This window comes from Pempheris klunzingeri, chromosome 18 (genome assembly GCF_042242105.1).
Source record: "Pempheris klunzingeri isolate RE-2024b chromosome 18, fPemKlu1.hap1, whole genome shotgun sequence".
Lineage (NCBI taxonomy): Eukaryota > Metazoa > Chordata > Actinopteri > Acropomatiformes > Pempheridae > Pempheris > Pempheris klunzingeri.
This window is the reverse complement of record NC_092029.1, coordinates 18,591,625-18,663,713: the sequence shown is the minus strand read 5'-3', so window position 1 is coordinate 18,663,713 and position 72,089 is coordinate 18,591,625. Positions and strand designations below refer to the sequence as shown.

The 72,089-nt window shown below is 41.5% G+C and overlaps 2 protein-coding genes across 2 annotated transcripts; one reads left to right on the top strand and one right to left on the bottom strand.

Moving 5' to 3' along the window:
• Positions 1–6,317: 6,317 nt before the first annotated feature.
• unc93a (unc-93 homolog A) lies at positions 6,318–14,816 on the top strand. The gene is made up of 8 exons (XM_070849539.1): positions 6,318–6,464; positions 8,310–8,491; positions 9,340–9,569; positions 10,078–10,203; positions 11,016–11,227; positions 11,949–12,084; positions 12,178–12,309; positions 14,425–14,816. Exons 1-8 carry the CDS (start codon positions 6,375–6,377, stop codon positions 14,712–14,714), a joined length of 1,398 nt encoding a protein of 465 aa, XP_070705640.1. The 5' UTR covers positions 6,318–6,374; the 3' UTR covers positions 14,715–14,816.
• A 9,649-nt stretch (positions 14,817–24,465) lies between these two features.
• Positions 24,466–54,482, bottom strand: ncoa1 (nuclear receptor coactivator 1). The gene is made up of 21 exons (XM_070849083.1): positions 54,326–54,482; positions 43,290–43,395; positions 38,746–38,912; positions 37,725–37,831; positions 37,414–37,591; positions 36,258–36,437; positions 35,215–35,307; positions 34,813–34,953; positions 33,910–34,057; positions 32,200–33,181; positions 31,706–31,933; positions 30,461–30,815; positions 29,777–29,959; positions 29,380–29,494; positions 29,029–29,197; positions 28,154–28,471; positions 27,412–27,513; positions 26,410–26,833; positions 25,848–26,016; positions 25,541–25,730; positions 24,466–24,891 (listed from the first exon to the last, which is right to left on the bottom strand). Exons 2-21 carry the CDS (start codon positions 43,376–43,378, stop codon positions 24,712–24,714), a joined length of 4,518 nt encoding a protein of 1,505 aa, XP_070705184.1. The 5' UTR covers positions 43,379–43,395; positions 54,326–54,482; the 3' UTR covers positions 24,466–24,711.
• Between the last annotated feature and the right edge of the window lie 17,607 nt (positions 54,483–72,089).

Below are 72,089 nucleotides of genomic sequence, written 5' to 3'. Positions count from 1 at the left end.
TGTTGCTTTCTGTTATTTGTATGGATTTAATGTCCGAGATCTTTGCCTCAGAGGCTTTTCTGCACTGATGAGAAGTTAATTCAGAGAGGAACATTGGATACTTAAACGTATTTGTCATAAAAGCAGTTAGATTGAAAGATATGGAGGCTGTCGGCATCTTCAATCCAAAAGGATCAGAGTCGGTCTCAGTCTTTAAAAACTCATATCAGTCAGACCGCAGTCTGGTTCACACACAGGTCTGAGATTCCAGGAGGGATTTGGGGCGAGAGAGCTGGAGGATTGGGTGAGAAAAGAGAGTTTGCAGGAGGAAGAAAGTGTGTGTGTGTGTGTGAGAAATGAAGGGAGTGCGTGTGAGAGAGTTTTTTTCCCATGACTCTGTAGCAGTCGGATAGGTAGGGGTCTGGGATTAGAGAGTGTGACCCAGCTCAATCTGGAGTAACGAATTCTTTCTTCACAGCTCTCTTTAACCAGAAACCATCAAAAGAGAGAGAAAACCTCAAAATCTTCTCCTGATTCTCCAATTTCCATTCAAGGATTTAAGTCATAATCTGGGACATTTTTTTTACAAATAAAAGTACGTTATGATAAAGATGTATCCTCCAGCAGTAACACAGTGTGAGTTTAGCATGTATCCAATTCATTTGCTGCATTCGACACCTTGTTTCGAGATTTCAGCTTATTCAGAATAAAGTGAAGAACTGTCATGAGCAGTGAGAGATGAGAGTGCCACCTGCACAAACACATTTAAACAGGAACATTCCTGGAAACAATAAGTCACAGCAAACACCAAGATGATGTCTTCGAAGTTTGTTGGATTAACACCACAGCTATGAGCACTCAACACTTAGTAATAGTAGTAAAAAGAAAAAAAAACATTTTGTGTTTTAAGAACTAATCTAAAGACCTTTTTGTGGGCAGTGGTTTTAACTCAGGGGTTCAGGGGTGTATGAAGTCTTCAGATACTTTGGTAACAATACCACTAGGTAAAAAACACACCACTAACGTACATTTTCATCATTAGAAATAAACATTAAAACAAAAAAACACCCCCCATTTTACTGGCTTTCAGAGGTGGATACTTTTTTTTTGTAGTCACAAATTAAATATATGATCTTATAATGTATCTTAATACAATATATCTTAGTATATGTAACTTTCCAGCTAAGGTAAGACATTACCAAAAATATTGCTCTCCATATTAAATCCACACATCAAAACATTGCTAAGAGCAACAGTGAGTAAATCCACTTTTAACGGCAGTGAACACATTCGCCTTGAATGGTTAAGTATAGATTTTACATCTGATGGAACAATTTCTGTCTAATTTCAACCATGTACAAAACATGTACATCAAGTGCTGAATTACTAGAACATGTATTGACTAGGACACACACACACACACACTTGCAGAGAGGTGTATTATTAAAGGCCCCTAAGCTTGTCTGCTCACAGAGCATTCAGCTCATATCTGAAGCAGAGCAGACATACCTGTCTGTCTGCCACTCTAATACCTGTAATTCTCCACCTCAGGGCCAGGCAGTGTGTGCATGTGAGTGCACTTGAGTGAGTGTGTGTGTGTGTGTCTCTGTGTGTATGGGGAGGTTAGCTAGAGTTAGTCAGAGTGAATGAACCTGCCACAGTCAAGATCAAACCAACCAATCAGACCTTATTTTTCAGTCATTCAACAGGAATGTTAAATACTCATACAGCGGTATGTACATAATGTCTGTGAAGGGCGTTTGCTCTTTTCTTCCTGCATTACATGTCAGTGTATAATGTTTTTACAGTGACAGATCATTGATAATTAATAATAATAAGTACATAATCAGTGTCTCAGCCTAATTACACACGGTAAATGCGCTGCACTTATGTACAGATTTTCTACCATAATGGACAAAAGGCTTGACAGTGTGCTTCTCGTACACAAGCACACACCCACACACACAGATGGTGATGGAGCTGCCATGGAAGGCCCTGGCTTGCCCATTGGAAGCAATGGGCCTTACCCAAGGACACTCCGACATGTGGACATGGGGAGCCAGGTATCATAACGAAAATTATCAAGCTATGTGAGCCACAGCCAACCCCTAACAAACTGTCTTCCCTCTAACTTTTTTTTGTCACTGTTGTCACGCTGTGTTGTTTATAGAGGAAACTTCAAACTGAGAAGACTGTTTTATGTGTGGCAGGTTTGGCAGCCAGCAGCAGGCGGGAGTTCCACCTGCAGCATGACACAACATGAAAAATTAAGAGTGAAAACAATAGTGTGGAAGAAATAATCAGTACCTGAGCAGCAAGGGGTTGCAGAGTGCTGTGACTAAAGGCAAGATGGTAAAAAATAAATATGAAGGCAATCTTTGAATGCAGAGTGGCTGTTCTTCGGCAGATTTATATGAGGCAGCTGGGGAATGGAAGCTGGAAAAGACTCCTAGCAAAGTGTGTGTTTGTGTATGTGTACAGTAAAAATATTACTCTTTTTTTGTCTGGGAAATACTCTTCATCTTATGACAGAATATTTCTTAACAAACAGTATTGACAGGGATTGTAGAGTTTCAGCACTTTGAGTCAAGGACTATGTATATATTACAGTATATTGCATTAATATTAATATTAATACTAATTTGAACTACTTTATATTCTCTTGTGTAACTTGATCTTGAAATCAAATCTTAAGACTTAAGATCATCATATACAGTATATTTGGCTACTTGTGAAATAAATACTTTGATTAATTGACTCACTATATCTTATTGAAAACATGCTTTACTTACGACATCTCAACCGTTCGGTAGAGGCCAATATTTCAAAAAATGTGGGGTCTGTTCATAAAAAAACATTGACTTTTGTTATTAGTGCCCCAAGGAGATAGAATATATAAAGAATACATTTCTTCATTGTTTTTTCCTTGGTGAGGAGGTTAAAAAATTAAGGCCCCAGTGTATTTAACACTAAAAAAGTGGTGCAGTACAAGTTTAAATTATAGAAGTCCCGTCCTTTTAGCAGTGAACTGTAGATTGCTGTAGATAAATTCAAAATACTGTGAGCTTTCTTTCAGTGGTCGGCATAAGTGACAACTGAGTCAGGGCTCAAAAGTGGCATTAACTGAGGAAGGTGCAAACTATTAACATGAAAGCACAAGTACAGTTTAAGTATATTTTAATTCATTTATGACATATACTGCATAGAAATCTGCGTTCATAGATGTGAGACTGTGATGTGGATATGGGCGGAATTAGGTGTTATTTAGTTTCAATGAAAAAAGCTTCACTTGACAGATATGTGAGTAGGTTGCGGGAAGACAGGAATACTAGATCTGTCCAAAAGAGTTTTCTTATGGACTCTGACTCCCTCTGTTGGTCAAATAAATACATGGCTAAAAAGGGGGATAAATAGAAGATAAATCAGGATCAGGAACAGTGAACATTACTGCAAGTCAAGACACATATGTAGAAATGTATTTATAATACAGAATATAAAAAGCATTATAAATAAGATTAACATGAACAAATATCTGGTTTTAAAGTGATAAAACGCTGTGCATTTGGGCAGGAATGTGCAAAAATATTGACCAGAGAATGTGCAAAGGCTACATTTATGAAGTACAGAGAATATTATGGCGGTTTTGCGAGACAGACAATGAATACACCTTTAGTAACAGTTACAGCTTACTGTTATTTAAGATTACTGATGCTCTAATGCACATTACAGCTGCAGATTTTATGCCATCAAAATATGGCATCAACTGTATTTATCAGAAAATTGATTCACTGACCAGCCTCACCAAAGTGTGCTTTAACAACAGGGCGGAGAAGTCTATAAAAAATTAGAAGTCTATAAAAAAGAAACTATCTGATAAAACCACCGCCCCACCCTGGCATCACACAGGGCTGGCCAACACTGGCCACCATGGAGATGTGCCTTCATCTCCATATTTAACCCACAGTTTCTGTGCATGCAGAAGTGTAAAACCATCAGGTTTACTCAGAGGACAGAAGGGCAAGCCAAACATTGCTTGTCCTATATTTAGTTTACAGTCTTAACCCATTTGACAGTTAACTTTACTTTATCTATATAAACGATGATTAACATGTCCAGTATAAACAGTTCCAAAGTCAAGATGTTGTCAGAGTTTCTGATAAAAACATGTCATTGTCATAGCTACTATCATTTTATGACAATTGCAGTTTATGATTCTAAATGACAACCAAGCACTCTGTATTTCTTCATAATTATCGAGCTGGTATGTTGGGTGACTCAACAAGGTCTGACACCACTTAACTGCCAGTTTGATAGTTGTCAAAAACATGTAATGTGTTTGATTTTTACACTCACAGCTGCTCGTCCACATAACGGTGGAGTGAGATGCTATATTTTTTCAGAATGGACCGTAGGGGGAGCAGATAAAGGGAAAAATGATAGGCCCAAGTATAGAACCCTGAGGGACTCCACAAGAGTGAGGAGGCCACAGCGTCACCAAGGCAGACAAGTGGGACCTCAATCACTCTAGAGAAGTTCTTTTAATGCCAACGTAATGCTCCAGGCAAAAGATGAGTATACTATGGTCTATTGTGTCAAAAAATTCAAACGTTTTATTGATTCTGATTATCGATATCCATTTATGAAAAAATATAAACATATAAAATAAAAAGATTTATAGAAGACATTACAACTGCACTGACTGGACATCATCAAATTTATATTGGTGTACACAAAGTATCCTGTATTGCACAACACAGTGATAAATACTTCATACTTGCCAATAAAAATCAGTAAGTGATCCAAGTAGGATCATACTTACGGTCCAACTTCCACTTTTAATGGTCACAGCTCTCACTCTGAGTATCAGGAGACTGTACTGACTGTACTGAGTGAACTCAGTCGTGTACTCAGGCTGTCTGAGCTGCAGGGGCAAAAAAATAAATAGAAAACGACCAGCTGCAGGCAGTGGGGCATCAGCACACTAAGTTGTGATGCGTTTATTGTGACACAGTTCCAAACTCTGGTTAAAACTGAAATGATTTTCATAATGTCAGTCAGGTTTATGAAACTACTACATAAAAACATACTATGAACTATTCAAAGGCATGAACTGGCCAACAACTAATATGTAGGGCAGCCAAGAGGGGACTTTATCCTATTCTATCTACCGTAGGAGCATCTCACAGGGCACTTGTAGATCAGGGGCTCTCAAAAAGAACTCCACTACAATGCTTAGAATTCGCTATGGTGTTGACCACATCTGGGTCGCTACTAAGAGGTTAACTCAGACCTCAAACATCAGTCAACTTTTTTGTATCATTGACAGTACAGGTGAGATAACAGAGTGGACTTCCTGTGTTTTTGTCATATCTTTCAAATAACAACAAGCTATCAAAACTATGCTTCATAGTTCTACACTGTCATAAAAAAAAAAAACAGAAATAACATGCCGTAAACCTTTGCTCTGTGTCACTGCTCCTGTATGTATGGATGATAACTGTAATGTATAGATGATGACCCTAAACTACTACTGAACGCAGCCAGAGATAAATAGAAAACTGTAATACTGACAAAAAAAGAAATGGGTGAAAAGATATTAACCCTGTAAAGCCTGAACCATAAAATAATTGCCAGAAAATTCAAATTTTTGTTTATTGAGTGTTTATTGAACTTTCTGACAAATTTAAGATAAAAAAATTAAACATCAATTTGTACATATATATATATATATATATATATTTCTCTATATATACAGTATTGGATGTCTCAATTAAAGGCCTGAATTACTGATCCCTGGTGGATTATCCGTGCACTGCATGTGTCTGATTATATACACATCAGGTTTTTCAGGAAAACAAACATCACACTGATGATGTAGAAGTCTCAAAAACTCATGTATCAAATATGATACACTTGGCGTTACAGGGATAAGAAAAAAAAGAAGGAAGAAGGAAACAGATGGGCGCATGAAGTGTGTGATATTTATGATCAGATCATCTTTGATGATTCAAAGGAAGGAGGGAGTACAAGAAGGGAGGTGCACACGATGATACAGTATATGGCCAAATCAGGTCAATTTTTTTTTGACAAGTGTGAGGCAATCCAGAGGGCCTTATGATAAGAAATCCTGTGTGAAACACTCCATGTGCATGTGTGTCTGTGTGTTTGTGGGCTGGACTTTGTTCTCAGCCATTAGTGTATGAGCTTATCACACACACTCATTTCCAACAGAAAGAGCCTCGTATAACTTCACTCTGCAGCTGTGAAGCTTCTGTATGAAGACATCAACCCTAAAACAAAACCCAGCTGAAGTTAACAGTTGTTTTTTTTTTTTTTGTCTCATTTTCTCAACGGTGGAGGGTCTGTGGAGGCCTTCTTCTTTTTGAGAGGCAGCCATGATCAGCCGTAACTTCAAGAATGTGTTGGTGGTCTCTGTCGGGTTTTTGTCTCTGTTCACAGCTTATGGAGGCCTGCAGAGTTTACAGGTAGGCGGAAGGGTCGCACTTATTATACAGGAGAATTAAGATTGATTTTTTTTTGCTGAACGTAAATGTTTATTCACGGGTAAATCAAGGGACTTTTGCACTGCATTAACAATAATATTCACTGGTTCATCAAGTTTAGATCCATTCATGCACAGACCAGCTCACACTGAAACGACACTGCTGGAATGACTTTGTGGCAGTGACATTTGACTGTACTTCACTTGATAATTATAGGGAATCATTTCTCTTCTAAAAACACATTCATTTTAAAAACAACATTTTGATTCTTTGAATAGAATTCATAAATTGCTTTCATATTTATACACATTGTAATCATAATTATTATCCGTTGCACTATACAGTACATCTCTTGGTTTTATTATTATAAATTATTATTATTGCAGCTAATTTTTGAAAAGTGCTACACGTATATTGAGTTTTAAGAATTGAAGACTTAAAAAAAAACCCTCTTACAGACATATCTTCTTATAAAACCTTCATTTTTAACAAGGCACTTCCCAATATCTCTGTGATCCGTGTCAGTACTTTCATTTCCTTCGAAACTTAAGGTTAGTCATCAGACATTATTTTTTTGTTTTATACTATATTAATTCTTATTTCTTATTATCTAAACCTTTACTTGATCATTGTAAAATTTGATATCACAACATAATCCCACAGTAAGTCACACGGTTTCATGCATATATACTGATCCAATGAACATCATAACACTTCCTCTCGACACACTCTGTGTCTATTAAGCTTCCATCCACTATTACTGTTGTTTCCGTGATTGTGCTTCTTCCTTTCACTGGATTTTGATCTTCTCTTGTTGATGGCAGTTCAGGTATTGGAGACATGCAGGTATGAAAGTTATTAAGAAACAAATATAATGTCTGCGGTTAAGTGTGTGTGTGTGTGTGTGTGTGTGTGTGTGTGTGTGCGTGTGTGTGTGTGTGTGTGTGTGCGTGTGCGTGTGTAGTGAGTGTTGAACTGAAACCATGGAAAAGTACAGAGGATGCTGAGAGGGCACAGACAGTGTAGAAATCAGGAAGTACCCCAATTTAAAAGATCAGCAAAACATTTATAGGTACCCAGACATGTTTGTCCTGCTGTCCCTCATTTGTTCTACAAAGTTGAATTAAGACATTTTTCAATCATAGGACGCCAGTGCAATTTCACGAAGCCCTCATTGGCACTAAGTCCAACAACCCTGAGCACGCTGTTAGCATGAATTAGGCGTAATTCCTTACAGAACAGGTGCGAAGAGATGAGGATTCATCTGTTGCTGGTGGTGTTTGCCAGTGGATTTGTAACATTTGATAGATATGATCACTGGTGCTGTAAAGCTCTGCATAACTAAATTAAGTAGATGCCTGAAGTTACAGAAAGAGCCTTTTAGCTTTCATTCTGATCTTTTAAAAGATCACAGGAGGGAGCTGTCGTTAACTGAGGCGCTTTCACATCGTACCTTTAAATCAGGCCAGTGAGGGTGCTCGTGAAAAGGCAGTGGGGATGGTTGTGATTGTCTTGTCTTGTCTTGATTGTGATGACAAACTTGCTCTACATGAATACAGGGAAGCTAATTTCAACCTCTTGGTGCTTGAATCTGGACTCCTGCACTGGAGTGCCAGGGTAACACCACACTTCTCATATGCAACGGCATCTTTTCATCATATCCTCTCTGTGTATGGCCGCCTGTTGACCGGTTTTTGACAAAGATTAGCGCTGAACTGACCGTGCCCTCATTTACAGTGGGCCTCATGCGAGAACCCGGCCTATGGCAGAAAAAAGTAAAGCCAAAGCCTGTTGATCTCTTATTGGGTCGTGTCCTTGTCTGTGCAGAGCAGTTTGAATGCAGAGCAGGGGATGGGCGTGGCGTCTCTGAGCGTCATCTACGCCTCCATCATCATCTCCTCCATGTTCCTGCCTCCCATCATGATCAAAAATCTTGGCTGTAAATGGACAATCGTCGCTGGCATGGCCTGCTATGTCACCTACTCCTTTGGAAACCTCTACCCTGGATGGTAAAGCAATCAATCAACCAATGAATTCATCAGGCTCATGGTGGACGTATACTATACTATAATTTCAAGACTTAAACGAGACACGCTGGGATAAAAGCTTCAATACAAAATAGATACTAATGAAATAAATATCAGAACAGCAGACCCCTTCTGCAATATTTCCAAGAAAAGGTTGATAAAAGTGGCACCTCAGCCTCACACAGGGTTACATCTAGGGTTTGGGTCATTTTCTACCTTCAGGTCACACATCTGAGAGCTGCTTCACCCAAACCACAAAAAACACAGTATTTTGTCACGTGCATGCAGATAGCGTTGATTTTATTTGGCCAGATTTTCAGGTATCCACCTCATGACATTTTCCCCTCCAATCCACTGCAGTTCATTTTTTTAAATTTATTTTTTTGTGTAATTTTTAAGTAATGTGAGTACCGCAAATGAAATGATGTATTTAAAATCTTAATGCGTCTGCATGGCTAGATGCCATTAGGGGTAAGAAAGAGGAATGTGTCTTTGTACTTTGGGAAAAATAACAATTTAAACACCGACTTAAAAGTAAGCTTTAGATGACTTTTATTTTATCTTTAAAACAAGAGGAAAGTATGCAAAATGTCCATCACAATCTCCAAAAGCCGAAAGCAACATCTTCAAATTGTTCGTTTTTGTCCAAAGAACATTTTAAACCCCAAAGAAATCCAGTTTACACTGGTGTAAAACAGTAAACGCTCACATTTGAGGAGCTAAAACTATAAAACATTTGATATACTTACTGGGATCTACAACTACTGTACTGTTGCTACGGCTACAAAGAATTGAAAAATGAATTGTCCCCTTTGCTCTCTCTCTCACAGGTACACCCTCATTCCAACCTCAGTGATCCTGGGTTTGGGTGGCTCTCCTCTGTGGTCGGCTAAATGCACCTACCTGACCATCTCCGGCAACGTGCAGGCTGCCAGGGAGGGAAAGAGGGGAGCGGATGTCATCAACATGTACTTTGGCATCTTCTTTTTCATCTTTCAGTCATCTGCTGTGTGGGGAAACCTCATGTCGTCACTCATCTTTGGACAGGATTCCAACATAGGTAGATGATAGGCTGATACACAACTCATCACTGGGCAAGGTCTAATTGTTGGCTTACAGCTTTTTTCTGGGTTCACGTTGGAAGAGAATAAAAGAGGGTGTGTAATAAGAGTGGATGATATTGCTAAGTATATCATTTTATTGGTGTTAATGTCCTCTGGCTTATCAGCTTAGATGATGACGGGCACATATCAAGGTGCATTTCTTGGAAGAGCAATATGACAGTTTACAGCGGGAGGAAATACAATTTTTTTTTTTTAGTTAATTAGGCTTCTTAAATAAAAGTCTGCCCACAAAGTGAATTAATTTCACTGCAACCCATTTGTAAACCAAACCTACAATATATGAAAAAAAAAATGAATTCCTCTTTTGTTGGGAAGCTTTAATTTTCCAATGGCCGTAGAATATGATTAAAAAAGCATTATTAGTATTTGGATACAGCATCTTTCTCTCTTTTCTTGGAGTAGTATTTATCAAAGGGAAATGCATTTCTTTTTTTTTCCTGGCAGCTGACATCCCAGAGGAGCAGCTGCTGACCTGTGGAGCAGCTGATTGCGGCCTTGTTATCAACAGCAACAGCAGCACCACCAGACCTCCTCTGAAACTAGTGCAGACGCTCGTCGGCTGCTACATTGGTAAAGTAAGCTTTTCCTTTGGCATCACACTCAAGTCTGAAAGTTTTCCCTAACTGGTAGAGTTTTCTATATAGTCCTCTATACATACTGGAGGCAACCTGCTGACTAAGTATTTAACTGCCAAGAGCTGCCAAAACTGACAGGATCACCGGGGAGGACACCAAGTGTTGGAACATCAGAGATGTAAAAGTCATTGACTGCAAAATATTGACTATAGTGACTTAAAGCAGCAGTTGGTAAAACTGAGAATAGAGCAGACTACAACAGACTACAGCAGTACAACTTCCAGGTCCCTCTCACTCCCTCTACGCGCCTCTCCTGTTAGACCTACTTTCATAGCAACGGTCTGCAACACAGAAATAACAGGCCGTAGAATGCCGTAATGGACCAATCAGAATTGAGTATTCTACAAAGGCTTTGGTTAGAAATAGCATGTTTTTTTCAGTGGTTGTTTCTCATCCATAGTGTTTTCAAAGGTCCTTGTGACGTCATTGCTGAGGATATAGAACTTGACTGAGTGAGAGTGGGGTGGGGTGGGGGGTGGGGGGCTGTCCACCGTGTGCATGAGCAATGATTGACGCCCTAACCCTAAAAAAGCTATTTTAATAATGTTACCTACTGAACCTTTAAGCCGAGTTTACGTCAGTCGTTCACTTCAGTTCCATTCACTGAAATGGTAGATTTATGTACAAACACGGCTACAGCGAGGCTGTTCTTTAGCACGTTCAGTCAGCAGGGTGGACGTGATCAGAGACACCACTACCAATGGAAGCACTAACAATCTGTGCCGTCTGTCCTTTGCTGTGTGACAGGCGTGGGCTTGCTGGCCATGCTCATCGTGGCAGTGTTTCTGGACAACATCGACAAGGAGCAGGCCAGCGAGTTTCGTGGCAACCAGGAGCCATTCTGCAACACGTTCCTGGCCACGTTCAGACTGCTGAAGGACTGGAGGCTGGTGACCCTCATCCCCCTCACCATGTACAGTGGCTTTGAACAGAGCTTCCTCTCCGGGGAGTATACCAAGGTGAGGAGATCTCCATACATGAATTAGTGATCATGTTGTTGTAAATCTGACCATGCAGTCTAACTCTGTTAACACAGTGTTTGACCCTGAGTAATACTCCCTTTTATCATTCATAATTGTCAAAGCTGCTCCTGAAATGCAGTGAAAAGGTGATTTAGTAGTGTACTCCTTAAACTCTGTCAGACTCAGAATGAACGGTTAAATGAAGAACAATACATACTTGTCAATCTGGAACCTACATAACCCACAATGAAGCTGATCACCATTGACAATACCTCAAGTGACATTATTTGAGCCCTTCCATGCAGATTTTTTCACATATGCAGTACTGAGATCTGTAAAATGATTCTGATGTGTAAAATCAGGGCAGTTTGTAAGCTACCAGTTTACCAATGCTATTATCTGAATTATGCCAACTTATGTCCTTCCTCTTCCTCTCTCGCTCATAGTCGTGTCTGACAGGCTCACGTTTGGTAAAAACCCACCCTCTTCAAGTTTGGTGATGAAGCCAAATGATAACTGATAACCTGTGGCTGTGACTGTTGTTTAGCCATATTTTAGACAGATAGGAGTGGATTATGCTTCAGGACTGGTCAGCCATGAAACTGAGTTACTGTTAGAATCCGTTATCCGTTGACCCTTAAGGATAAGTGGTATAGACAATGGCTGGATGGATGCTAGATGTGTTTCCTTTGTAACTCTGTGTTATGTTCCTTTGCAGAACTATGTGACCTGTGCTTTGGGGATCCATTTCGTTGGCTATGTGATGATGTGTTTTGGAGCTGCTAATTCTCTTTGCTCCTTTCTTTTTGGGAGACTGGCTCAGTTCACTGGGAGAGCTGCACTCTTCTTCCTGGGTAAATGCTATTAGTTATAGTTATAGTTATAGACATACTAGAAACACGAGTGAAAAAATTCATCTGCTGATTTGCATTTCCATCCATTTTCAGCTGCACTGACCAACTTCGCTTGCATCATGGCTCTCTTGTTCTGGAGGCCTCATCCTGACGAGGGGGCGGTCTTCTTTGTATTTCCTGCTCTGTGGGGGATGGCAGACGCTATCTGGCAAACTCAGACCAATTGTAAGAAACTCCCAACTCCTTTGCACTCTCAAACAAATATACATCATAAATCATCAGAGTCATGTGCATGCTATAGTTGTTTCTGTTTGCCCGTCACCCTCATGACAATCCACATTGAATAATGGTTGTCATGGACATGTCTTGTCAACCATTGACGTTGACTATTTGTGGTTTAACAGAAGATGACTCTTGATGATTTCGGTGAAATCCTTCCCGTATGAAAATAAGGATTCTGGATTCTATAGCCATGCCAGCAGCTCTTTGAGGGTCTACACAGGCGTGGTTGTGTTTTTAACTCTAAGTTTAGCGTGCTAGGATGCTGACATTTGCACATTAGCACTTAACACAAAGTACTATGAGGCTGATTTTGACACCAGATGAAATGTTAGAGCAGGGGTGTCCAAACTTTCACTGAGGGCCACATACAGAAAAACATACAAAGGGCTGGGCCGCTCACTAGAAGGGAGCTATATTGCTAACTTTAATCCACTAGAGGTGATGTATATCGCCTCACCTCTAGTGGATTAAAGTTGGAAAATTAATCAAATGTAGGTAAATTCTGCTTGATAACTGAATATGATTCAAGAAAAAAAACAGCCTTTCCATTAGTGTCTTTCATTTATTAGTTGTGGTCCAAGCTGCTCTTTGCCTTGTAGGCTCTTGTTCAGTGTGTTCAGGTGATCAGTGAGATCCACTAAAAATGCCAACCATCAGCATCAGAGAGGGAAGCTTGAAATAGTCTGTGCTAGAGCCCTGCTGCTCGAATCAACAGCCTTACCTCCACTTTCTTGGCCCTTGGCAGACACCGTAGATTCCTTTGCGCTCGCCTGTCCCAGCTGGAGCCCCATCCATCGTACCTCCACACAGCTCATCCCATTTAAGTCCCATCATGCCAACTGCACCTGGCACAGCTTCAGACACATCCTCACCTGTCGTGGTGCTCTTCAGACTGCTAACATCAAGCAGCTCCTCCGTGATCTTCATTAGTTATTAGCTGTGCTCTCGTCGCACACCGCGTCTGAAACTTTCTACCCTCACTTCCTCTCTTACGTTTCCTTAATTCTGCCATTTTGGGTCACCTGTAGCACATTTCTTCTTCTATTACTCATTTTATAGAGAAGCTGCCTCGTACAAGACAGTTACTCCACCTAGTGGTGAGACTAAGAAGTACAACACAGTCCAGTGAAAGTTTCATGTGTGGGCCGTGTTCCAATACATTTTTAGAATTTCCTGCGTAGTTTGGACATCCCTGTGTTAGAGAATCACCAAGGTTTTTACACTTCTTCCTCAAGGGAACACGAATGTGTGAACCAAATGTCATGTAATCTATCCAATAGGTGTAAAAAAAAAAATGTGACCCCTTCAGTGGCACTAGAGGAAAAGACAGTGAATCACCAAAGTCATTAAGACTCATCATCTGGAAACCATTTCCCCATATTCCTTTAGTAGATGTTTTAAAAATTTCAGGGCAAAAACTGTCAAGATATTTCAAAGTGGTGACCAACTTTGCCCTCCCTGGAAGTTGCCCACAACTCACATGCAAAGGGAGTCTGTGAGAAAAGAGCCTCAGGGGGCCTTGAGTTAAAATGATTGTTTGTCAAACTACTATTCATATGTTCAAGAATGAACTTCAAGAAGACATTTTTGTGGTCCTGCCATCAGGTCAAAACTGATCCCTCATTGTACCAGTATAAGGTATCTGAAAAATATTAGATTATTAGATTTCCATTAAATTTGTTGGAGATTCATGTTCCCAAGAGGAGAACTCCTGAAGCTTTATTTCTCCAGCACCACCCTCATTCCAAAACTTCCAATACTTAATTGAACTTTCAAAAAATCTAATCAGGAGATTTTCTTGAAATTTACTGAGCACATTTGTTCTCCCCAGAGATTGAACTCTTTTCAGTTTTGGCCCCTTACAGCCACCCACTGGGCATTTTAGCCTCACCACCTGTAAAGCTGTGAAGTAAAAGTGTAAAGTTAGTTATTTCTTTTGTCCAAACACTGCCTCTTTAAAATTCTTATAAATAATGATTAGAAAATCACTATATAATTACACATAATGCAAATGATTCTAGTTGTTGGAGTGATTAACACCCGTTTTCTGTCCTGCAGCTCTTTATGGTATCCTCTTCCCCCGGGAAAAAGAGGCAGCATTCGCCAACTACCGTATGTGGGAGTCACTTGGTTTCGTTATTGCCTTTGCCTACAGCACCTTCTTATGCCTGGAATATAAACTGTACATCCTGCTTGCCGTTCTGCTGCTGACCGTCATCACATACCCGATAGTGGAGTACCATGAACACAAGAATCCAACGCCACCTGTTAGGGAGGGGGCCAATCTAAGTCGCATGGAAAGCATCCAAACAGATGAGAGCAAAATCATTTGCCAGACGCAAATGTAGAGACTGAATTTTGTTTTGTCTTTGTTTGTTTCCCTTAACCTCCTGGCCTGTCCACAATGCTGCAAATCAGGTGTCTGACAGCGGGATGAATTCCAAAATATGTGAAGAGAATGATCAAGAGATTTTAAAGGGTCAATCAGAAACAGTACAATTTTTACTGGTTCAACTGTCCTCCAAACCTCCTTTTCTCCTTGTAGAACAGTACCACGAATAATAATGTCACATTTCAAAAGCCTGAAATTTACTGCTAAGATCCAAAAAAGACACTCGGGCCGAGGAAAAACATCACCACGCTCAACACTGGAGCAATAATGCTGCACAGTTGACTTAACAAGGGGTGTGGAATATTTTCTTCAGTGTGCACTAAAGGTTATATACGTGTTATACGTGTTATATATACCTTAAATAGAGATTGTGAGCTGGGAAAACTGAAGCAAATGCTGAGCTATTTGTCATGACCAACAATCTTATCCCCTATTTATTGCCTTTTTACAGTGATTATGGGCTGTTGCATCAAGATGTGTCCAATTATCAAACCAACATACACTGTTGCCCATAAAGTTGGAATAATTGTTCAATACCCCCAATTTAGTTAAAGCCTGAATACACAGTTTGCAAAGGATCATTGTGGTTTAAGTTTCACTGTGATATGTTTGGAAGAGTTTGATCAATAAAGTTGAGAAGATATAAACTTTATTTATCAAGAATAAGTCACATTGTCACAATCATTTCATGAGAAGAGGTAAAAAACATTTTATTCCAACTTTATGGGCAACACTATTATTTATAGCTACAAGGCAATATTGTTTCATCTTTATAAATGTTACTTTTCTGTAACAGAATTCTTTACATGTCTTTGTCAAACATCACTTCATTCTGTCTGATACTGCACCAACAAGTAGTACGCACTATGGGATCAATTGTCAACGATTGCTTCGAATTCTTGAGGGACCACTACAACTTGTGACACCATGGTTGTGGGGATTCTTGAATCCTTAATGTTGAATTCCTGAATCGTTGGGTCTCTCTCTCTTAATTAAAGAGTTTTGTCTAGACCTGCTCTTTATGTAAAGCATCTTGAGATAACGCTGTTATGAATTGGCGCTGTATAAATAAAGATTGATTGATGGTTAAATCACACACAAAGGCAAACAGAGGCTACTTTTCGATGGTATTCAAGCAAGAAAGTTTTCTTTTTTCTTTTTAATGACATGAAAGGATAGTACATGCATCATTACTAGTGGCAGGGAAGCGTATCACTAAAAACGTTTTGATAGGTTTGATTTTCTGCGATAATTCCATCGAAATTCTGATCTGCTCCACACTTCTAATTAGCATTTGACATGTAATCTTTACTATAGAAAATATATACTATAATATAATAATATAAGTTTGGTAAAGCAGTGTTTCCCAAATTTGGTCCTGGAGGCCAACTGCTCTGCACTTTTTAGATGACTAACACACCTGGTTTAAATGATCAGCTCCAGCACCGTCTTCAAATCCCACCAGAGATCTTCTATAGGATTCAGGACTCAGGCGACTGTGACGGCCACTCTAGCATCTTCCACGACTTTATCTGAAGCCAAGCCTCGGTGGTCTTTGAGGTACGCTTGGGATCATTGTTCTGTTGGAAGGTCCAATGACATTCAAGCTTCAGCTTCCTCACGTCGTTTCCCCGATGCTTTCTCCTAGGTTTCCTGATATTTTATTGAATCCATCTTGCCCTCCGAACGCTGCAGGTTTCCAGTGCCAGAAGAAGCAAAGCAGCCCCAGAGCATCACCGAGCCACCGCCATGCTTCACTGTAGGCAGAGTGTTCTTTTCAGCGTCTGCCTCATTCTTCCTCTTCCAGACATACCTCTGATCCATAGACCTGAAAAGTTCCAGTTTTGTTTCATCACTCCACAGAACAGAATCCCAAAACAACTGTGGCTTATTTATATGGTTTTGAGCACTGGAGCCGGCTTGTCTTGTGCTTTTGGGTCATTAGTGGTGTTTGTCTTGGATTTCAGAAATCTGTTAACAGCTTCCTCTTTCTGCCACGCTCAGGTAGTGTAGCCAGTGCTCCTTTAGCTTTGAACTTGCAAACTATGCTTCCAACAGTGTCTCTAGGAACATTAAGTGCCTTTGCTATCTTTTTTTGTATCCTTTCCCTTGTTTGTGCAAGGCAATGATCTCCTCTCTTCAATTCTACAATTTCTCTTTTACAGTTCTTTTGACTTACCCAGATGTCTAACATGCAGCCAAATGTCACTGTGAACAAACCCCTAGCCAGTCTGGGTATTTGATGTGTTCTATCTCAAGCACACCTGATGCGTGTGTTTCATGAGTTTTCGTGTATGTTTAGGCCGTCAAACTTGCAATTTATTTCGGATGCATTTCCTTACATTTCAATAGGGTCCTCGCACCGCTTAGTGCTCGGGTCCTAATCATAATTTCAGGGACATAAAGATCAAACAGGGACAACATGCTGCATTTCAAATGGTGCTTTTATTGCAATGTGTTGCATTCCCACATTCATAGATGTTATAGATTTGTTAGTCAAAGCATCATTTCCTCAAGGTTGGCATCCTCACCTTGGAAAAAAAGCAGAGGGATCAAATGCACGAGGTGTTTGTGTTTTGAGTGTAGTAGAGAAGTGTGTGTGTAAACTTGAGCAGCCACGAACATATGAATGAACAAACCTCCAAATTTAGACTTCCAGTAGATGCAAATAGAGAGTTTTTTTTTTTAAATTGTCAAACAAAAAGAGTTTTGTTTGTCTATCAGCCTGCAGGGCTCTCACTCCCTGCAGGGACTGGACCCGGCCTGAGACTGATTGTCTACAACATTCCAAAGAAAAGGTAGATTTCTTTATATTCACGTTACACACCTGAACAAGAAGGTTGGGGGGTATTAAAAGAGACAGAGAGAAAAAGAGAAAATATAACATGCATAAAATTCTCCCAGATGAACATTGTCACTCATATTGTCTTGTAATAGCTGCTCCGATGCCTCTTTAAAAACAAACTTTACATGAGTGTAATATACAAAACTGGACAAAAATGAGTAAAATGTATAATATATATTTATATATATATATATTTATTTATATTAATTTGTACAAGGGAGAAAGTGGAACCTTGGTCATTTTTCTCAAATTCTCCAGAGAAAGCATTACCGCCCCAAAAACAACACAAAGTGGTGAATTAATAATAAGTCTTCCTTTAAAGTCTCTGCAACATATCCAATCTCAGTCTCAATACGGCAGCACTTACAATACTTTGACAACTGATGCTGTAGTAACTTTCACATAGAGATTAGTTTTGAACAACAGCATTAGGAATGAGTGGGTTATGATTTCAAGGACAATGGAGAGTCTTAGCGGTGCACGAATACCATATCATGTTGGACCAATGACAAGTGAGACGGTTTTGTATTTTTGACGATGCTTGAGGTAAATGACAAAAGCTCGATCCTCCTCTCATTGATGGAATATATTCTGTGCGCCAAATTGTGTTTTTTTTTTGTTTGTTTGTTGGTTTTTTTTGCAATGAATTTCCCTGATTACTCACATCAGACATTAGCTCGATCCTGCACCAGGCATTGGCCTGATCCTGGTATCAGCACACCACAAAACATTCTACATTAGGCAGCACGAGAGTGCGACAAGACAAGCAAAACACAGAAGACAAGTTAGTGTGTTGTCAATTATGTCAGTGCACAATTGTTGCTAGATAGCAGAGGTTAAGTCTCACACAACCAGACTTTTGATTTTTGCTAAGAAAAAGCGAGTGCCCGCCTTGGTTTAAGGAAAAACACGTTCAAACTGAGGAGAAGAGAATGCCGAGCGGTGGCGGCAACTACTGAGTGGAGTACTGACACTGGTTGCTGAAACTGTGTTGTGAGCAGGAATGTTCTGAGAGTCCAAGCTGGAGGAGGTTTCTTAACAGTACGCCTGGTGTAAGCAGACAGCGCAGAGGGGAGGGGAGGGGAGGGGAGGGGAGGGGAGGGGAGGGGAGGGGAGGGGAGGGGGTGTCACCTGAAGAAGATTGGCATAGTATTTATACTGAGGATTGGTTGGCGTAGACAGAAAGACAGAGACAGAGAGAGAACTACATTACAAAGAAGGTAAAGTGTGTACAATTTGTAGGTGTCAGCTGGATAATGGGTATCCACTACAGTCAAGTTCTTCATAAAGAACCTGAGTAATTCATTAATTTCAAATTACACTAGTAAAACTAACATATTCTTGGTACATTCAGGGGACATTACTTATTCTATCTCCAAATACTGATCTGATCTGATTGAGACAGATTGTGATGGCCTATTCACTCCAAGTAAATCTGATATAAAGTGCAAAATTAGATTGTATTTGCAAATTCCTGGAATAATTTGATTAATCTTCAATGTGTGTAAAAAAGTCATTTAAAATACAGTAAACTTTCTTTTTTTTTTTTTTATAAATGTGAAAAAAGGTTTAAAAAAACCCTGGTTAACAAGGTTATTATTGTTAAACAGCAAAGGAGCAATCTTTACTGCAGAAAGTATATACACGAGGCACCTCAAGTTTGGTATAAAGTATTTAGTTAATGGAAGAAACAAAAAAAAAAAACAACTACTTTCTCCAAGAATGAGATTAAAAGCTGAGAAAGGTCATCAGATATCAACTAAATTCACTAGACTAAATTCACTGAGAGGGGTACTTCCACTAAAGGGGGGGGGGTGGTTGTCTTTTTTGCGTGAAGTAACTATTAATATCTTTCCTGTGAGACTAATGATTTAGTGTTGCTCCAGTGTTAATTCTACATACCCAAGTCAACGTGAGGAAATGCTTGTTTCAGTAAGGTGCATAGCTATCGGTTGCAATGTTTTCTTTCTTCCTGTAAACGAGTGATAGCACTTTAGGCACTAAAGACCTCATTGGCAAAGTGGAGACGTCTCTGAACTGACCTAACTTTGGGACATCGCGCAGAATGTTGCTGATAGGCCACTTTAAAGGACAGACGGTGTCTTGAAAGTAAATGAGCTAGTAAAGACTAACATGCAAAACAAAGTTGAGAAAGCAGCAGAATGTCGCCGTGTGAGGAGGAGAGAAATCCAAATGAACAGAGGGGGCCGCTACATTATGTCTTGTCCAGTGATGATGAGATTTGCATATGATATCCATCAAACATCTTGAAGCTTTGGTCATTTACTATTGACAAATGCAAAAAAAAAAAAAAAGGCTACATCAGTCACACAGTTAGAAAATAAAAAATAAAAAGCCCGTTAATATGCACAACAACCAGGCAATGCTTCTCCATAAAACCAAGGCTCCACTCTCCCAGATCTGCTTAAACTTCTGACAACAGAGAAAATTAAATAATATGGCCTTTTTTAAATTAACCCGTACAAAAAGCCAGTCCACGCTGCTTCTCTCTCAGTAAAATCACATTCAGCAGTCGCTAAACCATTCTCTGGCATAGTTATCTGAAACACCCACAGGTACTGTGCAGGGTCTAAAGAGTAAAAGAAGAAAAGGATCAAACCAGGACATCTTCGACTTTTCCATCTTAGAGAACACCAGATATACAGTATTAATCACTTACACACATACATACGCACTCACTGATAGTCATATACATACATACATCATCAGAAAAATAAAAAAGTAGAAAATCAAAACATAAAATAAAAACATGACGGAGGCGAGTAGTTTTTTTTTTTTTAAACCATGAACCCACAAACTCGGAGCACTACTTTTTTTGTTGATTCTGAACAAATACATATTCACATTTCTCTGTTATATACATTATGTTAACATCTTGAAACCAATGTTACAAAAGAGCCTAACCTTGTACCTGTTAATTGTAGTGAGGAAGGAGGGACTGTCGTTTCATTTGAATGGCTGTTGCATAAAAAATATTACATATGCATTGGTTGTATTTGGCATGTCTTTTTTTAAAAAAAGAAAAAAAAAAAAAAAAAAAAGCAGGACAAGCTGACAGTTGCTGTTGAGTTTCTGCAGTTAACAGGGTTGTAGAGGAAAACCATTTCCATAGGAATGCCTATTCCACGTAGAAAAGTGAAAGGAGGAAGGCGGGGGGGGGGGGTGTATCAATACTGTATGTGTGAAATGATCAGAGCAGATAAACAAGAAGAGGCTGACACTGACAGAATCCTTCCAAAAATACATTCTTCCACTATGTGCAGCTTCTGTCTCTTTGGAGTCTTTCATATCGACCAAACAGTGGCACAGGAGTGTCTGACCAGTGTGTTCACACTGTGAGAAACACGATCAGACTTACAGGAATTCCACAGATTTTCTAGAAAACGTAGGAACTGCGGACGTGTGGTCACTCAAGAAGCTCGTCACTATACGCAAATTAGAATCCTGAGCTTCCTAATTGACGGGCCGTCTCTTTCCTTCAGCAGTGCTGCCTAGTGAACGGACAAGAATCTCATCAAGGGCCTCACAGCTCTTTTTCGATTTTGTTTTGAATAGTGACTCCCTGTCTCTGCTTTTGTAGCCAGCCTCTGAAGGCCAGAACTTTTAAGAAGTGCTTTGCAGGCAGCAATGTTTGTCAAAATTCTGTGATATAGCCAAATGGGAACGCGACTCACTGTCTGATCAACAGCAGGCGGCAGAGGGTCAAACAAGCTGCTCACAGTGTGAAAACTGGGTCAAAAGGAAAGATTATCAGACAGAACTCCTGTCTGATCAAATAATGAGGTAATAAAAAGGTGCTAAAAAGCCTACTGGTGATTTATCCACATGCTTCTCTAATAAATATACACAGAAAAATAAAAACTCATTCAAAAAAAAAAAAAAGAAGTACTTAAGTTCAGGAGGCAGAGTTTCCTGCATTTAGGACTGATTAAAGATGGTGACTGTTCCTGGGCCTCTGTTTGGATACGCGGTGCACGGAGTTGCACGTGAACACGTCCAAATACGCACGCAGAGCATTTCGGCTGAGCACAAAGTGGTTCTCACGTCGCACAACATCGGAGGAGTTGGTGGGTGGAATGTTGACCTTGCATACTATCCTACTATCCTACTAGTACTTGGTAATGTGGCGTACAGTGAAGTATCTCTGTAAAAACAGCACACGGGAAAGCCCTGTTCCGCTGAAGCGGCATCAGACTGCGTGTCTGTCGTTGACCTAATGTGAGCCATGAGTTAGGTAGCTGTGAGACTCATTTACAAAGGGGGTGATGACACATCCTAACGTGTGAATGTGAGGTCTGCGCTGTATGCAAAACCCTCTCCACGGATTCCACTACTGTCTCCAATTTTCCATGACAGAAGGAGGATTACAAAAAAAAAAAAGGAACAAAGAACAAGGATTCACACAGGATCAGCTCAATCAGGGAACATGTGATTTTGTGCTGGAGTAAAAACGTGGCAGATTTGACAGAAGCAAAATCACTGAGGACCTTTGTGGTCGTTAAAAATCACTGGGTGTTCCCTGATGGAGTTATTCCGGTGTAAAAAGGGCTTAAGAGGATGATACAAAGAATGTCAGTCCTACACTCGAACCCTTTGGGTACCTGATATATATTAATCTAGTCATGTAAAGGATATTAAGAGGCAACGTCTCGGCAGGCTTCTCCTTATTTTAAACCTCCTGGGAAGGCGTGTGCTACAAGCAGCACATCTTTTCTGTGTGTAGTGGACTTTTATTGTTAACAGAGGTCTGTTATCGCTGAGAGAGACAGTGTCTGACTGAGCGAAAGTAGTCAACAGAAAACTGTGTGTGTGTGTTTAGCCAGTGGAGTGAAGTCTTCATCAGGGAACCAGAGGTGGAGGGAGAAGAGGGTTGAATCCCAAAAAAACAAAACAAAAAGACTCTTTGAGGGGAACAACACTGATGAAACAGGTTTGCAGGAGGTGATGAGAAAAGAAAAGAAAATAATGATTTCATTTTTTTTTTTGTGATTCAACCCATCCTGTTTTCAATTTCATGACAGCTTTAAAGTAATAATCCATCACATATTTGTTAGGAAGTTCTACTACTAAAGCCTCTACTTAAATTACATTATATAGGAACAATATCCAAAAGCGTGCCGGTCGCTGCGATCATGGGTACAACGTCGATGCAGGTCAGTACCGTCAGCATCACCGGATGTCAACGTGATCGCAGCAAGGAGCACGCTTTAGGGTATCGTTACGCTTTTTTTTTTTATACAATGGTTACAAACACATGTACTGTCTGAAACGGTTTCTTGAAAGTATTGTACATACATGAAAATAAAAAAAATTAAAAAATAAAAAAGAGGAGAAAGCAAGAAAAGATGGCTTACTAGCTCTCTGGTTACCACAAGAGAAAGCAAAGCGATCAAACTCTTTTTTTTCTTTCTCTTCCAGGAAGTGTGGCTCTTGTAGCGCTCAATGGGATGTAGAAGGGGGTAAGATCTATCTAGACTTGCTTCAAATTTATTTTTACCTTTCAGAAGTTGGAATAACTTCCTCCTCCTCCTCTGCGACATGGAGCGGTATTACAATATCATGATGCCAAAAATAATCTCATGAACCATGAACTGGACACTATTCGAGTTTTTAAAAAAAAAAAAAAAAAAAAAGAAAAAACAAACAAACAAAAAAAAAAAAACCTGGATCGAATCACATCATACATAGTTTTGCTGTTCGGAGTAATCAATTCATTACATTTTTTTCTTTTAAAGGAAAGCAGTTACAAGAGAAGAGTGAGCTTATCCCCAAGTTTTTGTCCTTCTGTATTGTACAATACTACCCGCCTGCATGGTGCACATGGCAAACAACACTGATAGGCCGAGAGATAGCATGAAATATACAGAGAGAGAGAGAGAGAGAGAGAGAGAGAGAGAGAGAGAGAAAGAAAGAAAGAGCCCTATAGGGCTCTGTATTCACAGCTGCTGAGGTGAGGGGTAAAATGTGACGGACAGACAGTTAAATAATCTTAACAGTCTTTTTTTACACTTTGAAAAAAATAAAAATAAAACCTCCTCCCAAGGGAGAAAGACATGTAAGTTCCAAACTGAGCAGCATCCCGTCTGTCTCCCATCAATCCATCCATCCATCATTCCATCCTTTCTGGCTGTTGTCAAAGCTTGTTCTGATGATCATGAAATTGATGTTGTTGTTGATGATGATGATGATGATGATGATGACGGTGAGAGCAGAAGATTTTAAACAAAACAAAACAACTCAACCGAAATTTTTTTTTAAAAAATAAAACAGAAGACGTAATAGAATAATATGTAGAAGAAGAAGCAGAGCTTGGGAAAAACTCAAACTTCCACCAGGCACTGTAGCTGATAGAGAGAGACAGTCACAGAACCAGCTGATACTGAGCTTCTATCCCACAATGCCACAGAGGTCTGAAACCTTAACATTCCCACATCGCTGAGAGACGGGTAGAGGAAAACACAAACAAACAAAAATAAAAGCCAGAGGTGCTGCTGTGTGGGATACTCCCACACTTAAATGCTGAGCTCAGCTGTATGCTGAAACTCGTGCTCCCAAGATGCACTGCTGCTGCTGCGACAGCCCGACAGAAACCATCTGATCAGAAAAAACACAAAAAAGGAGGCCGGCCCTGATTTGACAGTGACGACAACTTGGCAAATCTACAATGATGTCGCAGTTGTTTTCTTGGGTCAGGAAGCAGGAAGTAGGTCACCAAGGAATGAGCAGCAAGACAACGCTGCCTTTAATAGGCTGAGGCAGACAGACAGGTTGTCAGACAGATTAGACAGGCAGGTTTAAATACACTGCTGCTCCTTCTGACTTGAGTCTTTTCCCCAAGTACTGGGCAGTAAAAGAACCAGCCCCGATTCCCCCACGCACAGAGGTGGTTAGGCTGTGTACCTCCACCGACAGCCAAACCTCTCTGAGCCTACACATTGTGGCCGTCCACACATCCATCCTTCCACCCATCCATCCAAAAGGTGAGACAGAGACAGCAATGGGTCTGGTGCATCGACCTCCGAGCGGGAGGCGTAGAAGTGAGAAGTAGAGGGAGTAGGAGAGCTGAAGGGGTGGGGGTGGGGGGTTGTCACTCTGTGAGCAGCTGCTGGAGGAGGCTCTTCTGCTGGGCCTGGTTGTTCTGGGAGCCCTGCGCTCCGGGACCTTTCTGGGAGGCTGTAGCTCCGATGGCGCCCTGGTTCAGGTAGGAGTCACTGCCAACAAGGTTCACTGTGCACTGGACGTCCGCAAACACCTGAACCTGCTGCACCTGCAGACACAGAAGCAATAATGCTGCAAGGACCGAACTGCAATGAACGTTTCTGAGCCTGGTCTTCATTAGAGCACAGAAGATCCTGGATTTTTGAGGCTGACATTTGTTTCTGTTTTTTTATATAAACACATTGGTCATTTTTTTAAATAAGGGTACCTTAAGCTTGGTTAACTTACTAAGGAGTACATTTTACAGCTGAAGCACTGCCATCGCTGTCTGGTGAACAGTGTTTGTGATCAAACATGTCTTCATATTCATATGAAGATATTAATTCATTTGTGTATGCCGGCAATTTCTCATTAATCATCTGCTGATGTATCTGCAGATATCAATACCAAATTAAAGACAAAGATCTAATAAAACCTACATATAAAGCCTGGTAGTATAAAAGTAAAATCCTGGATTGAAATTACAGAAACAGAAAAGTCACTTCAACAATCTAAATCAGGTAAACACCCCACGATGTGCACAACATTCAACAGATGCTATCATGGTGATGCTGTATACCTCGGCAGAACTAGGTGAACTGCACTTATTTTCAATGGACTACAAAAATCATAAGTCAGCTGGTGGAAGGGTAAGTGGAGGGATGGATGGAAAACACGAGACAGCATCCCATCATGACAGAAAAGTCAAAGTCACAAACCTGTTGGTCGCTGCACACTGAACCCACATTGCTGAGGTTACTGTTGCTCATGCCAACCGGCTGCCCCATGGGGGGTAACGAGCCGACACCACCCGAGCCTCCGGCCATGGAGACGGTGATGCTCATGTTGTTGTAGACCCCCTGCTGGGCAAAGGCCTGTCCTGCACTCTGTCCTGATTGACTGAACAGACTGCAGCACATGGAAACAAGGAGAGAAGACGACACATTAGAGAGCACGTGAGACGGTCTCATTTCAACAAACTAATGCGATAAACACATGCGGGGTGGGATAACAAGTGATCTTTACCTGTTGCTGCCCAGGCCTGTCTGTTGCCAGCTCTTCATGTCTGGTGACTGGTAGCCGGGAGGTGGGGCTTGCTGAAGCAGAGGACTCTGGGAGGTGGAGTTTTGAGGTGACAACAACGGGCTGGTCGGGCTCATCTCAGGAGGGAACGTTGGGTCTTGCTGGACCAAAGCTTTGACAGACAATCAAACAAGCCAGGTCAGGTAAGTCAAATAACTTTTTTGATTATATTGTGACAAAAAGTGCGTATGTGGGACCACAATCAGACAGCTGATGATTTAACTTTATCTTTTAGTAAAATTTCTTGCTGGGATTTTACACTGAACCTTTTTTTGTAAGTTAAATCAATCAGGTCTTTCCCATTGGTGAATTAAAGGGTTTTTAGTGTCGACTCCTTGCTAATGACAACATCTTAAATTTACAACAAAGTGAAAAGATGAAATACATCACTGGGCATTCAAATAACGATAACTGGACACTGGGTCAATTAATATTCTAACGTTGAAGAGCAGCAATCCAAACATTTGATATGAATATGAGGTGGATTATTAGTCTATTCACTCACCAGATCCTCCAAACTGCTGAAAGAGGCCCTGCTGTAATGAGGCGTTCACGGTGCTGCTGAACTGGCCCTGCACTCCTCCCATCAGCGCCTGGTTGTTCAGGGGAACTCTGCTAGACAGTTTGCTGTCTAGGGGGGCCCCGGTCATGGGGCTGAAGTGACTCGGTGAGGTAGCGGGTTTTCCCGATATTGGGTTGTACCCTGGTGGGAAGTTGAACTGCTGCTGTTGCTGCTGCGGTTGAGGCGTCGTTTGGGGGCCTTTCGGGACCCTGGCAGTTCCAATGGACGCGACAGCTCCAGTCGGAGCACCTGCCATGTTCTGTCTCATCAGCATGACCTTCTGCTGGAAAAGCTGGCGCTGGCGGTGCTGGATGCTGTAGAGTTCCCTCTGACGCTGGGCCAGCATTTGGGCATTCAGCGGAGGTTGCTGAGAGATATAACGGAAAAGAGCTTGTTAAATATACAATAAAACGTTTTATACGCAAGGTCACTCATACAGGGTCACAAAGGCCTCCCTCCCTGATGTCAGCTTCCAAGAGTCCTGTAGTTTCACACATATGTGCTAAACACACCCCTCGATCCAGCTTTCCAGCCACCATTGGCTAATGTGTGGCACATGACTCTACAACCGCAGGTCAACAAGTTCCCCCACTGCTCTTCCTCTCGCTCACTCCCGAGGGTCCAGCTCTCCTTTTCGCCTGGCTCTCTCCCCGTCTGGACCCTGCAGCTACTAAATGCATTATGGTCACCAGCTCTAACGTCACTAACTGCTGCGGCAAATGATGCAAAACATCAAAGCTGCAGGCTGTAAACCAAACCAATAAGATAAAATACGCTGAAATGCTCTGCAGAGTTGACAGGAGTGAACTGATAATTATCTCTGGGTTCATCACCGCAGTTTAAGTAATAATAATATTCACAAGTAGATGAATCAATGTGAGCAAATTATTCAGGTAGTCTTTCAGGGTCAGGGTGACGGCTTCATTCGCCACCAATCTCACTCACTTGTGAGGGCATCTGAGGTTGTTGAACCCCCTGACGAATCCCGATGTTCACATGCTGAGCTCCTCCTGGAAACGGACTCATGGCTGCCATCCTGTTCTGGAGCTGTGACAGATGGACCGAGAACACGGGAACAAAAAGAGACATAAGCAGAGGTCAGACAGGTGTTGAGGGGTGAATACAGTGAAGGGAAAAAAAAGAAGAGAAAAAAGATCACAGACAAGGGCGGAAAAAAAACAATGGAGGGATGGAGACAGAGGAGAAGAGCGACAGTTAGGGGGAAGGAGTCGCATATTTGTGATGATGGAGGAGAAGGAAGTGGAGAGTTCTTTAAGGAGCATTTTGATCAATACTTAGAAAGAACGCAGGTGTAGCAGGATCCCGACTGAAATCTACAAGTCAATTCTTTATGCTAATCATTACAGCTCTCAGCATTTGTCTTTGTCAGTCGGGATGAGAAAAGTGTGTGTAGTATATAAACAGAGCACAGAAAGTGTATGTTTCTTTCACTTGCTCATGGATTGTGTATTGCTGTTTTATTGGCAGCTCTTGAATTATGTGACTACATTACACCGAATAAGGCTTCTGAACAGACGTCTCCCTGATCACAACTGAGCAGAGAGACACACAAGGCCATAAGTGAAATATCCTGAAAGTGTGTTATAAGAGCATCACGAGTAGCAACATCTCCTGTATGTGGAATACAGTCCTAATGGAAGACAAACCACCACCTCTGTGACCTTACCTGCTGCGGGCCCTGGAGCCTCTGCTGCAGCTGCAAGCGTAGTTGGTTGGGTGGCAGCCGGAGCTGGGTGCCCATCCCCTGTGGTCGTGTCATGCCTGGCCTCAGCCCCATGCCTGTTGTCCCACCGGGGAAAGCCCCTCGGGGGGCTCCAAACCCCAGGCCCTGTGGCCCCACCGTGGCCAGCTCTGGAGGAAACGGAGCTTGTGGAGCTGGTGTAAATTGGGAAGTGTAGGTGGGGAGCTTCGGGTCCGTGGAAACTGGGGTGGCAGTGGGTTGCTGGGTTGGGAAGTTTTGGGGCACGGGGTCAAAACAACCACCCTGGTGAGAGGCAGACAAAGACGGGACAAATGGATATTTGAGATGTGTTTTGTTCATGTCATTTGAAAACAAATGCAAACAAACACTCGGCTGCTGGTGATTGCAGCAAGAAGCCTTTGTGGCATATGATGCCCCTCCGCTTTTCACTATTCACTATCACTATTCAATAACACCAAAAAAAAAAAAATCCTTAAATGTGTACTAGGTTGCATTTCTGGTTTCTAGAAGACTGCCTGGCTGCCCTTCCTCTCACTCTTTGTTACAGAAACAAAATGAAGGACCAGAGCCAGTGACAGTGACAGCCACTGATGATGCCAGTTGTACTTGAAAGCAGTCCAGCAGGGTTTTGGCCAAATCCTGCTTGGTGGCACAAACAGACAGAGCAGAGGCCAGCAGAGGCTTTTGTTTGTTGTGATGAATTATACTAACATACAATTAATGATGATTCACTGATCTTAGAACTAAACAAAAGTGAAAGCCTCCTCTAACTACACTCATGACACTCATTTTATCTGTGCACATCCACTGCCCAGCTCTCTTCAGTACTAGTTACGCACCTGTACTAGTTTGTCAATACCCAGGGCCTTATCCAGCTCAGCCAGTTCTCTCTCATCGGTCCCACTAAGGAAGGAGACGAGCTGCTCCAGCAGAGCTTTCTCATCATTTCGCCCTTCAGGTGTGGTCGGAGGGCCTAGCACTTCATCCAGCGTACAGGGCACACACTGTCTGCTCACAAAGAGAAACACGGCGTGTCATAGCGCAGGCACACATCTTCACCTGACTGTCGCACTAGTGCACTGAAATGTCAGTGGGTTTTAACATTTCTCTCCCACAAGCAACAGAAAGTAATATTATTGCTGACATTCGCAATCAAACAGCTTGGGTATTAAGAGTAGAGTGATATTTACTCTTGTGGTGATGCCAAAGGAGCTTGTAAAGGGGTTCCCAGACCATCAAACGACAAGGTATCAGACAGAGCCAGAGGCTGAAACTGGGAGTCTCCCACATCCATCTTGGTTAGGCCTGAAACAGATTTTAAGGGGAAATAATTACACGATTAACACCGTAAAAAAAATGTATCTGAATCAAAATAATCAGATCTAACATTCAAAATTAATATTGAATTCATGTACATTTAGCAGAGCTTTGCATTATCTAAACAGCAACTTAACATCAGTGTAAAATCCTGCAATTGGACGTTGTCGAGTAACTGCCGAACACACAATTGTCATTTTCCAGGACATTTCTAGAACATCATCAGTGACTAACTGCGACAGTTTAACTGTATTATGTTTTCTTGTATACCAGTGCTTGTACTGAATGGGTTGATCACTTCTGCCTCTGGAAAAGGGCTGTTGTCTTTGGGGGTCTGGAAGGGGTCTCCCTGTCCCTGGGTCTGTGTCTGGCTTGGAGTGGAGGGACTGCAGAAATCAAAGGATGACTGACTCTGGAGGCTGCAGCCAGAGGGCGGCCCGCCATCACCGAGCCCTGGGAGATAAACGCATGCACACGCAACAAATGAGAAAGACAAATATAGTATAATAACATATAAATACAGTATAATATTGAACACTTTTAGACTTTTAGAGACATATGACATCGTTCTGAAGTGTTGCAGAAAAGTGAACTATTCTGGTGCCATGTGTGGCCTGTTGACACTGCAGTGCCTCCTCATAACCACTAGGGGGCAGATGGACCAATAATGTGTAGGGAGAGAGAGCTTGGACCAGTCTGATAATAATAATAATAATAATACTAATCATTTGTATTCTAATCAAATCTTTTTTTTTTGTGATCTCATGACATGACAATAATCTAACAGAGACAAAAATATATATATATTTTATTTACAAAAAGTCAGCAGTTTAATTAAATTTTGATACTACACTTGAAAATCCCAAAGCCTTAGGTAATATATAGGTGGTATATATTGCTCTAACTCGTCCCTCCTCTACATGACCCACCCTCCCTGCTAACTTGAAACCATACCTCTGTTAGGAGTGCCAGGAGGCTCTCTCTTCACATTTACATTGCGGGGAGTGCTGGCCTCACCGGGCTGGAGCTGAGTGGGTGACTGCAGTATGAGCTGGGGGGAAGGGGAGTGGAGCTGGGGTGACGGCGATTGCAAGTGGGATAGGGACTGGGGCTGGGACAGGGGGGACTGGAGTTGAGGCACAGGGGACTGGAGTTGAGCTGGGGGCTGAGGTTGGGGGGCTGGAGACTGTAGCTGGGGGCCTCCTCCAGGAGTTGTTGAATCCTCACTGCCCTGTTTGGCCCCACTCGGGCCTCTCAGGCCAGGCAGCAGCTGGTTGAGAGGGTCCATGTCAACGGGGCCACTCGACATCTGAGGGCGAGAAATGGAGAGTAAAACAGAAACAAATGAAAAGGGATAGAGATGAGGAAGATGGGAAAAAGACAGCAAGTAAGTGTGAATGGTGTAATGGAGTGAAAGAGTAAAGAATTAAAGAATAGTGGGTGGCAGAGAAGGGGGCCAGACGATCAGTGACAAAGAGATGGTATGAGACAAAAGGTCAAAGGCCAGTGAGCTTCAAAGGCTGCAGCTGGTAGCTGAGCCCACAGTGGATACAAAGTCCAAGAAAATAAACATTCAACATGATTTACAACGGCTGTCAACTGCCAATGCAAGAGCAAAGCTCAATGGAGGAAAATTCCGATGCTTAATTGTGAACTTTCTCATAGTGTGCTCTTGAAAGTATGTAGGCATGAGCACCACCCCTGAAGGAGGACGCCCATTTCAAACATCAGGTCATCACATTATGATTTGGGTGTCACGACGACAGAGCTGAACAGAGTCTGGTGTCGTCTGGTTATGGATGGGGTATCATCTTTATTGGCTAAAAGTCCTTGTGCTCTATCAAGCAAGCCCCACCACCCTTAAGCTATTCAGACTGCAGACCCTGAGGATGGAGGGGTTGCTTAGTCATGCCTTCAGTTCAAATCACTTTGTTCAAGGTGCTTATGAAGATCAGCAATGCCTATAGAGTAACTCTGAGGCGTTAAAAGTCACTCTTGTCATTTATCCTGCTCTGATCTGTAGTCTCAACGATTTCTGAAGCCTATACCTACTGTATATAGAAATGTACGATGTAGATGATAAAGATCACTTAAATCTTTATCATCTTGTACACTCTCACAGTTGTTTTCAGTTATTATTAACGCAAGAGATGATGTTTTAGATGATCAAACTTTTCTCTTTTCTGACAACAACTGTACCGTGGAGTCCCGGCTGTCCCTGCGGCCGTCTCTGCGATTCTCTCCGACGGGGCTTGATTTGGGACTGATGCAAGCTGAGCTGCTGGAAACTCCCGCGGGTTTGGACGCACCTCCAGCTGCAACAGTGGACCCTATACACACCACTCCCTCCACGCTGGCTCTCTTTTCCACTTTCACCCTCACTGTCTGCAAGGTGAGAGCAGATGGAGGCGGTAGGTCCCCCAAGTCCTTTGAAAACAAACCATGTCTCGGTTAGTGAGGACAAATAATATGGATTTTACAGAACATGTGCCAGTGCTGATACATTATTTAGTAGATATGTAAATAATTAGTCATTCAAATGTTTCACATTCACATTGATCAAAGCTAACAAAATATATTTTAATACTGTCATGAACCGATTTTTTGTGGATTTCTTAAAAATAAATACATAAAGACTTTAACATTTGAAGACTGGACAGAACCTCACATTAAAGGGCATTTCTAATGGTCACCTTTTCGTCTGTATCCAGGAGAAAACGGAGCAGCTGATGGTCCTGTGGCTCTCTGGAGCTGGACTTTGGAGCTGCTGTAGTCTGTGCTGGACTGGCAGGAGGCTCCTTCTTGATCTCAATTTGGTTTTTGTTTATTCCTTCCTCAGTGGTGGCGGAGGCATCGTTAGGACTGCTGTCCTGGAGCAGCCGGTGCAGGATCTTATGCCGTTCTGTTAGAGTACTGTGGGAGGCAGGGCACTGAGGGGCCGTAGGAGGGTTAGGAGGATGAGGTGATGAGGTGCAGTGGACGCTGTTGTTGTTAGATTCAGCTCCTGTCCCATTGCTGTCCAGGAGCTGATTGGGTCTGGGGTTCCCCAGCTGTGAGGCAGGAGGGAGGAGGGATTTAACAGAGTCCTCTCCTGCTCCCTCTCCTCCCTCTGGGGTTTTTGTCGATGGAGGCCGAGTAGAGGAGCCGGTGGGTGTACTGGCTTGTCTCTGAGGGACAGGAGAGGACAGGGAGAAGGACCCCGTTGACCCACTGCTGGCGCCGCTACTACCGTCACCGCCAGACTGCTGCCTGTTGAGGCTGCCTCCACTGCTTAGTGCCCCGGCTGGGGAATGGAGGCCTGGTGTGGAAGGAGAGAAGGGGTTCCCTTGTACCCGAGGGCTTCCCCCTAACCCTGGACTGGCCCGCGGCATCCTGGGTGACATAAAAGAGGTAGGGGTGGCTGTGAGTGGGCTGCTCAAAGGAGAGGGGCTGTTGACCTGCTGGGAACAGGTCCGATTGGGCGTCAGGTAGCCTGTGGGTGTCGCTGGATTATGTCCGTGGGAGGAGGCGTTGCTGTTGTTTGGGTGATGACCCGAGGCGGCGAGGCCTGAGCCTGGGGTCCAGTTGCTGCCGGGAGGAAGGGAAGGGGAGCGGGCGGGAGTTTGGGCAAGGCTGCCAAGGTTGGGTGGAAGGCTGGGGTTAGTGTTTTCCTGAGAGCTAGCAGTGTTGTGTTCCCTAAGAGAAAGGAGGAAAACAGAAGAAAACAGTGACCTGAGGAGAACATGTGGCAGCGCAAAAAAATCACACAAGTGTGTCAAGTCCATAGAGGCTATGCTTCATACTGTGTGTGTTTACATACACATTAGTATCCCAGTTGAAAATGGAACACAGAGAAACCTGGTTATTTAGCTCTCTGCACACAGCTGTAATTATCCAGCAGTGCAGGTATATCATCTTTGACTCTTCAATGCTCAGCAATTAGCAACTCAGAACTTGAGCTGAGAGAATAATCAGAAACTTCGATAAGGAGTTCATATGCCGCAGTTTCTATTCTTCAAGCTTCTGAGACTGGGATATGGTCTTAACATGTGTAAAAATAACACGGACATTCCTCGTTATTGGCTTCGTATAAAATGCTGGTAAGTCAGTTAACTTGTATTTAAGTGGTACAACTCTGTAGTACTGGACATCTTCAGGACTTTTTGGAAATTAAAAAAAGAAAAGCCTAAAATACATATATATATATATATAGTGGTCAATTTAAACATGAATAATTAGCTGTATAATGAAGCAATAGATCATTCTGATGGACTGAGAATATTATCATGTCTGCTGTGCAGGTAACTTGCAAATAACTCTGCTACAAAATAATTGTTGAGCATCATCTCCAAACAGGATTGTAATGTACCATTGGAATGGGTGGAAACTCGTGCATTAGTGCGTGTACATGTCCAGCACAGTACCTGTCAATAGTGTGAATGCCCATAATGAAGGGCTGTACGTCAGGATTTGGGGGGCAGCAGAACTTGCAGCGGGTCTGAGCGCTGAGCGAGGTGCCATCACTTAATGTGAAATGGTACAGCGGGCTGATAGCCGTGCCGTGGGTCATCACTGAAGGGAATACCAACACACGCATGCACACACATACAGGAAACAAGAAACAGGCAAACACAGAATTCAGACTTTGGTCTTATCTCTTGTCTGTTTTGTGCCATTTTTGTTTCCCAAACGTATTCAGCAGCAGTCAGAGCTCTGACTCCCCTAAAGGCCTAAATAATACTTAGAAAATCAATAATAGCATAGCCACTGCAACACCTCGATGCCAGTTTTGAGATAATCCATTACCGTTTGTCTTCCTTTTACATTCCAAGGCTTCATTATTAGATGTGGTGGACAGTTTGATTATACCGTCCTGCTTTTAGCAGCTGAATATGAAATTGCTCTCAAGAACTGACACAATTAGTCAATGAATCTATTAGTCAGCTAACATAAAATGGATCAGCAACATTAGTTAATATTCAGATATGTTTCACTTAAGTAATTGAAATAAAATGTCTAATATTTAATGGTTATACTTTTTGAAGTGTAATGGCTTCTTTTGTCTTATCTTACATAATAGAACATCTTTGTTTTTGCTAGGTTGCTCAGATACATTACATAAACTATAAAGGTGAGAGGCAGAATTGGAACTAAGCTCACAAAACATTTCCTGCACGTATGAAAGATGGTGGAATTTAATATTCAGTTCTATCTATCATGCTGGTATTTAAGGAGTGCTGAAACTCTTGGTAACCATGACAAAACTGGCAGACAGCGTGTCAATGATTTTTGGGAGTGCAGCTGAACAATCAATTGCAACTACTCACCCTCATGCAGCAGCTTCTTGGCGTGGGAGGGCTCTTTGCCCTGAGGCTGAAAGAAAGCGTAGATGCACTTCCTGACCAGGTCCTCCCAGCCAGGCCGGCCTGTCGCTCGCAAAGCACTCGTTTCTATGGAGATGATCTTCCCTGGAGTGGAACACCACACACACACACACACACACAAACACGCGGTCAGTCTACACAGATTTCAACATCTGCAGTAGCTTCCACACATTTGGTGATAACACTTTGAGCACGACAACTGCTACTTTCCTGTAATGTACCCCAACAACATGCCCGTGGACATCAGTTTCTCTGACTGTTCTGATGTGGAATACACCTCTCAAAAATTCTATTTTATTCCAGTAATTCAAAGACTTTACGTAAGATTTTAACTCAAAGAGTTACCTGTGGGGTCCTGCTTCGTGATGAAAGACTCAGTGCTGAAAGGCTGGGTGCGAGGTACCCGACAAGCAATACAGATCAGGCAGCTCTGCAGATCTGAGGAAAGAAAGGTGCGACAGCGATGAGGTTCGTGTGTGTGTTCTAAACGGCCATGGAAAAGATTTACAGAGGTGAATTTAGAATAGACATGTATGTTAATTATGCACGATCAAGGTTTAGCTCACGGGCTGATTTACACAAAATACTAGATTTACATTTGTCTAATATCCCTCTCAGATACACACAGGAGAAAACAATACAATAGGAAAAAGTAGGATACCGAGAGGACTAATCTACAATCCTCAAGGTTCTTATCAAAATGACTAAGTAGGCAAAGCTGACGGGCACAGTTAATGTGCAATGCAATTGTGCAACTATAGTGCACAATTTTATCAAGGCCATTCCACCAACGACTCCACAAGACTGAGTCATGTGTGCACCATTTTGAATAACGGAGAGGAAAATTTAAATTGAAATTCCAATAACTAAAAATTAGTCACTCACTGTGGCTCCAACCGTGGTTGGTTGGAGCCACCTCGGCTGTTTGATCACTCAATTTAGAAGCAAGATGTGGTTGAAGCATGATTTCAGTTTTTCTAATACAATTTTTTGCCGTAGCTAACAAACATTTGACCTGAAGAAAAATGCTCAATACTAAGAGAAGTCTGTCAGAGGAAATCTTGTGATTTGGATCCATTAACGCTTTTCAAAACTCACTGCTTGTTAGAAAATCGCTAAATTTCTCATGAAATCCATGAAAATTAATTTAAATGGATTAGAAGAATATGAGGGTTGTGTAAAATATCGCAGCAGTAGGATCCCACCGTGCTCTAAATGTGGGAAATAATAAAGCCATCATAATAAAAGACATATATAACTATTTTCAAGTACGGTCTTTACAGAATTAAGGATAAAATAAAAACAAAAGAAGATGCTCAACTTTACAATCTACTGGCTGGGTATAGGAAAAATGCCCGCAGGCTGTGTGCATGTGTCTTTGCATGTACCGTCTCCCTCTTCCTGCACAGTCCGTGGTTGGGACACGGTGAAACACTGCATAATCTCATATTGCTGCCGAGCCTCCGGATTTTCGGAATCCACCTCATCCGGCGGCCTCTTCAGCATGCGACAGTTAAAGGTGTGGCTGTTCCTTCTGCTGGGCTCCTGTGGCCACGGCACACCATTTACTGGACAGGAAGCAGAATGTTCACAGCGTTAAGTATTGATGAGTAAAACTTCTGTTATTAGCACGAAAAAGAATTACATTCCTAGAATGTGGCATAGCAGAGGTACGACTTACATTTTTATTAGTGACTCACTGTTTTGTGTACTCATTGCTGCCAATGGCTTCTCACTATAACAGTGACTGACTAATGGTGGTAATAGGTCAAGCAGTGAGCCAGCAAAGGCGAAGACGACAACGACTACTCCCCACTAAAGTCACACTCTAAAATTAACAAATGAACATGATGGTTGATTGATGGTTCCTTTTTAGAGTAGTTACTCCGGTCTCAAAATGAGTCCAGCGGAGGTTTTGCAGATGCTGCATAGCACATTATTATAAATCTGTTTTGTGTATTTCCCTAATTTTGATACACCGTTCTTTTTGAGCAGTCATAATTCATTGAAAGAAAAATCACACACCGATACTGAAAGAAACACATGACAAGATCAACAGAAGCTACAACGGTTCACCCATGTCATCGACTGCACTGTTATCTTTTGTCCTCATACTCTAACTCAGCCACACGTATGGTGCCTTCCTCCTACTCTGACTTTGCTGTTTTCCCTCTTATGATGCGCATTTCGCATCTTTGTGCAGAGCACTTAGAGCTGTGTTCATTTAAAATGACCACAGTTCGTCATTCTACTTTTCTTCACAGCTCTGCAAATTTGCTTCAGCCACAGTACTTTCCATCAATAAAGTAAGTTAATCAACTGTATTGAGGACTGCGTACTGATTTTGCTGCCAAACCCCATCCCCTGTTTTACTGCCTCCTTAATGGGTTAATTGGCATGGAAACTGTCAAATTTGAAGACACTGAAAGTGTAATTACCAAATATCTTTTAAAAATTATAATAGCCTCTGGCATTTTAAAGCTATAAGTGATATAAAGTAGTAGGCAGCAGATGCATGCACCCTCTCAGTGGCAGCTCTCTCACCCAGGCTTTTGGGAAGCAGATTGCGAACAAATTCATTGTGGTCTCCCACGTGGAGGATGCTGTAGACGCTTGAGGTCATCAGCTCCTCTTGGGTGTATCCAAGGTAACTCGTCACGTTCTCAGAAACAAAGACGATGCGGCCCTCCCGGTTGACGACGAAGAAAAACCCATCAAGGGCCTGAATGAGCAGGAGGAGGGGCAGGAATAGAGGGAGAGGGAGTAAGAGAAAATCAGACTGTGTGTGCTGGGTTGGGAGTAAACATCCCAGCTACAGTGGTGGGGAGGAAACACTGTGGTTGTGTATTGTTCACCTCTAGCAGCATGGGCCCCAGTGCCTCCTTCTCCACCAGCCCCTGGCTGCTGGAGGAGATGTCGCTCTTCTGCACTTCATCATCTGGAGACAGCAGAGCTGCTTTCTCTGGCAGAATGAAATAAACCAGAAAATCAGACATCTGAACGCACAGACAGAGAAATGTCCTATAAAATACCTTGATTCCACAAATGCGACCCCAAAACCATCAAAAGGTACCTCACATCCCACACAAGATTAATGTTTTCTGACTTTTTATCTCTTACAAAATGTGTAACATCCACTGATAATGAATCGGTGCCAATGGCACAGGTCAGAATTGAGGGATAAATCCTGTACAAATTGACTTTTGTGATGAATGCTTTTGCATTGATATTAATACTACATGTATTTGGATGAATCCAAAATATCAACAAAAGAGTGGAAAGCAATAACCAGGGGAGCAGAAAGGAGTGAGATGCAGTCTTACTTAGTGCAATGTCATCAACACAACCCATTGTTTGCTGGTAGCATAAAGACCGGTTAATGTCCGGTCCAACACATGTCTAGATAAGTTTGGAACTGCAGTGCATGTGTGAAAGAGATGAAAGGAGCCTGTTGCAGGGAAGCCTTAATTACCAAGAGGGGTAAAGAAATACATCTGTTTAAACAAGATATACTAGTTGTTAAGCTTTTATAGTGAAATATTTTGTGTGTTAACTAATGGCTTTCTCCTCATATTTTTTCTTATGACATGTTGAAAAATCATGGCTACGCTTGCATACTTACACACGTACTTACATTTCACTGCTGTTATCATTAAATGAAAATGATTTTAAGCTTTAAAGTAATACAATTCTAAATTTTTAATCAGTGAAAAATGTCTCAGTGGACAAATCCCACAAAAACTGCATGCAAACTTCTTTATAGCGGCATATCAGGTTCAATGCAGTGTGTGTGCTGGAGTGTGTGTTTGAGAGTGTGTGAGTGTGTGTGTGTGTGTGTGTGTGTGTGTGTGTGTGTGTGTGTGTGTGCTTACTCACCCTGCTCACGCCGTTTCATCTGCTGGATTTGGTCCACGGTGCTCTTGAGGATGTGGCACTTGTCGGGCTTAACACTGAGACTGGCAATGTCGCCCATGTTGGATGACAGCAGCTCAGCCAACTCCTCGATGTAGCGGCACTCCAGCTCCCGTCTCCGCTTCTCCACACTGCAGAAAACACACATTTGAAGACAACCATGTGTTTCAAACATGATTATTGGCATTTACTCCGTTTTTCACTAGAGAAGGGAGTTTAAATTTTAGGCCTCAGAACTTTTCTTGTTTGTTCTTTTTTTTTTTCTTCAGTATCGATTCATCTGTAGTTTGTTTCCTCAATCAATAATCCTTTGGTCTGCAAAACTACAAAAAATGTGAAAAATGGCCTTCATATTTTCATAAAGGTCCAAAATGAGGTCTCCAAATAGCTGTTTTCGTTCAACCAACAATCCTAATCCCAGAAATATTCAATTTACTGTAACGAAAGTCTGAAGAAGCAGAAGCTGAAAACATCAAACATTACCTGAAACAATTAAATTATTATCAAAAGAATTACAGATTTCAGAAATTAAAACCTAAGAACAACTAAAATAAACATTTGAAACAGGCCATCACTTTGTGAAAATTGTGATTGTCCATGAAAAAAATACACTGTTATTACTCATTAATATCAAACTGTTTGCTGTGAGTGATGGAACAGTATGAGAGAAAAGGAGGCGTGAGGGGAAACTCCCAAGTAGTGGGACAGGAGGAGGTGGAGGTAAAGGTGGAGAAAGAGTGGTGCTGATTTTAAGTGGACTATTCTGCTGACATGAAAACAAACAGAATATATCTTTTTATCTGTGATTTATCTGTGTAACTGTGGATGGTTAGGCAGAACAAAAAAAACGTAGGGGAATTGTGATATGACTTGTACTTTTTTTCCTCTTTCTGACAGCAAATAATTAATCAATTCATCAAGAATACAATTGGTAGATTGATCAATAATGAAAATAACAGTTTTTGTTTTTACATTGTTGTCCACCTTAAAAGATACCTCCAGTAGTTTTAAACCTGGGCTCTCTTTTTAGATATTTTAGGAGGCAAATGAATAGCAGGTAGGAGAGGTGAGAAAGTAAGGTAAGAGAAAGTTTTGAAATTGGTCCAGTAGATCGCCTCAGTTAGCAGCCATGAACGTGTCGCAATAGCTGTAATGTAATGCAATCTGGGGCAACCTTCCCGTCAAAGTACGTCCTCCAGAAGTGCTTGTTTTTGCTACCGACAGGTTCAGAATGTTATTCGAAATGTCTGTGAACATCACAGAGAAAATCCCTTCAGATGTAGATCAGAAGCAGCTGTTACATCACTTGGTTCAAAACCGAAAGACTCTATAGATATAAACAGTGACGTTATTCTGCCAAATCCAGGAGTTATTAGTCAATTTGGTGCGAGTTTGGTGTTTTAACACATCGGGTGGGTTCCAAACTAACTCTTTAAAACATCGAAGTCACACAATAACATAAACAACCTAACTAACTGAAGCCGCTGTATAATTGCAACTCTCATGTTCTGTGAGGTAAAATGACAAAAAGTCTCGTGGCTTTGAACTGAGAGATAAAAACGGCTGCTTTCGGTTAAACTAGCTGAGGTGATTCCAAAACTTTGTGTGTTTGTCATTTAAAAAATGTATAAATATGGATTAAAAAAAAAATATAAGAATGTTAAAACGGGGCCAGGTTTCAAAACAGTGGAATTGCCCTTTAACATGGAGCTGTTTAATGTCAACTAAAACTAGTAAAAGTGTTTAAACATTTAAACCCCTGATCATTAGCTGCAACAACAACTGAAACTTGTTTCTTAATCAAAAAGGTGGCTAAGTAACATCACTGTCCAGTCCAGTGGCTTTTCACCAAGCTGCCTGTAATGGGTTTCTGTAATATGTAAACATGAAAGAAGCCATATGTTAGTATATCAGACACTGACACAAAATATTTTTAAAAAGCAGCTCAACTCTGCCTTTAACTCTAGTCTCTTCAGACTCCACGCACGGCCGTGTGCTTAACCTTATTCTCGGGTTTCACCAACATACTTATTCAAACCGACGAGTTACAGCAAGGTATGTGGTAAACATGAAAAAAGGAATGTGTGTATATGTGAGTGTGTGTGTGAGACGACAACAGCAAAAGTAGGTCAGTGCATTGGCCAGCCAGAACACACAGGCGTGGTGACTGAGCGAGGGAGGGGTGAGGAGGGGGAGGACGCTGCTGTGTGAATGCGCAGGTCAGTGGCTGTGCGTAGTTGCTGAAGAAAAAAAAAAGCCCAGCTATTGGGCCTTATAGACTCACACACAGCACGCTGAGCAAAGTCATTCCTACCTACATCACCACTGGTAAAGGCACCTTAAACCTCACCCCCGACAGAAAGCTGCATCTAACCTTACACCTCGGGGTCTACACCCTGCCATAGCTTTTTACAGATCACCCTTTAGATGTACAAGATTTCACGCACATGGCAGCATTCAAAGGGCCTCGCAGAGTCTCCACTCTGCTCAAAGTACAAGATACTGATATGCCTTTGTGAGCCGCAGGTTCAGTTGAGTTGTCACTCATCAAGCGGCTTGTCTTGTGCTCTTAAAGGTGGCGTAAGTGGCCATTTAAGAGGCCACATTAGAGAAGAGAGGAAAGATGTGACAAGTCTACGTTTCGACACGCAAAAGTACCTTGACTACTAGGAGTAATCAGCCCGAGGCGATATTATCCTGTTGTTTGAAAAACAGGCGCTTTCTCAACTGTTTCATTCAGTAATCTGCCATTTCTAATCACCCAGGGGCTCCACGTCATTTAACAATGTTTGGGCTACTAATGTCAGATGATCTTAATAGGCCACATGTGTTTTATAGGGCTGCAACAAATGCGCCTTTTCATTCATCAACTGAATCTGCTAATTGAATCGTTTTCCTAATCTCTAAAATGCCATAAAATTGTTTTAAAAAAAATGCAATATCATAATCATTACAGTATCATTGCAATATCGTAAAACCCAACGTGATGCCTTCAAATGTTTTATTTTGTCCGACCTGAAGCACAAAACGACGAAGGAGAAGAAAAGCAGCAAATCCTCACACTTTAGAAAATCAAATAAGGCGATGCTTGAGAAATTACTCAAAATGCTTATTTTGTGTTTATCGACTGATTCACTGATTAATCACTACAGGTCTAATAAATCAAGAAATGAGAACATGGAGGCATTAAAAACGTGGGTGGGACAATCTAACAGGGGTCTGTGCGTCCTCCCCCAGAAAATATTTAGAATAGATGTTATTTCCTGCATTCTGGTGCCGTCTCACAGCTGGTTTGATACTTTTATCTGGCTATTTCATCCAGGGGAACTGGTCAATCACATAGGATCACATGTTTCAGATATCAAGTACAGAATTTCATTAATTGTTTGAGGATCTCTTCAAGCTTGCCACAGCATTTTTTTGTTAAATTAATGTATTTAATGCTATCAAATCAATGAGTCAAGTGGAGAGAACAACTGTAGTCAGAGTGCCCGCGTGCATTCTCCAACAAAATACGCTCACCATCTATCATTTCTACTACTATGAGGAACCACCCGGGCCTCAGGACTGCGTCTCTAATCTATATTACGTTGTTAGCCAGTTATCTCAGTGGCTTTGTTTACACAAGCAGTTTTACATGACCACCACTGCTACTGAGAAGCACTCCACATAAATACTGTTCAAGACAAAAGGCATCAATATAACAACCAATCGGCCATCTTTCATGGCAATCAATAGTCTTAAATTCATTTGAATTTATAAGTGGCATAGGTTTGAGGAATGTGTGTGAGCAAATCCATCAAGTTGGCTGAATAACATCATAATAGCTTTGTGGTGCAGGCCCCTGACATAAACGTATAAATCCTTACTTTAAATGGACTTAAATACTTTGACTATGAAGAAGTCGGCTGTCGGTCAGTATAAAATATATGGCTTGCCTATAGACCGCCAAGGTTTAAAATTGATTTTCGGTAATCAATCAATTTCCTGAACATTTTGTAGTAACTTTGTGACCCACCTTAACTCAGCAAACCTGTCCCGTTCAGACCTGCGCTGCCTGGGTGCAAGTCACCAGTGAAACCATGTGATAGACAGACAGACAGACACTGAACCCCAACTTGGCTCCTGAAGCCTTGCTGGCTTCAGTGTGTGAATGAGTGTGAAAGAACAGTCTCCTCCAAATTACATTTCCTCCTGTATGAATGATGTGTGAATGAGGATGTGATGTAAAAGCGCTTTGAGTAGTTGAAATAACCAGAAAGGAGCTCTACAAATACAGACCATTTACCATTTTACCATATGGAATTTAAATTGATTTGGGCATTCTCTCAATAAACAAGCAGAATGACTTTGACAGTGAGTGGATGGACAATGCATTGGTTTTCACTAAACTAATCGTTTTAAAAAGTGGGACAGTGCTGATCAACCTCCTCCCCCTCACTTTTACACCCCACTGGTAATGTATGTGTGTTTAATGTTTCTAATGTAACGTCATGGTTGGTATTTACCTTTGCCCTGATGTGTCGCATGGCGAGCCCTTCCTCTTGCGTGACTCTGGCGTGGCAGGGTCCAGGGGGTTCTCCCCTACTGCACTCATTTTCAGCTTCGACTGCCCTGTAGGGGAGGAACACATGGACAAGCAGGGACCATTAGCAAAATGTGGGCAACAATTAAATCCCACAGCTCAACCGTTCCCTCTGATTTTTATTCATTTTATCAGAACTGGCAATATGGCAGTTTTCCAGTGGAACTGATTATTCATTAGGACGAGAACACCAGATGCAAACTTACCAGTCATTGAAGAAGCAACAAGACAGTTCTAAACTCATATAGTGTCACAGTGACACTGATTTATATTTCATGAGCACACCAACCATATTGTATTTAGTTAGCATGACAACTTCTATTTAGAAATATATCAAACATCTAAATCCTGCTTGGTATTTGGATGAGAACATAATTGTAAGGGATTCACAAAGTAACATGCAGTAGATTCCAGTACGGCCATTATAACAGCTCTCCAATACGTTTAGCTGCTGGTGCTGATCGGTCTCTCTAGCAATTGTAGTTCTTGGTAATGTTGTTTACTGCATTACATTCAAAAGCCTCCCTGATATTTTGTTCTGTATGTTTCTGACACTCCTCTTCAGCCTCCCTCTACGGCTGTTCTTTATCTGCAAAGTCTACAGTCTGCACATCTCTTGCTGCATCAGGAGGGTAACCATGGCAACAGAAAATGCTGCAACGTTTGAAACACATCGTGTATAGAGAGCGGTTAACAGGGTTACTGTTTCATCCATTAAGCCAACTATTAAAGTTAAAACCTTTTTAATGGCATCGGAAATTGAATTTAAGACCAACTTATTAACCCAAACACACACAGAAGAAAGAAAAAAAGCAGCAAAGGATGTGAGAGAGACGGAGAGGGTATACTGTTTTATTACTAACCTGTGTTTTTGTATGTTTGTAAATTAGGCTTCTAAATGATACTGAGAGTTTGAAAGCCTTTAATTTACTCTGGACACATTGGAACTAGGAGGGAAAAAAAAAAATGCACTCATGACTAAAGATGGACTGAAGTCTCTGTAAAACCACCTCAGAGCCTTAATATCGAAATAAAAATCTGTAAATCATGGACGTGCACACACTACAGACACACACATGGTTTTAAATCCATGGGCAGCCCGCAAAAAACAAGCTGCCATTGTTAGCGCTGGGTGCTGCCGCAAGGCCATGCTGCTCACAGGACGCTAATCCTTCCTGACTAGCCTTGTTTACATTTCACCTCAAATCACCCCTCTCCTCCTCGGCCCTCCTTGTGTTGCTAACACGCGGCACTTAAAAAAGATCCATCCGCCACAGTGAGAAATGAGAACACTGCAGCACATTAGCACTCAATGAAAACACAAATTAGCCTAGTTTCTGAGAAACTGGGTTGAGTGTGCTTAAATAACGGCTGAAACTGTAAGTATGGTAAAATCAAATTATTACTTGAGGAAACCACATTAAAAGAAATAGTACCGGGGCTTGGCGTGTGTGTGTGGGCTGGGAACGTTCAGGCCTGTGTGCACCCTCAAAAGTGCTTCAATCAACTGCAGCCTGGACTTGTGTTAGAATCAGAATCAGAATCAGAATCAGAATCACTTTAATAATCCCCAGGGGGAAATTGCTTTTTGTTACACACAGCTCCAAAAGAATAAGAATAAACTTCAAACACAAAAGTAATAATAATGATAATAATAATAATAATGATACAAATAATACCACTACTACTACTAATAATAATATATAACATGTACACTCAGAGTGAGGAGCTGTATTATAGGAGCTTGTTAGGCCGAGAAATAAAGTAATAATCAGCAACACTTACAGTAAACCAGTGTTTGCTTTGTCTGTGTATGTGTGTATGTGGCTCCAACAATTTCACAATACTTCTGGCAATACGCCAACCCAGGTACAGTATATTGGTGAAAGAGAGCACGAGATACAATAGTTATATTCCATGATGTACCGGGCAACTCCATCTGCATATATGCTGCACTCTGCCTCTGTATGGAGTCAAGATGTTTACTGTCACTCCAGTTCTACCACTACATGTGAAATTCTTTAGCTGAGAGCTCTGATATTTTGATTATGAATTCAAACACGTGAACATACTCTAGCGGTGTGTTCATACTGTGCAAGCAAGCATAATGATCCATTTTCCTATTGAGCGAAGCAATGAGGGAAACCTGGCTGAAGTGTGTGTGGCCGATGAGCTCATCAGCTGTGCACAACAAGCCGTCAACAGTCGTATTCCTGGGCTTTCCTGTTCCCCGACCATTGTGGTGTTTCATGAGTTTCAAGTTTTTCCTTCTTCAAGTGTTTATGATAAGGAAACATCAATGTACTTGATAGCCAGCGTTGCTTCCACATCCCAATAATGTTACACTAGAAATAGCAACATCCCAAACAGACATGATGGGGTGTGAGATATCAAAAAGGAAACCATTATTAAATGCTTATTTTGGACTCATTGTCACCTGACAGAATGTTGTTTCTGTGTGTGCTAATGTAAAAACTTAATTTGTGAGGAACTTCTTTGTCGCATCATGCGGTGGAATGTGTTACATGTTGGTTTCTAGTAAAAAAATATTGATTAGGATTGATTGTTTTTACAGTTTGGCTGCCCCTTCACCCCATTTACACTTCATGTGTCTTGGGCGGATTGGACAGGTCTCGAAAAAGTGAAGTGTAAAATGCACTGATTGATCCAGCGATTTCAATGAATTCGATCAAACAGAAGGTACAGCAAGCTGCTGTAGCGTGTATCTGATCCCTATTCAGTACAACCACTGAGTGATCTGTGTGAGTGAGGGAGCGAGGAAGGCTGGAACCTGCGAAGATAGTAGTTCATTCGTACAATTCATCTGCCTGTTGGTGGTAGTTTATGAATAGTTGTTAGCAGACGCTAGCTAAATTGGTATCGTTGTAACTAAACTGCTAAAATGAAAAAATTATTCTTCTGGCATTTTAGGTAGTTACCAAGCAGCTTCAGGAGCATCACCACCCCCTGCTGGACTGGATCAGGACCAAAGCTGATTTGCATGCAGCTCAAGAAAACAAAGACAGATTGCAGATCAGATTTGTGATTTGGCCAACAGAGATGCATATGTCATCAAGGGTAAATGAAAGCGTCTTAGTACTTAACACTTAATAAGTATGAGACACTTGTGCAACAAGTGTAAATGGAGCCTTTGTTCAACTAGAATTATATTTGGCTGCAAGTTGTGCTTGCAACTGCCGTCGCAACACTTTAAATAAAATTATTTCTTTATTTCAAATTATTTATACCACTGCTTTTGCCTGCTTTCTTTCTCTCATGAGATCACACTCAATCCCTCAAAACCTTTTGTCTGAAACTGTAGGTGTTTCCATGTTCTTCAAATTGATTCACACCCAGAAATCTTAAAAAGTAGAAAATATTATGTAATCAGCGCAGCTATCACTGCGTTATTAGTTGTCATCAAGACTGTTTGCAGTCCTGCTGCATCACGTCGGAGACGTCGCCGTGAAGCAATCTCCGCTGAGACTGGAGACAGACCTGTTACGCAAGAAATGCCAAAGTTTCAATAAAAGCCTTTCACAGAACACAAATGTACCATATACTGCAAATCTAGTGTACACAAAGGGGTATTGTCATGGGTTTATGGTATTGTAGTGTCGGATGACAAGCTGAATCACTGACCTAACTTTGCCTGTCTGAAGCCTTTAATAATGAGCTGCTAAAAGCAAAAACCAAGTTAAAACCATCAAAGTTAAAAGGTAATATGTATGTGCTTCCAGCTACAATCACTCACTCATGGTGGCCTGTGAATAATTTGCCGTACTGTATCTCCCTGCAGTGTCTTGAACAGCACTGTCTCTGTGAGAGCCACGTTGTTTTCTGTCCGACTCAATTCAATTCATTTGCTGTGGTAAGCTAATATTGATGCACTACCTCATCACAACACACAGAAATCAACATAAAAGCAAGAAATGTGTCTTCAATGTGAAGGCAGCAGTAGACAGTGGGTGTGTAACCTCGTCAGGACATGCTAGTGCAGGTGAAACAGGTGCAGGAGTCATGTTGTGGCTTATGATTTAAAAAGATCTATTGCGGTAAGATGGTCAGATGAAAAGGCAAACATGTATTTTCCCATGTGTACCTGTCTTACCGACATGCAGAGGGCAACATAATAGCAGCATGGGCCCTGAGGGCTCCACTATGTAGCAAGTTCAATAAAGCCAGGCTTTCATTGCATGAGCTGGCTCGACAAAGCCTAAACTCCCAGTCAGAGATGATGGGTATCATGAAGCCGGTTATCAACTGTCTTTGTTAACCCAGGCTTTCTGCTTCAGGCTTTCTGCTTCAGGCTCTGTGCACGTCCACATAAAAGGGGGGGCATTTGATGAATCGTTTGCCTCTTCTTCCACACAAAATCGCTAAATGTTTTCTCCATAAAGCCTGGGAAAAAAAAGGAGCGGTTGATGGCGTGCCACCTAGTTCAGTCAGGAGGACTGGGTCGTTATTATGGAGAAATATGAAGAATATAAAAACTGGTGCTGTAAATAAGGCAAGAGGGGAATGCTGGCAGAGCAAGTGAATATATCTATTTTACCATCACTCAGTGACTCCCAGAGCCTCCGGTTTATTTCTAACATGGCAGCTGCACACTGCAGGTCTGGAGTTCTTATTTAATGGCCTACAGCATATTCAAGCATCCACAAGTGCATTTAGGTCTGACTCACTTCTCGTTTTTGGCCAAATCAAATGTGAAATCTTATTTATTTGCAGCTAATGACTAAGCACAAAAAACATAATTCACAGAGGTGAGTAGCTGCTGAGCCTTCATCAGTTAGTGTGAGGACAATCTGCTGTGGAACATTTGTCAGTGGGTGAGCAATATTACAGATTCTCTGCAGCACCAGTCGAACTCGAGTCGGTTCCTGTGATGCTACAGTTTGCGCTACACAACTTTGTATCGTAACATCACAGTAATGCATGGCTCAAGCTGTGTGCATATAGTAGTAGAACATCTTCCCTCAGCTGAGGATCTACATTGCCATTAAAGAATGGAACAGGGAAAAGAGGGCAGTGCGTAAACCGAAACTCTGAACATAACCTGGTTTGGACCAGAGTAAGACCGTGGCCTAAATTACAATGTGATCTGGCCAGGTTTAAAGAGAACCACCTTGGTGAGGATGAAAACCCCAACTTTAGGCTCAACATACCACACTAACTCACTAATCTCGCTTTGTAATACACCCCTATAGATATAAATTCTGCCTGCAAACAATAATTCTACATGAGGCACTACAGCTTTCGCTTGTAATACACAAGTTGAACATAACAGTATGATTGATATATCATTTTTATTTGTATAATGGGCTCTGTTTACATAGAGCAACTCACTGTGATATGATTATTGAGCATGCACTACAGAGGGGAAGCCAGCATCTGCTCCACAGTGACTGTTAAATGGATGTTTAAAAACACCATCATCCTGATTTTTTACACCCTGTGCGATGTGAACTTCCACATACGCACGAACAATTTCTCAGGAACTCATATTTATACAAACATAAACACGTCTGCCAACTCTACTGGAGTCCTCACAGCCAAATGTTGATAATAATGGCTGTGGCATTTTAAACGCGACTCCATTATTATCAATCAATCGATCAATCTTTATTTATATAGCGGCAAATCACAACAGTGCTATCTCGAGACGTCTTCCATAAGGAGGAGGTCCAGACCAAAGTCTTTAGCAGAGAGAGACTCAACGATTCAGGAATTCAACATTAAGGATTCAAGAATCCCCACATGAGCAGCATCAGATATTACAACTACTAGTACCACTTCCAAAAGGCACCCAGATTTTTCTGTCATTTTTATTCTAGTAGCTCCTTTATAGTTCAAGGACCTCAATCAGTGGTACAAATTTGAATCTACTTATTCAAATGTGAATCTACTGAATAACAGTGATGTCAGAAAAGTCAGATCCATTATAGTATTTCTCTTCATCTCACTTCTTTTCATACACACACACACGTAAAATTAGAAACTTTTTACAGCAAGATTCAATTACCTTTCTTTTTTTTATCTCAGGCAGAAAAATATAAATAAAGCACAGCTAATACCATCCATTCAACCTTACAGCCAGGTAGTACAGTAAGCCTTAAGCTTCATGAACAATCTCTGAACTGAAGTCCTTAACTAATCTTTTTCCATGACCATTTAAAGGGTGTGTACGTAGCAAACAGCAGAATACAAAAGACAGATAACAGCTTTCACTGCTTCCACTTACTATAACGCTCAGTCTGTGCTGCACGTGACTGAAACAATCATAATTAGAGCTGCTACAGCTGCAGTGTGAGCATGCAAAGCCTCAGTCACACTTTCACACATACCACCAGCCTTGCAGTGAACAGAAAACAGAGGGTAAGAAGAAAAGAAGAAAAAAAAAACATCTGCAAGTCTAATCCACACACCTGTAGACCAGGTCAGCTTCCTGACACCTACTGATTTCACTGCCCTCTCTATGTGACGTATGGTGGAAAATCGAGCCCTTAGTCGCCAAAAAGGAGGAAGGAAAAGCAGACGCGGCAGTAGCAGCAGCAGCGACAGCAGCAGCAGCAGCAGCGCAGCAGAGGCAGAGTGCTGAAAAATATAGCCTGGTACCTCCACAGGCTCTCCATTACAACTGCCTGCTGTCTCAGTATCTTTAGGTTTGTCTTTCCTCTCTCAAAGCTTTCTCCTCCTTCTGTTTCTCATTCTACAAGCTATACTGATCACTTCCAACACACACACACACACACACACACACATATATATTTATATATACATACACACACACACACACACACACACACACACACACACACACACACACACACACACTTCACTGTGGCAATGTAGGCTTCCGGGGGGAGGGAGGAGGGGGGAATGAGGAAGAGACCACCAGGTAGAAAGTGGGGAGTAAAGGATGTGGATTATCAGAAAACATGTAGTGGGGGGAGGAAAGAATGGGAAGACCAAGGCTGACACAGACACACACGCATTATCTTTTTGCATGTACGTATAAGCTTTCACATCCTGATAAGAATGCGAACACAGTGGTGACCCAGAGCGTCACATTTACGTTTTCTAGATGATTACGGCAGCTCCACCTCTCAAAAGTTCATATCTTGGTCCTGATGGACCTGAAACTGTAGAACATTTTTTGAGATTTTGCCAGTTTTCATGGCTTTCTCAGTCTGTAAAACGCCTCTCAAAATTTCACATTTGACTCCGGGGAACACTTGAGTGTATTCACGGTATAAATAAAGATAATGGCAAAAGGCTGATATGTGATATAATGGAATTTAAAATGGTAGTATATTTAACGCTGCACCTGCCGACGTTAAATGAGTGGCTCAACATTTTTAACTGTAATCTAACAGTTATTTTCTATGTCAGATCACCACACCACACATGCACACAGCATGACCACCCCTCTCTGCTGCGTGGAGTTGGTACAACCCATGAGAAGCTGCTCAGACACTGTTGCTACGGCCCACCCTCTTGAATATAGGACATGACAAGAGAACGTATATGGCTTCAGCCCACTGGAGCTACAGTACACCCGCTGACTCCTGGGTTCTATTCATATATGTTGTGTGACACGGAGTATTAACATGTGGGCAGGTGAAATGTTGTATGCCAAATCATCATTATTGCCAGTGTGCGCCTTCACTCCAGTCCAGATAGTGAGCAGCAGTCACTGTCCTGCTGTGAGGACATCATCATCAAGCTGAGACAAACTCTTCTGTTGTGGGAATCTCTCATAATTAAAATATCAATGAGTAAATTGATTCTGCTATCACTCTTCTGATAAATTACTAAAGGCATCCATCTAACCACTTCATCACTAAAGTCCACAAATCTAAAAGTCAGTAATCAGCAAAGTCTTGTCTGATTATCTGTAATGTTCCTTCTCACAAGCAGGCAGCAGTTTGAAATCAACTATGTCCACTCCGGTTTTCTCCCTTATTTCTAAAAAGCTGTTTACATGGCTAGTTTTAATGCCGCTGTGCATACTCCAATGAAGGTAAAACCGTCCATGTGAACATAGCCTCCGTCTTTCATTCCTTCAACCACCTTCTTGAGAAGGCTGGTGTTGAGATACTTCCGCATATCCAAAAACATGTTGGCATCCAAATATCCACAAAAGATTAAAAGTGTTTCTCCTTCCCACCAGAAATGTGGCCTTTTCTTTTGCTCGTGCATATCAACCACAGTCTTGCAAACTGTTGACCAATTGGGTGTGTTGTGGGCAAAAGGTGTGTAAAAACCCAAACTGAGACCATATTCCAAATGTGCTGTACACATTCCAGAGATTGCTTCTAAAATCTGAATAGCATCGGCATACTCCACAGGCCCTGATAGGAAAACACTACATTCAGAATAACGCCTAATTCCAGAGTATCCAAATGGAATATGCGGTTTAAAGCCGTATTAAATGTGGAATATTGTCACATTTGGAATAATAGCGGAATATTAGTGTCCATGTAAATATACTCACTAAAACCAATTGGAACTTATCATGGCCTTCAGTTTTACACAGACCAGTCACTGAATTAGCAGTCAAAGTTTTTAAGTAAAGAAAAAGAAAACTACACTACTAGAACATACAGGTGCAGCCATGTGCTTACTGTGTGTCCCTTTATTCTGACGTGGCATAAAAATGGAGAATGCAAATATTTGGCATTTTTGCTTGAAAAATGACTTAAGAGAGTATCAGCAAGTATCAACATATTTGCCAGTTAATTTTCTGTTGATTGACTAATCGTTTCAGGTCTAATCACACCAGTCCAAGGTGTAACCTTCAAAATGTCTCTATTCATCTGATCGAATAATTCCATCTGTATAAAACCTAAATATTTTCAATTAGCTATCACAGAAAACAAAGATTTTTGCTTAAAAATGATTAAATCAATTATCAAAAATTGACCCTGATGATCTTTTTTCACTAGGGAAAATGGTCAGGGCTAATGTATACGTGATTTGTAGTAAATGGGTTTAAACATTGGTGTGGTCCTTTAAGAGTCCCTGCTTCTCAACTGAATACCCTGTTAAGTTCCAGTCCATTGTTTCCCACCATCTTGTACACCCAGATCCAGGATGTTTACCAAGAGTAAGAAATAACCTTGAACTGCACACAGCTCCATACGCACTACTACACCACTACACCACTACACCACTACACCACTACACCACTACACCACTACAGCCAAATGACTTGTTGTATAGAATGCATAGTGTAAAGCCGAGTGCAGCGGCGAGTTCCAGCCAGTGGACCGCTGCCCAGTCACTTCTCTCATACGTGTCGCAAATGGAGCAGAAAAGTGATATATAGTACAAGATACATAAGGGAAATGTTACTTGCAGCTCATTCAATATGTATAACCCAAATGTAAATATAAATGCATTTGTCTATGTAAGGAGAATTGCCTGTGAACAAATTGAACTTCCATTTCAACCACTAAAAATAGTGACAAAATGCATCTATAAATATCAGTAAAATGATGAATACTCTTTAAAACAACATGAGTGTAAGAAGGAATCCATTCAGACAGGCCTCTCTCAGTACCTATGTGTGTCATTGCTCACCTCATTTTTCACAGAGCATTTCCAATCTCAAACACATTCACTGCCGGACTGATAATTCCACATGCATATTCATCATTCGGTGAACTTTGTGTCATTTGGAGCGCGAGTGTGGGTTTCTGTGTCCTCATTTCACCTCATGAGATGCTGAGGGAGGCCTAGTCGGACATTCTGGGATGTTCGGAAGCACGCAGCCGGTTTGGGGCGACGTGTCTCGGAGCACACGGTTCAGGGGAATAACGCAGAAAGGCCAGTGAGAGATAGAGGTTATTAGCCTTCTTGTTACTCTCGCTCAACTATCAATTTAGCCTGAACTAACTGGTCCTCTTCAAAATTCAATTGGAAGACCATTAGGTCTGTGTTGAGACAGTGAAGACTCAAGTGTCAAATTCAGCCAAGTATGGATTCTGTTGTGCATACTAAATCTTACTTCCAGTTGTTTTCACCCCAGGCCTTTTTCTTTCATAATTTATGCATCACAACAATTGATAGTGTTCAAAGTTTTATCATCTTTTTCTCTAAATTAACAATTTACTTTGTAAAATGCATAAAAAGGGCCAAAATAAGGGCCAACATTGAAACAAAAAGCAGATGAAACTAGTCCTTCCAACGCCCACACTGCATTTACAACCTTTAAATGAAAACAACTGTGAGATACTTTCTACCACTGTGTATAGGGTAGATACTATGATCTCTGTAAAGGACGCAAATGCATTGTGATGGATGCACTCCTTAACACACTGGGGCTAGCTATTAACTGCTGCTGAAATGATTAGCAATTAACCAATAAGTTAATCAACAGAAAAATGATTGCCATCAACTTCGATGACAGGCTCATTTGTCAAGGAACTAAACCAAATATTTGCAAATGTCAAATGTCAGGTTTTGCTGCTCTTCTCTGATGACTTGGGATCAATGTTGTTCACTAAGGACCAGATGATCAAACGACTATATAATAACTGACAGAATAGTAGACAACGAAAACAATCATCCGAAACAAGCATGAAGCCCGTGATTGTGTGTACATTGAGTCTATGGCTCATTTTCAGCTCAATACCCAGCTCTTGTGACTTGCTTTACTTCTCTAAAGACTGAATATTGACCTCTGTTCACCACTACCATCCTACAAACATGGCCTTAAGCCTTAGTGAGAAGCTCAGTTCACACACCAGAGTAAATCACTGAAAGTTTCAGTCAATAAAGTACATAATCAAATATGATAATGGAATATTCAGCAAAATCAACACTGAATAATAAACAGTTAGACACAATAGGCTGTAAGCTGCATCACTGTGTTCACCCGTACCTTAAAAGTGAGACATACTGCAGCACTCCAACATAGCACCCAGTGCAGACCAGCCATACTGTACTTACTTAACCTAGGGCTCCAGTGGGTGAGTCATGTGGTGGCTGTGGTGGCCTTGTCCAGGTCTCAGAGCAAAGATAAAGGAAGGAAGGGGAGACTGGAGGTGAGATCAGTGGTGGGCAAGCAGCTTGGAGTCGAGATGATGGAGCGGTGGTGGTGGGGTTATGGCTCCACGGCCGCTCTGTCACATGGCACCATCCCAGGTGCAGGGAGAAGCCTGTCGGCCTCCAACTAGGAAGAGAGAATGGAGAAAGGAGATTAGAAACGATGCTGTTATGCAGTGTCGTAGATTTTTCATTTGGATTATGCTGTATTGACTCTTCATTTGTCTTGGAAGTTATCAAATATGATCTGTACAAAAAAACACCTCGTTTCATTAAGCAAACTTGAGTTTTCATGATGTTTCAGATTAGGTGACGCTGATACTTTCAGTACAAGTCCCTGTAAAAGTGGCAATGTGTCCCTTTCTTACAAATTTATCATACTTAGAAATGTGGAAAATGAAATATCTAAAGCTTATGTTAAAGAGGGCAGCATCTGAACCCTCATTTTTCTTGCAAAGTGCAGTAAGATTAGAACACGACTAAAACGTCATTTCTATATATGCAGGTTATTAGTGCTAGATGCTTCCACTAAGAAGAGCACAGATGTCCACTTTAATAATCAGTTTCAGCACACAAAGAGTAGAAAAGTCTGCCGACTAATTCATCTGCTCCTGATGTTTGTGTTTCTTAACAAGACATCAGCTTGATATCCACAGACAGCTGGCTAGTTAGCCACCCAGCAGGTAGGAACAGACTGAACACAGTAAAAATCTACACACTGTTCTGTCAACTTCCGTGGCTTCACCTCTCATGAACGCCGTAACGCCTCATCAAAACACAAAGCGAGAACACACACCACAGTAAGCACAGTCAAAACCCTAAAATGTTATTTTTAATTCATCGACTTTGCCGTTCCGCCATATATGCAAATTAAACGTATGAGGACGTTGTACAGAGGGCAGAACTGTAATGTTTATATAAAAAAAGACAAGAAAAAACGATGAAATACACAGATGTGATCTTTTTTTTTAGTGTTTTGTATATTTGAATTTTAAAAATACTGAAACTACTTTCCCCAGAAACTGCCTGCATGATCACATCAAATGCATGCATGCAAACTGACGCATTGGCAATTTCCCAGACCAGAACACATATATTTCATGCCATGTGTGATATTACTTTGCAAAAAAAACCAAAACCCCTCCTTGATAAATTAAGGTTGATCAGATAGCTGCCATCAGCCTTCAGTCTGATGTGGATCAGTGACCCAACGCAGTGGCCAGAGATCACTTATCTGAACATCTCTACATATTTGATTGAATCAGCAGGTAGTGTTTGGCTTAGTGTTGTCTGTAAATAACCAAGCGGTTAATAGCCAACTGTTAAATCTAGGCCATGCTGAGATTTAGTGAGAGACAACAGCCATGTTTACTGATGCTGCTGTACTGTATGACTGTACTCCGGCAGCTTCCTACTCCAGCTAGCTATCCGTCAGCACCAAACTGTCACCGGCATTATTTATCCTGTCCGCCTCAGATCTCAATGTCAAAGAACGTTATTGCAAATTCTTTGAATGGTGAGAAATGTGCTGCTTAGTGTGTTTCCATCAAGAATGGCAAAAATCGTAACACTTTTGTTCACACTATAAACACTTTTGTAAAAAGTTAGACAATATGTCAACTGCAGGCTTCACACGCTGTCACGTTATCAGTTAAAATGGGGATGGTGTATGTTTTACAAATCAGTTTGTTTTAACAATACTGAGACCCACTGTGTCATTTGAAGATGCACACTGCAAAATCTATGCAGATAGAGTGGAGATGTGCGTATTGATTTCATGCCACCTTGGTATTTTTGTATTTTTAAATGACAAAAATGTTTATTTTGATACATTTTGTGGTTTCATTTCATACACTTACAAGTTGTGTATTTTGAATCTTGTATCAAAATTGATTTTGTATTTTTGCCCATCTCTGCCTATGACACCTGTTGTTTCCAGATGGCCATAACCCCAAGGGGGAAAAGTGCCTGTGGCTCCGGCGAGGTCAAAAACAAAAGGTGAAGTCCAGTCTAAAAGGTGCCACCAAGTGTTGTGTTGTGTTGTGATTGTGTCATGACATCAACCAACTGCTGATCAAAGGCCAAAGGGCTCTGAAACTCCAACCTGTGTACAGTCTGCTTCACCAGCAGGAACATCACTAAGCACTCAGACAGTCTGTGGTTCCTATACACATCAGACGACAATAAACCATCAACAGCAGTGCTGAATCTGCAGCCAGAGTCACTGCTGCATCACAGCTCCACATAACCAGCCTTTAGACATTAGAATCAGTTTCCTTGTTATGTTAGCAACTACACTTCATCAGAAAAATGTTTTCAAGAGCATGCTATGGAACATGATTAGTCTCAAACACACCTACTGATAAAGTATTCCTTCTAATCCACTCCCTTTCATTACAGGGCTGCCAGAGCAACTCTGTTTTGTTGTTGCCTCTAGCCATGAAATGATCAAAAACCTCCAAGTCAAAAAGCTCTGTGAGGAGTGGTCTACCTGAGACGTGGCCTCTGTCAGGTATTTCCAAGACTATCTGATGTTTCATTGGATTTTATCAGATCACTCTGTGGGCCAACTCATCCCAAACCATCTCAATAGGGTTCAGGTTAGGTGATTGTAGAGGCCAGGTCATCTGACACAGCACTCCATTACTCTCCTTATTGGTCAAATAGCCCTTAAATAGCCTCGAGGTGTGTTTAAGGTCACAAGCCTGTTGAGAAACAGGCGCAAACCAGAGAGGACGGCATGTCACTGTAGAACGCTGTGGTTGCCATGCTGGTGCAGTATGCCTTGAATTTTGAATAAAACACCACCAGTGTCAACAGGAAAGCACCCCGACACCATCACACCTCCTCCTCCGTGCTTCACAGTGGGAACCACACATGTAGAAACCATCTTCTCACCTTTTCTGTTCCTCACAAAGACATGGTGGAACCAAAAATCTCAAATTTGGACTCATCACACCAAAGTACAGATTTCCACCAGTCCAATGTCCATTTCTTGTGTTTCTTGGCCAAAGCAATTCTCTTCTTCTTCTTGTGAATGGATGGATTCGTAGTGGATGCCTGCACTTCACCTCCACTTCACCTCTGTCCACTTCTTCTGCACCTTCAACTCTGCGCTTGCAACTAAACAGCCAGTTTAAAAGTAATTCTTTGAAAGCTTGGACATATTTAGACTTTTTCATCTTCAAGGTATGATTAAGGAGATGATAATACATTTCAAACAGGACAACCAACTTGGCCAGGAAAACCTGCCCTTAAGCATGAACATCAAATACCTGATAATGTAAAGCCTGCATTCCACACAGTCCTTGACCTCTAAGTTTCAGAGGAAGCTCCATCTGTCCTTCACCAAATTAGGCCCAGTCAGTCTCAGCTTCAGTAGACCCACCAACACTGGCATGTTTTGGAACAGTGTGGACGTCTTTATGCCTCATCTATCAATGCTTGTAAATAAATACAAGGACTACGTGACAAATGGTGCAGATGTGGAAAAGTCAGCCAGCTTATACAAGCACGTTATCAGCTAGAAGAAGGTCGATGAGAGAGTCCAAATTCTGAAGAGTGGTCTTTTCTAATTATAATCCAAAAGCATTTCATGCACTGAATGATCGATGCATCACCACTCACAGTACTCACAATACAGTCATCTGTTCTGGTCTCACATTGATCACCTGTTAATAGTTGGTTTTTGGAGACTGGTTAATCAACATTGCTAAAATTGCCAGTCAATCGCAGGGCCAACACATAGAGACAGACAACCACTCACCCTCACGGGCAATTCAGTCACCAATTACCCATAGAGAACCCATGCAAGCACCAGGTTCAGACCGCAAACCTGCTGGCAAGCAGATTTGAACCTGGATTTGCCAACAGGGCTAACCACCGCACCACTGTACTATCCAAATTCTTTTAAATGCATTTACCAAGCATATCAGCTATGACTCATGCTATGGCTCACTAATCCGCTCAGTAAAGTTGAGCAGGTCAATAATTGCAGCTCTATGTGACTCATAATTAAGTCTTTTCACAGCACAGTCAATGGCAGCCACCTTATCTTTTAACATTTGTTTGTGTAAATGTGGGCACTTGACACTGAAGGTTTATCAAACATAAAAAAGACAGTGTGTGCATATACACTTGGGGTGGCTGTGGCTAAGAGGTAGAGTGGGTCGTCCATGGGACAATGGGAAGGTTGGCTATCCCAGCTATGAGTCCGCATGTCGAAGTGTCCTTGGGCAAGACACTGAAACCCAACTTGCTCCTGAAGCTTCAGTGTGTGAAAGAATAGTCTCCTAGAATGATGTGTGAATAGGTGAATGAGGATGTGATGTAAAAGCACTTCGAGTAGTAAGGTGCTATACATATACAGACCATTTACCATATACAGACACACTCAGCCCGGTCCCTGTGAAAAATAAAACCATAGTCATCTGTCCACGGGGGACGTGTTTATGCAGGTTCGTTTTACTAGTGTTAGCCTTAGTTGGTGAGGTTGCCGTGATCCAACACATAAAGAAAGCATAATACTTGTGTGGCTGGCATTTTAATACTGTTTTCATCATCATAAAATCTAGGTTAGATTCGAGGTTAAACACACCTCACAGTCTTGAATGTGTAATGTAACAAAGCTTGTTCACATTAATTACTGACTATAATTAAACAATTACCAAATTACTGTATTAATCAAAAAAACTACACAGAAACTATTTTGATGATAAATTCATTTCGTCATTTTTCAATCAGAAATGCCAAACATTTGCACGTTCCAGCTTCTCAAATGTGAGGATTATATTCTTTTCTTTGTCATTAATGATGGTAAACTAAATGTCTTTGGATTCTCTTGGTCTGACAAAACGGGCAATCTGAATACGTCACCTTGTGCTGCGATGAAATCTAAAATTTTTCTCACACTATCTAAATAAAACAATCAATTAATTGAGGCATTAATGAAGCAGCAATCTGTAGGTATCTGCAGGTTTGTCACAAGTGTGTTTTACATGTTTGCACGTGAAAAATAACTCAACCCAAAGGAAGAATCAAACCTCAGCAGAAAATTCAAGTACAACTGAAGCAGTATAGCGTATTTGATGAATCTGATGTACTTCCATGATTCTTACTTTAGGGTTGTATCCACATGGTTGAATGTATTTATTGTAAACTGCTTCAGAAACATTCAAATACTTAAGGAAAAATGCTCAGATTCTTAAATATTCAATGGCAACATGTTATTAGGCAGATTCTTGTAATAGTCAGAAACTATAATCGTGTCAAAAACATGGTAGTTGGAATCAAAGGAATTACTCATCGACTGTTTTTGGTTTCAGGTAATGAGCACAACAAGTAAGCACAGTATCTTTCCTTAACCTGATTTCACCCAGTGCAGTGCTTTCTTGTGTGCAGTCAGTGACATGAGTCCCTTTGTGCAGACACTGCTGACTGCCGTCATCCCTCGCATTGTCACCAAACCTGTTTTTCCTTTACGCATATCTTGTCAAAAAAGTGGTGCTGCTTGCAGGACAACCTGAGATGAAAACCACACCTCAGTGACCAGTGTTTCTGCTGAATGGGACAAGGGGAAAAAGTAAGGGAAGGGCCTGCAGAGGAAGTAAGGGAGCTGGATGGACATTTCTTTGCCTATTGTCAGAGGGAGGGTGAGCTGATTTAGCCTATTGACTATGGTGAAATGTAGGGCACTAAGTTAAATGAGAAACAGACCTAACAATTGTTTAAGACTTACAATATACTTATGGTCCTGGTATTATTATAAAGTGCATGTAATGCATTATTAATACTGCATGAATTAGAAAGCAACTCAGTGCTACTACCCTTGCACAATTGCATATAATATTTATATATATTCTGTTCATATGTTTAATTATTATTTGATTATTTAAATCAAAAGCAGTCCACAGCCAGGCTGGCACCTCTATTAAAAGGAATTTAGTTGCAGCAGCTCTTTAAGCTAAATACTACATGTACATGCTGGTATCTAGCAGGTATAATGTTTACCACGTTCACTGCCTTAGTTTAGGGTGTTAACAGGGTGACGCTTTCTACTTAGTACGAACACAGTACAGCACAAAGGAGGATGGGAGTGTCTTCATGTTTGCAGGTGTTTGGTCATAAACCAAACAAAACTTTGACGAACAAAGTTATTACAATTCATCTTGCGGGGAACAAAACAGTCTCATCTAACTGTCATCAATGAAAACAACGAATGTTAACGTTGTGGTGGTAGTCCATAAAAAAATGTATGGGCACAATTATAGTGAAGCAATTGCTTGCACTGACATTAAATCTCAGGTACCCTCCAACAATGCTCATATAAATATGTATAAAGTAGTCACACAAGTAAAATCTGTGATGTAAACAGGTGTAAACAGTAAGTACTCAGGTAAGTAAGCAGGTTGACCCAGTGCAGCAGAATATGCATGCATGCACATACCAGTAATATAGTATAAGTATGGCAGCAGTGGAAGGTAGTGGCAATAATACAGTGGTAGTAGCAAATAGTGGGAGCTGTCATTGAGATATTTTATATAGGACCAAAGCGGTCGACTGGTTGACTGACTGCTATCCCCAGAGACACGCAGCTAGCGTGGCTTAAGGCGTCTTTATTGTCCCTAAACCAACAACATGACCTCAGGCATCTATGCTGTAATCATCATGTCAACGAACCAAACCATAACCAATAAGCGTTACTTCAAAATTGAGCAGCTGCTCCATGTGTTGAGTTTTTAGCATCTTAACTGCATGCCAACATCAAAAAAGGGTCAACCGTTGAATTTAAACAGCCTCACCATGCTTCTTTCTGCATGCACAAGCTTTCTGACGGCTGTCTACAGCTCCCTTTCCCGTGCTGGTCTCTGCATATGTGATTTGGCTCTGATTTCAATTCAGGTTAGGTGGTCAAAAAAAAAAAAACACGGGCTGGGAAAAGCCTAGCCATTAACACACTTGCACCTTGCACTGGAAACTTAAAATACAGACAAACAAAATACAGGATTGCACTTTCTGTGTTTAGAGGTGTTGGTGTAAGAGATGGAGCTATTGCTGAGTACAATGCCTGGTACTGGGATTCTTCATCTGTAAAACCATGAGTGGGAGGAAAGTTATCACAGACTGCAACAGCATCTACTAAAGAGAGATGTAAACAACCATGACGATGGTGTGAAGACATCTGTGGCATGTAGAACGGCCATAAGCCTGTAGCCAGTATTTAAATATCTGGACTACGAACAGTAGTTATTTGCACCACATTACACTTCACATAACAAGACTGCTTCCTTTCCTCTTAGTGCTCGGTTTCCCTCTGTCAATGGCCACAGTCTAGACATCAGCGATGCAATAGATACACCGATACACTGCTTTGCAGCCTTTCGGCTGTGCAATAAATCGAGCCGCTTTCCCTCTGACTCCTGAAGTTTCTCATGATGATAGATAGAGGACTGTTTCAGTCTTCTTAATCTTCCTCTCATCCCCCTGCTTCTCTACACGGCTGTGGCTCAGCTGTAGAGTGGGTCGTCCCTCAACCGCAAGGTCAGTGGTTCAATCCCCGGCTCCTATGGGTCAGCATGTCGAAGGGCAAGACACTGAACACCAACTTGCTCCTGAAGCAGCTTCAGTGTGTGAATGTGTGTGAAACCAACTTAGTTTCACACAGCAAAAAGGCATTTACAGCAATTTGCAGGCTAAAAACAAGGCTTACCTAGTCTGTTGCAGGTCAATTTTGGCCTTTTGTAGCTTAATAAAAATGACATCCATAGAAAGGTTTGGTCTCTTTTTGAACCGAAGCATCTGCAGATTAATTCCAGATCCAGAGTCCATTCCCTGATCAGGTTGTTCCCCATAGCAGTACCCCCTGCATTCGTAGTTAGGTTTAAGTTAGGTCGTGGTTAGGTGTAGCAGGATCGGCTGGCAGAGATGTGTATGAAATAGTGTATGTGAAAAAATTCATTTGGATCCCTGTATTGGAGTACCTTTAAGGTAAATGAGGAAGTAAGAATAGAGAATAATCATGTATTAGGGATGCACATTTTAAGCAAAAATACTATTGGATGGTCACTGAACTATTCAAAGATTATTCAAATATTGCCCCAATACATTTCCCACTGAAATCAAAGTAAATTACACCAAATTAATAACTTCAACTTGTTAACTGCTTTTTCAAACAATGACTGATGGAAAAAAAGACATTTCAATAAGACTAGTCACTGCTTTTTGCACCACAAAGTAAAGTAGTATGTGAGATTATAATCTTCCTCCTTCAAACTTCACCCTCTGACATGGTGCGGTCAGCGTGTTGGCATTTGCACCCAATTTTGTTTGCAGCAGCCTTTGAGAAAATGCCAACTTTTATTTTAAATTGAGAATACCGGAGCCCGAAGGCCAGTCATCGGCTTTATGGATTCAGTAATAAAAGCGATACAAGACAAATAATAAAAAAAGTCTGCAAGATGCCAAATGTGTAAAAATAACAAATATCCAAGACAAATTTAAGTGCTGACTTAACTTTGCACGACATTATCTTAGTGAAACTTTGGCAGTATCTCCCTGCCCGCCCATTTAAAAGCCAGAACATGAGACACCTCTCTGCTTCACTTCACAAAAGGTGTTAACAACAACATATGTTCATCACACACTGTTCACTTCCGATCGAAGGTGAGATACCCACAACTGTGAAACTGTTAAAATTCATCTTTGTCACTTTCCTCTGCGCACAGGCACACATCCAGTCACATCAGCAAAGGATAATGTACCTGTGAAAAAAGTTCTATTCCTCTAAACCCACTATTATCATTATGTAATCAGATCCGTCAACCGAATCCACGCAGAAAAGTAAAAACTGTTGTGCGGCTCTTGTTATTATGGCCTGGCCTTGTTCAGAAAAACTGGGCCATTGAGACTTGACTGTCAACTCACTCACAACACCACAACAACCACTTTCCTTGCTCTGCTTTCTCATTTGCCCTATCAGTTTCTTCCTGTACGTGATCTTTCTGTTTCTCTCATTCTTCCCCGTTACTTTTCTCCTTTCTTCCATTTCCTCCTCACCCTCACAAATTCTCACAGTCTGCTGCACAAGGCTTTTTTTTTTCTTTTCTTTTTTTCCAGGCGAGAATGTAGGCCATCACTCTGACAGCAGGAAGGCAGCGAGGAGTCGAAGCAGCGCCGCTCTTCTCTTCTTCACCGCATTCTGCTCGCTCACAGCAGCTGAAGACTGAGTACGCATGTATATATCTGTGTGTGTGTGTGTGTGTGTGTGTGTGTGTGTGTGTGTTGCTGCCTCACACTGACACAGAGTGCCAGAGCTGAGGCACAAACCACAGCATACAGCGGCCCGTGCTACACAGGCTACGCCGAGAGCCGACCTGCTTCAGCTTTGCAGAAACAAGAGTTGTTGCTCGTCCTATTGCGTATCATCAATGATGATCTCAAACACTCTGGAAAATAGTTTCTTGTAACTGCAAGCTCTGGTTTGTGATAGCACTGATTTGCCAGGGCTACATAAACCAAGGCCCTCGCACTGCCTGCGCAAAACTGCAGACATCGCACCTTGATTAAAGGAAAACTGCATCAAAAAAGATTGTTTCCCTTTCATATCTTTTGAATAAACAAAACCACAAGCTGCAAGTTAATGAAATCTAATCTCCATCTAGATTACTTTTTGCCTCACCTGCCAAAAAAATAATACCATTCAGACATGTGGCACAGATTTAAAATATTTCTAACCATTTCTAAAACATGTATGAAAAAGCAAGCACGCCGAGAGCACTGAGGCTGTTTAATGCCGAATCAGTGTTTTTCTTTAATTTGGTCAGTACATGGAAAGAGTGTGTACAGTGGCCAGCAGGAGCAAAGTCTGTGGTCAGGCAATTCTGCCAGGATGAGTAAAATTTAAATGCTATTTAAGAGAGCCTGAGCCAATATGTCAGCCAATATAAGCGTATCCTTACATTTGTTGGACGGTAAATAACAAGCAATTTAAGTTCAGAAATGCCTCAAATATATGTTCGAGGTCATTTAGAAACAGTGTCTCCGTTATATAGTTCATCCACTAGAGGGCAACCCCAAGTTCCAAGTTTTTTTAAGCTGTTAAAATGTCCCGCTCAGTGATCAAATTTGACTGATCTTTGTGCCATGTCAAAGTAAATTAATATTGGCCAATACACCATTATGAGATTTCTAACTTAAAACTCCAAATGAGTATTGGCATCAGTCAGGCTCTGCTGTCTTAATTGCACAGTATGCTGGCATTTGCTAATTAGCATTAAAGACAAAGTATACCTGAGGCTCTTACTAGGTATTGTTTGTAGGTATTTGGTCTCAAACTGCAACAATTATTTTCATTTCCGATTAATTTATTGATGATTTTCTCAATTAGTAGCTTACGTGTATGGTCTGTAAAATGTCAGACAATAGTGAAGAAGTCAATCAGTGTTTCCTAAAACCAAAGAGGATGTCCTCAAGTGTCTTGTTTTGTCAACAACCTAAAGATATTCAGTTTACTGCCATAGAGGAGTAAAGAAACCAGAAAATATACACATTTAAGAAGCTGGAATCAGAGACTTTCTTTTACTTGTTTTCATAGAAAACAAACAATTAATCAATTATCAAAATAGTTGGCAAATAATTTAATAGTCGATAACTAATCGATTCATCGTTGCAGCTATAATTTAGTCATAAGCCAACGTATTGAAAGAAGGAAAAACTTGACCACTAAAGTTATTCTAACTTATTACAAAGTAGTTATCCACTTAAAATAAATAACTCAATTGCCAAATTCCCATCAGTGCCTCCATTTTTCCGACCGTCTACAGTCATAGGGCAAACATTTCACTACAATGTCTCACTGTCCCACCTATGACAACGCAGTTTACTCTACATGTAGCATCCCAGTGTTGACAGTAATCTTAGATAGGATCTTAAAGACGAGAAGAGGACGACCAGCTCTCTGTGAGGATGGAGAGGGCATCAAACACCTCGCTGCTCACTGGAATTAATCACTCATCCAAAGGGTTGACACTAGTCACAGTAGCGGGATATGGCGCAATGCAATTTATTAAGATAAAGGCAAACATTAGCAAAAAGATTAAAGCGTGGAACAAGTGACAAAAAAAACAAAGTGCCAGATGTGGTTTTAGATGATTCAGGTTATGTCAAGTCTTGGTACTTAGTAGTATAACAGATATTAAACTTTCTGCCGCCATCACAGATTAACAGTTACATGACAACACTGACAACTGGAGACATTCAAGTGCAATCATCCCAAAAAGTAGCCACCCAGTGTGGCAGGTGAGCCTCGCTGCTTCGTCTGCCACCACAGATAGCATTCATCAGTATTCAGTATTTGCTGGGCGTTGGTAAAAGCATCAGAGTGACATTTTCACAGGTCGGTTGCAGGTGTCCTGTTGGGTTCAAACAGGAACAGCACGAACACCTACTGCAGGTCCAGCAGAAGAATGCTGTGACAGTGGCAGGCAGGCAGGCTGCAGCAGAGCTGAGTGCTAAAATGGCTGCTCATTCTCCATACAGACACAGAGCTTAGCTGGGAGGAGGAGGGCTCCCACTCCCAACAATTTAGCTCAAATGTGGCTCATCCTTAGGTAGGCTTAACAGCTCGTGTGTGGAGCTAATAAAATAAAAATACCATTACAATAGCACTGCTTGCAATAGAATAAATGTTAAACACATAGGATTAGACTCTGGGAGTCTTGTAATGCTCATCAATCACCAACAATGTCCTCCCTCATCTGCCTCCACATGTTCTTCTATATGAACAAACGCTCTCTTTTAGAGAGGTGAAGCTTACGGTGCTTTAATATGTCACCACGCTGTGACAAGATGTGGTTAAAAAGGTCTGCATCTCTTCTTTACATCCTAGTTGCATTTTTTTTGGGGGGGGGGGGAGAGAAAGCGCATCCATCATCCATATGATAATTTGCATTCATTGTTTAATCTGTCTTCTACGCCACAAAGCAAAATTAACGACACAGGGTTTTAGTCTGAAGTCTGAAGAAGCAATGAAACAACAGCCATGACTCGTTTCACTTTTTAGCACGGTGTTTTTGTCAGGTTGCACTCAGGCGGTCTCTCTGCTGCCCGTCCAGTTGCAAACTTTGAACTGAATGACTGAGGCCTACATTGAACTCTATATCCTGGCTCTTATCTGGGCTACATCTTAGCCTTGAGAGGCCCAGCTACAACGCTTTCACTTCGAGCCTGGCAAAGTCTGCAGCGTTAATACTACACAAACACACTGCTTGCTATCATCAAGCTTAGGTGAAGCAATGCAGCCGACGGAGACATGCATGAAGATCTTTACAATTTAACAAATTGAATAAACAATTCCATCTGCAGATCTGTCTTGACTTAAAGAAACTCATTTGCATTGAAACTGTTCCAGTTGCTTTAAATTTACTTGCATCTCAAGTCTCAACGCAGTCGATCAGGTCTTCACATGCACGTCCACCATCCACCCAACAGCTAAAACACTTTTCTGCACACAAACGCCACATCTCACTAATGTTCAAATGCCATTTATAATCAAATACTTGTTTAACTTGTTAACTTGATGTTGTTCCCAGAACACCATGATATAATAATATGATGATGTGATGTAAGCATTGTGACTTTACCCTAAGTATTTTACTTTCTCATGCAAGGAAATCTTAATCTGACTGAAGTGTCACTAGTTAGATTAAGCATTTCTAAGTGGGAAATGCTCATTTGTGGTGTAAACCATCATCTAGAACTTGTTTTAAAACACAGTGAGGCAAATTATTTACATTTCACTGTTGGTTTTCCCTACATCCTCTGATAAATCACTTCAAACCAGACATGCCCTGGAACATAATGAGTTGGTACTGAACGCTCCCATCCACTTATTAGAATTAGAAACACATTAATTCACTTGGTTGAAGCTGCAGATTCAATATTTTCACAATCAAACATATTCAAAACTTTAAAACTTGCATTTTAGAATTCTACACAAAAGCTTAAACACCTTTAAAACAAACCAGACAACCAATCAGCAGCAAATTTGCTCAATTTCTGTCCATTACATGAATGCTAATGAGTCCACACGTTCTTGATCTACTCTGAGCATCTTTTTTTAACACGTTACAGGAGCTCTGTGTGAAGGTTAAATCCCACCAGAGCCTCTTTGTGGTTGTTTTTTTTTAGCTGAACGTCTAGAGGTGAAGATGTCCTACAAGTTTTCGCGTTCAGGACGCGAAGCTGCGAGTCCGACGAGGAGCTGCGACCCCTCGAGGCCGACCGGACCGACTTACGTAAGGACAGCCTCGTATTTTTCTGTGCAGGTGGCGGAGGGGCAAAAAAAAAAAAAAACATGTCTCAGCGAGCACTGCACGTTATGTGTCCAGCTAGAAAAGATGGTGTCGGTGAAATGTAGCAACATTAAGGTGGAAAACTCAACAATGAGTCAGGCGTGTTTTGGAGGCCCTCGGTAAAGCTCCGCTGCAGCGGCCAGTTCAGACCACGGCTCGTCAGGATGACATGTTGTCATGCGTGTGTGTGTCTCCTGTCGCTTACCTGGTCTGTCGTCCGTCCGACTTGTAAATAAAGATCCTGCCAACCGTGTCTTGCTTTAGGTTGTCACGCTGGATGATTAGTTCCCACGCGCACGGCGGCGTATTTTGTGCGTAAAACGAGCCAGTTAGCTAACTTAGCTAACCAGCTTAACTTACTTGCTCAAAGGATAGTCAGATCTTGTCTTGACTTCTCTTCTTATCCGCCGTTACTTCGGATTGGTAATTCTGCGGACAGCTGTGGCGAACATGTCATAACCCGGGTAGGTTAGCTTGGAAACGGGGGGGCAAAAGTTGACTGTTAGCTGGCTCGCTAGCAGTTTCTCGCCAGCTTATGTTGACAAACAAGCCTGCGTAGTTAAAATCACACACGACTTGGAGCTAGCTAACGCCAGGCTGCCAGCACGGTTAGCTTAGCTAGCTAACCAGCTCGCCAAACCCAAACCTTGTTCCAAAAACCCCTTTTTTCGCGGTGTCCGACTTGTGTCCCATCGGCAGCTGCAATTCTTCAGTAAGTCCGAGAATCACTTGCGGGCGGGTTTCTGCGTTTCAATGACGGCGCACTCGCGTTTGCAAACCCAAGTTATCGCTTTGGTCTCTGCTCTCCGCCATTTCCAATCTCTCAACACAAACAAACAGGGGTGCTCGTGCGCACGGGGGCGCGTTCACGAGGAGGGCAGCGGGCAAGAAGCTACTGTGTTGATAGAGAGAGGAGCTGAGCGACTGCTGGAGGGGACACGTTTGCGTGGACACGACGCGGAACAGGCGCCGAGAGGGGGGTGATAGGAGCACACCACACGGAGCAAAGGGTGCAGGCTGTGATCTGATGGTGCACCGTTCAAACTACAGGCCTCCTGTCTGTGTGGGTGTGTGTGTGTGGGTGGGTGTGTGGGTGTGTGTGGATGCACAATCCAGTGTCTGGTACATAGTGATGCTGTCTGATGCTGTTGGGAACTTCATTGTCCACAGTGTGAGGTTTAGTCTTTGGCCTCACCGCACGGCATTAAGACATCTGATAAGACACAATCAGGGGCAACAAACCCTAGTTTTAAAAAGACATACAATCAGAGGACAAGACCTCCGTGTCCTCAATAGTAGTGACAGCATCAACTGTTCCTATATCTGTGGGGATAAGGGTCATAATTAGTATTGTTCTGTACTCTAAAACAGAATGTGATCTCAAAACAGCACGGAGATAAATCTAGCTTTTTGCTGATCTCCCAGAGGGAACGTTTGGTTGCTGCAGCAGCACAAGACATAAATAAGTGCAGATGCGTTTAATAAATAAGTGTAAGTGGATAAAAATGAATGAAATAGAAGCTATACACGAGCAATTACACTCAAAATACCCACAACTCGTCCTGTGCTCGAACTAATAGTGCAAAACGGTAACGCTTTATTTGGAGATCTACAATTTCCTGAAAATAGAGATGAGATGACAAAGGAAAGAGGTGCCGGTGCAACATGTACAGCTGTGAGGCGTTCAGCGTTCTTATTGCATCAGGCCCAAATATATTCAGAGAATATTTGTGTATGTGTATTATGGGACAGGCGTTGGTGCAGTTCCCGCTGGTTTCAAATGGAGGTTTGATAAACTGGTAAACAATGATTATGTGATGGCATTCATCAGTTTTCTGGCAACCTCTCAACCAGCTAGAAATCAATACGTTTTTCAATCAGATTTAGTATCAGCTTTACTAAGTGTGTGTGCACATGCAAGGAGTTAGACTCCTCGTCACACGACTAAAAAAGAAAAGAAAAAGAAAACTAGGACGACAAAGTTGAACAAAAGAAAACAAACATTTAACTACTATGTACTGATATTGGCATACGAGCGCATGTCTAAAAAAAGAATGTAATAGTGCGATGGTGCAGAATTCAAACTAGTGCCTGTTTATACATCCAGCAGATGCACAACAATATTAGCTTTCAATTAGAGTCTTCTGGGCACCTGACAAATGGGATGCTGATTCTCCTTCTTAGCTCCAGTTTGATCTCCTGGGAACAATATCCTGCTCTTAAGCTGCTAGACGCTTCACCATGTTCACAGCATGTGGTGGGTTTGTCAGAGCTTGTTCACTGCAAAAAAAACAACAACAAAAAAGTGCCTGTTGTGACAAGCAGCCTGTTGGAAACAAGGCTGATGGGAATTATGACACTGAAGCAAAATGGTAAATATTTAAAAACCAAACCGTGAGCTGAAAAACACTAAACTGCTCTGCAGAGGTGAGATGAACTGTAGAACTGGGTGATGATTCTCTATGAGTTGCAAAAGACTACTTTCACGTTCCACATACAGTAGCGTAGTCGTTTGAGCCACTGTCCATGTAAAATATTAACCAGTGCAGCTTTAATGTTAAGTGCAGCTTTAATGTCAGCCCTCATATGAAACAGTGTTTTGGAGACTTGTGTGGACTTTGCCCTATGAGACTATAGAGACTGTACACAGCACATTTCCTGCTGTTTACTGTTCCTTCACTCCCTGTTATACGTAGAGACCCGTGCAGCTGTTTCAAAGACAGAAAAGTTAGAAATATGTAATGTACTGTACATTTTCTTTATGATTTCTTTTACTTTTGTGTCCCGCCCACAAAGTGCCCAACCATCATGTTTTCACAAGGCACCAAACGCACAGTCGCAGCGGTCAAACATTTCATTGCTTTTCAGTCAGCAGCTTCAGGTTCCTCTGGGTTCACATTGACCCGGTCTCACCACACTGACTTCATCACCAAGTCGGCGAGACAGCGGCTCTTCTTCCTCAACGTGGACTCCAGGATACTCTGCAGCTTCTACAGGTGCACCATTGAGAGCATCCTGACTGGCTGCGTCACCTCCTGGTACGGCGGTTGCACCGCCCTCAACCATAAGGATCTACAGAGGGTGGTGAAGACCACACAGCACATCACCAGGATGATGCTGCCATCCATGGAGGACCTCTCCACCCAGCGGTGTAAGAGGAAGGCCACCAGTATCATCAAGGACTCTTACCACCCCAGCCACAAACTGTTCTGCCTGCTGCTGTCTGGCTGTCAGTACCGCAGCATCCGAGCCCGCAGCAGCAGGCTCAGAGACAGTTTCATCCCCCAGGCCATAAGACTTTTAAACTGCCCATAATCTGCACAAACAATTTTGCACTGCCTTATTTTGCACCTCTATTTATCTATTTAGCTGTACATTTTATTTTATTTTCTTATTATTTTTTTAGTTGTATATACCTTATTTATATTAGCCTACTTACTTACTTGCTGGTGTGTTTTTCTTTGATACTGTTAGCAGTGTTACCGGGAACCAGAGACACAAGAATTTCACTGCCAGTGACTGCTTCATGTAACTGCTGAGCATGTGACAGTAAAGTCTTTGAATCTTTGAATTACATTACAGGTTATTTTATTTGTCCTTAAATGTTAAATATCCGCAATTCATTGTTCCTCATGTACGTTGCTCTCTCAATATTGTGATGACATTACATGTAAGAATGAGAGCAGCATGCGGATGGGTTTGTCTTCAGGACATCTTTTGGGGGGGGGAGTAATTACATTCTGTGTAATTTGTTAATTGGTACTTACGTTCCCTTAAAGCTTGCAGGCTGACTTCAAAGTTCAAGGTTACCACTGACGAATGCTGCCTGGATTTGGATCCCTGGGAGTTCTGAGCAATGGAGCTCATTTATTACTGTTTTTTTTTGGGGGGGGGGGGGGGGTTATGGCTTTCTTTTTTCAAATGTAATAATTATTGGCAAGCACGTCATTAGAAAACACTTAACCCTTTAACGCCAAGTGTATCATATTTGATACACGCACCTCTACATCATCAGTGTGATAAGAATAAATTGCACAAAAATGCTGGATGTAGCAAAAATGATACAAATTAAAACTTTTTAAACTTAAATTTAGTTTTTTTTTTCTTGTAATTTGTCAGAAGGTTAAATAAACACTCCAGTTTCAATTATTTCATGGTTCAGGCATTAAAGGCTTAAAAAAAAGGAGGTGGAAGTTGAAGATGAGACACACATGGCATGCAGTCTTATTCTAAAAACATTTAGGTAATTCAGAGAAATGACTTTCTACAGACACAGTCAGCCAGTGTCAGACTGAGAGGGCAGTCTGCAGACATTTCTT

Bases quoted from the DNA above. Each gene is read 5' to 3' on its own strand.
- ncoa1 (XM_070849083.1), bottom strand. From the start codon at position 43,378: ATGAGTGCAGTAGGGGAGAACCCCCTGGACCCTGCCACGCCAGAGTCA. The intron at 33,182-33,909 runs GTACTGTGCTGG...CCTTTCTCTTAG, and splicing joins GGCATTCACACTATTGACAG to GGAACACAACACTGCTAGCT. The intron at 25,731-25,847 runs GTAAAGATCACT...CATGTGCTGCAG, and splicing joins ACAGGCCTGGGCAGCAACAG to TCTGTTCAGTCAATCAGGAC.
- unc93a (XM_070849539.1), top strand. From the start codon at position 6,375: ATGATCAGCCGTAACTTCAAGAATGTGTTGGTGGTCTCTGTCGGGTTT. The intron at 8,492-9,339 runs GTAAAGCAATCA...TCTCTCTCACAG, and splicing joins GGAAACCTCTACCCTGGATG to GTACACCCTCATTCCAACCT. The intron at 12,085-12,177 runs GTAAATGCTATT...ATCCATTTTCAG, and splicing joins AGCTGCACTCTTCTTCCTGG to CTGCACTGACCAACTTCGCT.